The sequence below is a fragment of the Megascapheus bottae genome, chromosome X (genome assembly GCF_031878675.1).
Source record: "Megascapheus bottae isolate mThoBot1 chromosome X, mThoBot2.hap1, whole genome shotgun sequence".
NCBI classification, from domain to species: domain Eukaryota; kingdom Metazoa; phylum Chordata; class Mammalia; order Rodentia; family Geomyidae; genus Megascapheus; species Megascapheus bottae.
The window spans coordinates 27,279,698-27,351,786 of NC_143547.1; the positions used below are offsets into that span (position 1 = coordinate 27,279,698).

General features: G+C 38.8%; 1 long non-coding RNA gene and 1 other non-coding gene across 3 annotated transcripts; one reads left to right on the forward strand and one right to left on the reverse strand.

The window, feature by feature from the left end:
- Nucleotides 1-4,209: 4,209 nt before the first annotated feature.
- LOC150040640 (uncharacterized) lies at nt 4,210-56,159 on the reverse strand. 2 transcript variants are annotated; one of them, XR_016533750.1, is made up of 5 exons: nt 56,047-56,159; nt 28,054-28,226; nt 27,533-27,639; nt 20,754-20,822; nt 4,210-5,178 (listed from the first exon to the last, which is right to left on the reverse strand). It is a non-coding gene; the product is annotated as an uncharacterized LOC150040640 (long non-coding RNA). The 2 variants fall into 2 exon arrangements; XR_016533749.1 differs by lacking the exon at nt 4,210-5,178 and adding an exon at nt 5,766-6,047.
- An 8,911-nt stretch (nt 56,160-65,070) lies between these two features.
- On the forward strand, nt 65,071-65,175 carry LOC150040641 (U6 spliceosomal RNA). The gene has a single exon (XR_016533908.1). It is a non-coding gene; the product is annotated as a U6 spliceosomal RNA (small nuclear RNA).
- The last annotated feature ends 6,914 nt before the right edge of the window (nt 65,176-72,089 follow it).

Below are 72,089 nucleotides of genomic sequence, written 5' to 3' on the forward strand. Positions count from 1 at the left end.
AAAAGTGAGTAACTAGCTGGGAGTTTGACCTAGTGGTGGAGTGCTTGCCTAGCATGCACGAAGACCCAGGTTCGATTCCTTGGTACCACATACATAGAAAAAAGCCAGAAGTGGTGCTGTGGCTCAAGTGGTAGAGCTCTAGCCTTGAGAAAGTCCAAGAACAGTGCTCAAGCCCTGAGCTCAAGCTCAGGACTGGCAAAAAAATTTTTTTTAAAGTGAGTAACTAAAAGAAAATTAAAATAAAAAACAACAACAAAACAGAATGAGGGGCCGGGAGTTTGGCCTAGAGGTGAGAGTGCTTGCCTGGCATGCACGGAGACCCAGGTTAAATGTCTTGGTACCACATACATAGAAAAAAAAGGTGGAAGTGGTGCTGTGGCTCAGGTGGTAGAGAACCAGCCCTGAGAAAGTCCAAGGACAGTGCTCAGGCCCTGAGCTTAAACCCCAGCACTAGCAAAAAAGAGAAGGAAACAGAATAAGATATGACACAATGCCACATGCTACAAGATTTTCAAGAAAAATCTAAACTACTTGATATGTGTCAAACATAGCTGACTATGTATGGTATGTGAGGTAAAATAACAAAACAGTGATGTAAAGATTTGCAAAACTGGTATGTTCTTCAATGACAGAGTGCTTGTCTCCTATGTGGAAGGCCCTGGATTCCATTCTTACTACTGCAAAGAAAGAAAGAAAGAAAGAAAGAAAGAAAGAAAGAAAGAAAGAAAGAAAGAAAGAAAGGAAGGAAGGAAGGAAGGAAGGAAGGAAGGAAGGAAGGAAGGAAGGAAGGAAGGAAGGAAGGAAGGAAGGAAGGAAGGATAGCCAAGATCCAAATTTTAAGCAAATGATCAAAGTTAAGCATCACCACTACTAATGGCACAGATGGACATGATATACCTCCTGGTATGATGCACTAAGGACCTAATTTCTGTGGTATTCTTTGTAAATATATGTAACTGGAACTTGAGGTCGAAGGAACCACCTGAGAAATCCAAATTGAGGGGTATTTTACAAACTAACTCTACTCAGTGTCAAAATCATGAAATCCAGGCTTGGTGCCTGAGAAATGGTTTCAGGTTAAAGACTAGAGACCTGATAAACAGAGGTTTATCTTAAGATAAGACTCTAAACCAGAAACAGGGCAATAGTGCTGCAATCTGAAACTGGATCTGTAAGATCACAGTGTACCAGTGTTAAATTCTTTACATAATATTACATTTTATTACTTTACATAATTCAGTGCATGTGGGCACCTAACAATATTATTTTTAGACATCTAATTCACACACTATATAAATCATTAAAAGGATGTAATTCAGTGATTATTTAGTATATTCACAGTTGTGCAACCACTGCCAGAACATTAATTCCATACCCTTTTATCATCACAGAGACTGTCTCCATTAGCAGTTACTCCCTTCCTACACTCCCTTCCCCCCTCAACTCTATTGTCTCTATACTGATCTATTTTAGACATTTCATCTGAATGGAATTATACAAAATTCAGTCCCTTGTGTCTGCCTTCCTTCACTAAGCATACTGATTTTCAGGTTCATCCTTATTGTAGTTAAATCTGAAATTAATTTCTTTTATAGTTTCGTATTTCATTCTATGAATGTAACACATTTTGTTCATCATTTATCACCTTCAGGCCATTTCCATCTTTTGGCTATTGTGAATAGGGATAGTGATGGAATGAACATGGGCATGTATGTATTTGTTCATTGTATTCAGCTCTTTTGGGTATATACTTAGGAGTGGATATTCTTGGTCTAAGTTTTGAGTAATTGAAAGTTTTCAAATTTGTTGAACCGTTTTAAGTTCCCATCAGTACTTTGCAAGTTATTTCAAAATGAAGTTTAAAAAAAGGCAAGTGTTGGAGCCGGGAATTTGGCCTAGTGGTAGAATGCTTGCCTAGCATGCACGAAGGCCTGGGTCAATTCTTCAGTTCTACATACATAGAAAAAAAGCTGGAACTGGTGCTGAGGCTCAAGTGGTAGAGCTCTAGCCTTGAGAAAGTCCAAGGACAGTGCTCAGGCCCTGAGCTCAAACCCAGGACTGGCAAAAAAAAGGCAGGTGTAGTGGCTCAGAATCCAGTTTCAGAGGAATGTGCTTTGAGGCCATCCAGAGTCGTTAGCATACTCATCTCAACCAAATAAGGCAGTTGAATTGACATGTGTCTATTATCCTAGCCACACAACAAAGCGTAAATAGTAGGATCTCAGTCCAGGGTAGCTGGTTGGGTGTATGCGTGAAAGTGAACCTACAAGTAAAACAGCTAATGCCAACAGGGCTGGGATGTGGTTTAGGTGGTAGAACACCTACTTAGCGAGCTCAAATCACTGAATTCAAATGCCAATCCTAACAAAACCAAATGATCTAGCCTGGTTGCTCCACTTTGTTCTATACAGATCAAAAAATGAATATCCATCTTTCCTGGGATCCCAGTGACACATAGAAAAAGCTAGAACAACTCTCTAGTCATTCGTACCATTTTCAACCACTTCTTCTGACATCAGGGTATGAGTTTTAGGACATCTGCTAGGGCTGCTGTAATTCAATGGTTCCAACATGATCTGCTTGCTATCATGTTGTATGTTCTACATGAGTGGCTCTAGTTCTGGTGTCCATTGCTAGTTCTGGGTCATCTGTATTTCTGACCCAATACAAATAAAGAACTCCAGACAATACTTCCTTGTTCTTGGTAGTTTGCTCAACAGCTTTAAGAACTCAGGCAAGTTTTACTAGCTTATTATAAAAGATACATGTCAGGAACAGCCAGATGTAAGCAACAGAACAAGGAATGTGGGAAAGGGCACTGGGCTTTCATTCCTTCTCCATGTCATTCTACACCATGTTTACTATCTCTGAGCCTCAGTTTGGAGGGATTTAAGGGAATTTCATGATTTACAGTTGACCAAACCATTAGTCATGATTTGATTCCTCTCTCCCATTTACATTGAATCATAATTCCAAATGTAATATTAAAATAGGGCATTTAATTGCTGGAACTTTTAGGGAGACATATAATGAACATAGGTTGCATGTGAAAGGACGTGTATTGGGGAGGATAACAACCTTAATCTTAATGCACCCTTTAAATATCTATAATGAAACATTCCCCCATGTAGAATGCTGACATGGGAGTCTCTATGGACAATTAATGATGGACCTAGCTTCTTGGATGCGATCAGAAATTTTCTCTGCTCCTCCAAGTATGAAAAAAGTTTTCTGCTTCTGTCTGCATTTTCACATTGCCAGTGATGGGAATCTGCATTGTTCTAACCCAGTGCTGCCTTCATGGTCCACTTGACGGGCCCCACCCAAGCATTATTCCAAGTCCACACCTAGAATAAATTTTCAGGAAAACTTCACTTGTATGAAAAAAAATGCATAGACCCCCCGCCCACCAAGTAGGGAGAAGCGCTTAACTGCCTGGATTGACTTGTTTGACTGGTACTTAAGCCCCGAACTCCCCAGTTTCCATGCCCCTTGTATTCCTGTTTGGTATTACTTGGGAGCCTGTCTGCAGCACTGAGTAGTCTATTCTGATCTGTTGAGGTCTCTGTCCCCTTTCTTCCCTTTCATTGGCTTGACCTTTCCTAAGTGAGTTCACCCCTCTCCAGACAATGCCACATGGCCTATCCCATCGCTCAAAATTGAGGAAATAAATTAATGTTCCTTAAAAACTAGTAAGTCGCTGGCACTTTGTTACAGTAGCACAGCTGGACCCAAAGCATGATTGACAAGATGCAGTGGTAGACTGATTTGAGGCTATGGGATCCATCCCTGGTAACTTTGGTCTTTCTATTCCCAGGTTTGAGGCTCAACAGGAGTCTCTCACCACACATAATAGTATACAAAGGACTAACTCATTGCACCAGAGATTCTAAGGTTTTAAATATTCCCATGTGGAAAACAAGGATTTTAGGGACAGTCAGGAACTAGGGATAAAGTCTAAATGTACATTTCTTATTACTTATTCCAATATCAGTACATCAGACTTGAGGGGAAACTAGAATACTTTTACACCTGACAATATCAACTGTTCCTTGTTTAATGATAGGCAAGAGGATATAAAGAATATCACCCACATGGTAGTGAATGGAAACACTGTGCCTTAAATAATTGAATAACACACAAAACAGACCACAGTCGTTTCAAAACTCTAAAAGTCATTAGCTTTATTTTTACTAAAGGGGTGAAAAAAAACACATTATACCACTACAAACTATTAGACATAAACATGGACCTTTGTATTGTTTATTCATTTTTCTACCTTCAATGTTTCAATTCATATTAACTGAAAAGGAAAACTCCACTTCATATAATCAATCATTAACAAATTGTGTAAAATATTTATTTCCTGTTTTACTGACTGCTGGGTTCTACAAAAATGTCTGTTTAAGTTGGTTAAAAAAAAAGCTATGTTGTACATAAACTGTAAATTGTAGGCAGGGATGGAAAACTTGGGAAAACCAAAGGAAGGAGTAGGAACATTGTCCAGAAAAATAAATGCAATCATTATATGATCTATGAAATGGTAACTCCCCCATGTACAACAGCATAATAAAAACAAAATTACATTTAAAACTCATTAAAAATTAGATTGGAAGACTTGTGCTTTCCAACATGAAACTTGTGTTTCTCCAAAAGCTATTTCTACTCTCTTCTTCCTTTTATACTGCAAAACAGTGTCTTAGCTGCTCTTCTTCCAGTGTCAGAGATTTACAGTGGTAGGTGATCCAATGTGCCTGAAGTCCAGAGTTGTCTTCCATGTAAAAATGGTGGAGTGATGTTGGGGCAGAGTCAGAGTCAGATTCTGCTGAGACAGAGATTCATTTATAAAAGCTATAGGGGTGATGCTAAGGAAGAAAGCAACAGTGAACAGGGTTTTTTTTTGTGTGTGGGGGGGTTCAGAAACTAAAATGTAGAAGAATTAGAGAAGTGATTATAAGCCCATGAGTGCCACACTTCCTGATGATTACAAACAGAAATCAAGTATCAGTTAGTAATAATGTAGGTAAAAATGTCTTTGAGAGCTGAAGCTGGAAGGATGAAGGATGACATTTCACATTTGGAGTGAAATCATAATGAACCTATTCTTTGCTAAGATGGTCAGCTTTCATAGACTCCTTCTCCTGTACTGCATCCAATGAGAAATTCCATTGATGGTTCCTGGAAAATAGTTATTCAGAAATATTACAGAAGCAACACTGATGAGACAGCCAATGGAGAAATGATTCCAGGTAGCCTGAAACCCAGCAGACAATGTAGCTGTTGCTTAATTAACACAGAAATCTACATTGTATGCCAGGTTCATGCCTCCAAACCTGGATGTTTTGGCCTGAAAATTGTTTCCACCATTATCTGATTTTGGTGTTGACCACTGCACAAGATATCAGAATTTCTAGGATTCAACTGTTTCGAGTACCATTTCTTCACATGACTGAATCAAGTTGTCTTCATTTAATCAGAATGTAACTTTCAAAATACCAGATGAAAAGTCCAGAGGAACAATGGGAAGGGTGGCACTGATGAAGATACATTGTACTCATGGGTTGGTATGCTGAATTGAAATCATTTTATACAACTACTTACAGATAATAGAAAAGTAATAATTAATTTTAAAAATCCAACTCCAGAGTTGTATGTACATATGCATGGATTATGGACAGTTGATTTGGTGAGTAGAGGGGTATCAAATTACATAAAAATTAGACGGGTAAATAAAATAGCAAATGATACCTTTCCTGGACATAGAATAACCAGACCATATGTTTTCCAACATGCTCCCAGTTCCCAAATCCCACATAGTAATGGATGTTAACACATCAAAACTGTGTGTGTATGTTCACTATTTCAAAATGTCCAATCCAACAACCTTGCGGAAGATGCCATAACAGAAACTAGAAGATGCCACCAGAGACCCAGTAGCCAGATGTAGCTGCTGATTACCAAAAACAGGATCTACACTGGCTACTGAGCCATTGAGGACACCTACACCTTTGACAGCTGAATGATTTGTATCCTTCCTGAGAGGGACCCTGTAGAGGGAAAGAAAAGATTTCAATTCTGGAAACAATTTCACAAGATTCCTGCTGCATATTATCTTTGGAATACGAATAGATGTTTTGACAATAACACCATGACTATACTTTCATACAACTTCTAAATTATTTACATACTCAAAAAACTCACTGGTGCCTCATGCTTATAAAAAACAAGTATCTTTTGAGTGATACCGGTTGAAATGCCAGATAGTCTCTCAGGTGTTAAAAAAAGATGACCTCAAGAATATACACAATTCCTCGTGAGAACATTTACAACTCATTTGAGATATTTTGCAATAAAATATGAATACCCATGGAACAAAAACAGCAAGCAAAACCTATCCACCATTTTACTATGGCTGGGAAACATTTTTCTTCCTTTATGACGCTTTAACTTGGGTAAAACTTTAAATTCACACAGGTCAATTATTGTGCCTTGGTACAAACTGAAGATGATATAGCTATTTCTGCTAAATGTCTAAAACATCCAAGTAAACACCAGAAAAGGTATCTTACAAAATATTCAAAGCACTGGCTCACCAGCCAGTATGTCCGCTCCAAGCTTTTCTACCATAATTCAAGACCTATATAATAAAATAAGTAACTGGAATGGTTGCCTCCCCACTGATCCACTCAAGTCATTTATCTACTCAAAAGAAGTATTTACAGAATTTCTTTTCTTTGTTTTATTCTAGGCACTGGAGATGCTACACTGAACTTGGGAAAACATCTAAGAATTAATATGAAAGTGGGAGAGAAAAAATACTGCTAGCAGATATGCATATTCATTTATTTCATAGAGCAACATCATCATTTCATAATTACAAACTAAAGTCATGTTATCATTTCTCAGGCCTGACAGCCTGAAGGAGTAAGAGGAGAATCACATACACACTTGGAAAAGGAAAAGATACCATTAGAATAAAAGGCACCAAGGCATGAAAGCAAGAAAATGTCTCGACTCCAGTCATAGACAAGTCAATAATGCATATGATCATCCTGGCCATACTAATGAAAGTGTCTACTTAACAGCATTATTCTCAAATGTACATGATTATGCAACTTTCTTCTTAGAAAGCATCTAAAAATGCTTTAGTGAGGACTTAAAACATGCAGGTAAAGCATAGAACAAAATACCTATTAACAAGAGAAATAGCTTTTTAGAAATGTGTTTGAGCTGGGTGAATTATGCCTGCAGTCCTAGCTACTCAGGAAGCTGTGAATTGAAGATCATGGTTCAAAGCCACCCAACAAGTCCATGTGACTCCCATTTCCAATTAAGCACCAAAAAGCTACAAGTAGGATTATGACTCAAGTGGTAGAGCTTCAGCGTAGAATGAAAAAGGAATAGCACCCAGGCCCTGAGGGCCAAGACCCAGTACCAGCACAAAGCAAGCAAACAAAAACAAATTTGTTTTCCAAAAGCAAAGATAAGTAGCTTTCTGGGACTTCTCAACATACACATTACTCAAGAAATGATTTAACTATTCAATCACAGAAGCTTAATTTCAAGAAGTACAAACCCATTTGTGTATTTACAGTAACTCACTAGAATGGTTCTTCCAACAAAGTAGGGTTTTCTTGTTTGACTGCTTGTTTTTCTTTCCTTTTAACAGTTTATATCAATTTTTCCAGGAAGTATATATTTTAGCATCATGTACAAACTAGAGCATACATAATTAAGTGGGAGAAAGGCTAGTCCAGGTTTGACTTAATCTTTGACTCAATGTAAAATAAAGCAATCATCGAAGACATACATATACATTACATAAACTACTGCATAATTTGACTGTTATATCAAGGCCTCAAATCCAAAGGATTGTATTTTATAAATCTTAGATCATCTTTAGATTAGAAAGTGGCATTTTTATTCTCCAAATTGCCCCCTTCTCCAAATCTTAATGAATTTAAAGAACTGAAATCACTACGGTCTCGATAATACAACCATAAAAACTGCAAGCGTTGGAGGTAGAATGACTTCAGTACTAGTCTTATTCATTTCAATTAAAGAAAAAGTATATGATTATTCAAAAAAACTGCAAGTCAAATTTCACTGAATGATACTATTAGTGTTCACCACTAACCAATCAGTAAAAATTCTTTAAGTTTAGTAAAACAGACAATGAAATATATACTAACATGGAATATTAACCATTAACAGTTTCCATATAAGTCAATAAAATCAAAATGAAACAAGAAAGTTGAGCTATATAATTCTACTATCTACTAATAAGGCTCTAGTGTGGGAGAAAGAACTGTATCCCACTGCCTGATTCCTATCCATAGGACAAAGAAATAAGTACAAACAACCAAAACCCTACATCCATTCTGGTCAAAGATCATTTATTGCAGGTGGCAGGAAAAGAGAGCTAAAAGGGATTGATTAAAAGTTAAGTCTGCCACCTGCTGTCAGAAAGCTTGCTTAGAACTGGGATGAAGCCCATTCCTTGAAGTTACCCCAAACCTGAAGAGCTCATGTTCCCCACTTAGAAAAGGATGAGCCATACACCGAACCGAGAATAAAGAAGCCCACTGATTTCTTTTTTAAAGCCAAGTTCCCAAAGTTCCTCTAGAAATGAAAGAAAGGCCATCCGGTGGCTCATTTAACCGAAGGGAGGGTAGAATTAACCACTGTTTTTGAAGGGATTACCTAACGATCCTATTTTGCTTCCAAAAAAGCCTATCTGACTTCAGAAACCAGTCCTTCTGCAAAGTAATTTTGACCCCAAGGACTGACAATATGTGCACATAATTAAGTGGAAGACTTCCCCTACACAGCTAGACGGCTAACTTTGTTAAGTCAAAACTGTCCAAAGGATTTTTTTTTTACAGCTCAAAATAAAAGAACTTCTTTCTTTTTTTTTTTGCCAGTCCTGGGCTTGAGCTCAGGGCCTGAGCACTGTCCTTGGACTTCCTCAAGGCTAGAGCTCTACCACTTGAGCCTCAGCACCACTTCCAGCTTTTTTCTATATGTGGTACCGAGGAATCAAACCCGGGTCTTCATTCATGCTAGGTAAGCACTTTAATCACTAGGCCAAACTCCCGGCCCCAAGAACTTATTTCTTTCCAAACTACCAAATGATTTCCAACTCCATAATTTCCAATAATCCTATAAAGTTTGGTTCCACATCTCCTTAACCTGCACGCATGACATTTCACATATGTATCACCTGCCATTTATTAACTAAAGAAGAACATAGTGAATGCAGAAACATACTAATGGACTTGGAAAAGGCAAAAGGCCATCCACTATTCTAATGAAGTAATTCTTAAAAAGGGAACAAAATCTTTTAATAATTTTAAGCAGTTATCCATAGGGGGTTTTATTCAACGTATTAAATTATGAGTACAATGCACCTTGATCAGTGTCACCCCTTCCATCGATGTTGTGGTGTTTTTTTTTTTTTGCCAGTCCTGGGCTAGAATTCAGGGACTGGGCACTGTCCTTGGTCTTTCTCAAGGCCAGCACTCTACCACTTGAGCCACAGCACCACTTCTTTTTTTTTCTGTGTATGTGGTACCGAGGAATCGAACTCAGGGCTTTGTGCGTGGTAGGCAAGCACTCTACCACTAGGCCATGCTCCTGGCCCCTGATGTTGTGTTTTTAACAAAATAAAACAACCCACAAAGGACACAGGACGACCTGGTCAAGCAATGGGCACATGCATGGTGTTAGCATCACAAGTGTTTGGGTATATCCAAACTCAACAAACAGTCCACATTAAAAATATACTCTTTGTACTTTAATCCAAAGCTGTTTTGGAGAAAACTGTGTCCCACACAGTTAAGAACAAAACAAAAAATCTAATTAAATCTTCAGTACAGACCAGGAAAAGACATGCACTCATGTATACACGTTGTGCCATGGGGCTGAAATTATGTTAGAGGAGAAAGCAGCTTTTAAATACAGGTATCTAAAGTACATTCCTGTTAACCTCAATTCCTTCTGCCTTACGTTAGAGCACTTGAGCCAGGATATCACCATGGCCAGGCACGTGGCTGCAGCCTGTCCAACTCGCGCATACCTGAGATCCTGTGACCATATTGACCACAAACATTTATACCACCTGATTGGGTCACTTGATCTTCACATCACTCTATTTAGTAAATTCCACTGTAAGTCAACTTCAAGATTGAGGTGAACATTATCAGGGATGTTCCTGTTTTCAAGACGCTTTTAAAGATGTTCCCTCCCAACTAAATCTAGTCAGAACAGGCCTGGGAAGAAACTGGGTTGGCACAAGATCCAAAAACAAGCTTCTAAGGGTGAAACCACTCACCGCCTATAAAGACAGACTCAGACTAGTTTTTTGGAAACAATAAATTAGCATTTAGTTAACATGTCTTGAGTCTTTCTCAACCAAAATAATTTTTTTAAATGATCACTAGATGAAAACATGACTTGTTTTCCTCACTGAAAACATGCTAGAGAAAAATGATATCACCCTAAACCCACTATCCCTATGTGGAAAAAAATCCCTAAGGCATTCTCTATAATATTTTCTATAATGCTGTAGTGTGTAATATAGTGAAGAATTCTTGTCACTAAAAAATTAATTAATTTTCATTCCATTAATGATAAGAAAACAAGAATATCAAGTGATTGTTTCTGTAAACAATGGAAAAGTCATTTCCTCTAAAAATTCATAACTTGAGACTCTGGAGACTTCCAGGAATCACAATTAACCTACTGCCTTTCCCTGCTATCACTGGAGTTATTCTCATTGCTAAGCCTTGCTGTTGGTTTCTGAAGACATCAACACATTATAAACTTCATTTACAATTCAATATTCACTAACACTCCGCTTTTGCAAGATAGGCTTCTCTTGGTATAGAATTCAGAAAGGGGGCCTCTGCATGCTGCCTGCTCTGCTCCTCCTCCAGGCCCTGCGTTGGCCCAGTCAATGTCTCAGTTCTGAGATGCTAATGGGGCTTTTCCCCAAGTTAAAAATGAGCTGCATGCTACTCAGGGCTGGTTCCCAAGCCACTCAGTTTTCGTCTTGGCCACAGGAACAAGGCACACTGCTCTTCCATTATTTGTTTAGAACTGTGTTTGCCCATGAAAATGTGGACTCTTTGAGGTTAAGAATCTCGTCTTACTCTTTTGAGATTCCCCATATACCAGCAGAGTGCCTTATAGCAAAGCAATCTTTCAGTAAATATTTGTCAACTACTAGTAATCTGAGTCAACAGACTATCAAATGCAGGGCATGTCTACTAATACACGCTCTGAGAAAATAAGCAAACAGCAAAAAAAAATTGGGAGAATACGCCTTATTTCAGAAAAACTCGAAGTGTTTCTTGGTTTTGGGGATTTTTTTGAGTCTTACTATGTAACTCAGGCTGTCCTTGAACTGTCTAACCTACTTAGCCTTCTGAGTGATAGGATTACAGGCATACACTCTCACGTCCACCATCTTGGCTTTATACCTTGCAATACAATTAGTGAGTGATTATGGGATGCGATTGTTTGTAAATTATGAGGGCTGGTAAGAGTAATGTCTTAGAGAGTGAATGTTTGTACATAACCACGAAGTTGGGCTCAGGAAGGTTCTAATCACCTCCTACTCTGGTGAGATAACTAAACAGGGAAGTACAGGAGAAAAGGAACTTGTATACATGAATCCTTTTGAGGGGAGGCAGTATTGGGCTTGAGCTCAGAGCCTGAGCACTATTCTTGGGCTTTCTCAAAGCTAACACACTACCACTTGAGCCCAGGACCACTTCTGGCTTTTTCTATGTATGTGGTACCTAGGAATCAAATCTTGATCTTCGTGCATGCTAGATAAGCACTCTACCACAAGGCCAAACTCCCGGCCAGAAACATGTATCTCCTTTTACTGAGTGGACCTGTATTATAATCACAGTGTCTCTTCCAAAAACTACAGAAGTCTATCAGAAGCTGAAACATACCGTGTACCAGTAAATAGGAGTTGATAGCTGTGTGTCATTAACCTAAATTAGGTGGCCGCTATACAACACTCCCCATCACAGGACAGATGGGAAGACAAAATAACAGGTAACTTGAAAGGACTAATACCAATGACTTAAATATGGTGAAAATTTAAACATACATGTCATGTACAGATTCTATCTGATATCCGAGGTGACATTCAGAAAAAGGGAAATGTAGGTCCTACCCAGTAATAAGAAATAAACGGGCAAAAATTAATTTAGACTCTATATGTTAAATGAAGGGAAAAGTAGATTTAAAAAAAAGGAAAAGGAGCCATACTCAGGTGGATCATGCCTATAATCCTAGCTACTTGCAAGCTAAAAATCTGAGTACAATGAAAAAAACTCAGAAGTAGAGGAGTGGCACAAAAGATAACACCAGCCACCAGCTCTGAGGGAAAAAGACAAGTGAGAATTCAAGTCTTTGAATTCAAGTCACAGCGCCCTCAACAACAATAACAACAACTAAAAGAATGAAAAAAAAAAGTTAAGGAGGAAAATTCATTAAAAAGTTCTAGTACAAAGTATATCCTACACAATTAAGAGGGAAGAGGATTAACAAGGGAAGATGGGTAAAAACATTGAAAGGAGCAACATTGATCAAGATATATTGTATTCAGAGGGTGTGGGGGGGGAGGGAAATGGGTACCAAGACATGTGAAAGGGTATCAATGTATGTGAATTAATGCACTTTCTATCTGGCAAATATCATGTAACCCTTTTACTAATTACAATAAAAAATGCAAAAAAAAATAAAAAATAAAAAAATAAAAAGATATATTGTATTCACACACTGCTTTGTCAAATGGCAACTCCTTTGTGCAACTACTTAAAGATAGTAATAAAAATAATTTATGGCTGCAAACATTTTTTAAAAAAATTAGAAAAGGCAAAAAAACCCAGCAAAAGTCTCTAATCTATAATCAAGATAATCTGCCTAGAGTACTTGAGAGAGTGCACCTGTTTGCAGCTCTCAGTGAGGAAATAAAAAGTTACTTTGATGGAAAATAGTTGAAGACAAAACAATGGCTATGCCAAATCTTGACAACAGAGTGCTTGCCCTTTGTCTCTCCTTCATTTAGTGGAGGATCCCGATTTGTGCCTGCACTGACAGTGGAGGGCTCGACTGTGTGTGGTCAGTTCTCCAGAGTCAAACAAGCATGTAGAGAGACACCATCAATCCAATTAAAACATGACTCACTATTAAGAATCCAACAAAGCACAGAGTGGAAAATATCAAAGCATTAAGACCTCATCTTACAGCTGGAGATGTTTAGTGGTCAGTTTTTTACATAAAAAGATAGAGAGATAATAAAGATGAAGGGCCATCACATATAGTAAGGACACACAGCAAGGACAAGAGATGTCAGTCACAGAAAAGTGTAAACAGAAGGGAGCCAAATACCCAGCCAGAATATCTGGGCACTCTGGTAAGAGAGAGAGGGAGAGAGAGGGAGAAGGAGAGAGAGAGAGAGAGAGAGAGAGAGAGAGAGAGAGAGAGAGAGAGAGAGAGAGAGAGAGAGAGACAGAGAGAGAGACAGAGAGACAGAGAGAGACAGAGAGAGAGACAGAGAGAGAGAGACAGAGAGAGAGACAGAGAGAGAGAGAGAGACAGAGAGAGAGAGACAGAGACAGAGACAGAGTCAGACAGAGAGAGAGAGAGAGACAGACAGAGAGCTGTTCCACAAGGCTTAAACTCAGGGCTTAGGCACTATCCCTGAGCTTTTATTTTCATATATTTTTTTATTGTAATTCATAGAAGGGTTACATTACATTCATCAGATAGAAGGTGCATTACTAAGCAAATATTGATACCCTTTCTCATGTCTTGGTCCCCATTTCCCTTCCCCCACCCCCACTCCTCATCTTGTTTTCCCCCTTTCCCTATTCTATTTCAAATAACCAAATAAGCATATATACAATATATCAGATGACAAGGTGAAATACTGTAACAATATGAGATAGCCAAGGGACAGCAAAAGAGGTGAGAGATAACATAGTACATTAAGGACAACAATCACTCATTAGATGGCTTTTGTTTCTATATCCTGGAGGTCCTTTCATTTAGCATCATACTATATGGCCTTATGTATCTAGGTTTATAGACATGAACTACCAGCAGTCCACTGGGTAACACAAAACATTCTTGGGTGTCTCTCTATTGTCATCTACATAGAAGACAAGGTTGTTTATCAGAAGGAAAACCAAAACAGAAGGTTGAATGAAAAAGAGGAGTGCTGTCGCCAAGAAAGGTAATATTATGCACAGACCTGGGCAAAGGCAAGAGATGAGGAAGCTTTTCTTCTTCCTGTTCAGGGAGTAGGGGAGCTGTAGTGGCCAACCCTATTGCTAGGCTAAAAGAGGAAATAACAAACAAAATTGCTCTGTGTGTGTGTGTGTGTGTGTGTGTGTGTGTGTGTGTGTAGTCCATGGTAGGAAGGACAATCTTGTTCCTCTTTCTACAGGAAGAGAAAGAGGTCAAGAGAGGTCTACCCTGAAATTTTAAATTATCAGTCACAAAAAGAAATACAGACCAGGCACAGGTGGCTCAAGCCTGTACTCCTAGCTGTTCAGGAAGCTGAGATCTGAGAGTTGTGATTTGAAGCCAGATGGGTTAGGAAAATCCAGGGGATTTTTTTAATCTCCAATAATCCACCAAGAAAGCTAGAAGTGGAATTGTGGCTTAAGTGGGTGCAAAAAAGTCAAGAACAGTGCTTAGTCCCCACCCCCAAGTTCAAGCTCCAGGACCAGTGTGTACACGCATGTGAATGCACATGCACGCTTGCGCACTCGCGCGCACGCACACACACACACACACACACACACACACACACACGCGCGCGCGCAACAGAATACAGGGCTGGGGAAACAGTTTAGTGTAAAGTGCAAAGCCATGGACTCTATTCCAGGCATCTCCCCCCATAAGAAAAAAAGAAGAGCAAGCGGGAGAGAGAGGACAGTAAAAACCCTCATGAAGTGTCAGGGTACAGGGAGCTAAAAAATGAAGGACACCATTCAAGTTGTAATGAGTTGTACCTGAGCCTACCTTGAACAAGTAGTCTAAAGGATGTTTACTTATTCAACAGGTATGAGCCAGGACAAGCCATGATGTATTCAAGATCATCTAGGCCAACAATGTGATCTGGTGGCTCAATGTTCCTAACCCCATTTTCCTGCTCCCCATTCCCAGCTGGTATGGAATAAAACTGATATAGCTTAGCTCATTAATAGGAAATATAATCCCTATAAACAGGAAATAGCTGTTATGTACATAACCATTCTCTTCCTTGGATGCCCCCATGAAAGCAAGTGTAGACCACAGATTTAGTGGTATAAAAATTAGATACTTAAAAAGGGCAAGATTATGAGGTTTGCTCAAAAGAAAACAAAAACAGGGTTTTCCTGGACTGACCTCTACCTTCAGACAGTCTTGACATGTGCTCAATAGCCTCAATTTTTCTAAGGATCAAGTATACCCGAATAACATTTGAAACTATGAATAACAAACAAGCACTCTCGAGATCCAGGCAAGAAAACAAGTCATGTTTTGTTTTAGCCACACCAGTGGGAGAAGACAGAAAGCTTTTAGGAAAATTGTCATTTTACCAACACATCAAACAAGTTACAAAACGGCAATTCCCAAAGTATGTTTCTGTAGAGCATTCAACCAGAAGATGATGCATAAAAAGAGTTCTTTGAATCTATTAAAGCTGAGAGATGCCTAACCATATGCTCCTCTTTAAAAGATCCACTGCAAATATCAAAAGGCTGTGAGAAATCCCGCAGGAAAGAAACTTATTTGATGGTGTTCAACTCAAACTTCTTAAGACTTCCTGACCACCAAAGTCTTTTCCTACACTCTGAAAACACATTAAGTGTTGTCCTACAGACCACCGAAGTCCTATATAGTCTCCTGGCAGGTTACACATACACACTGGAGTGAAGCTGAAGTGGCAAAAGAGAGAAAAGAATTCCGTGGAGGCAGGTGCCTCCAAATCATGAAGGCAAAAAAGGAAGACAGATGGTGAAGAGAGGGTCACTGGAGTGACAAATCCATGGAGAACAGATGTGTTCTTAATCACAAGGAAAGACTGGAGGGGGTGGCAGGCATGGGCCAATCTTCTAGGCTAAGACACCCCAGTGAGATTGTGGCTTTAACTCTGTTTTGTAGTCACTTGGAACCAACTATCGATTATATAATACCACCTTAAAAAAGGATTTAAAATAATCTAGTGAACTGGATTTCACGTATGGTGCAACTTCAAAGAATGTCACAGGGCAGCTAATGGAATGGAGAGCTGCACAAACCTCTCTTGGATCTCCACAGCCATGCACTCGATACCATGCCCATCACAAATCCAGGTTCAATGTAAGTAACCACACATACAACAACCAGCAAAATCGGATGGGGGTGTCCAGTTTCCATGGACTTCTGACTCTGAGAACCTGTGGAAGTTAGTAGCTGTGCTCCTATCCATTTACAGATGGGAAAACTTACAGAGATAAAGCATTGCCTCAAATACTTTATATGCAAAAAGATGGTATTCACACGAATAGTTCAATCTAGGAATCTTTGCCAAATAATAGCATAAATTTGGGGAAGCAGCATAGACTATTAGGGAACAGGGTGACCTTTTTCCCTACACCCAAAGCTTCGCGTTTCAGGTCTCAGCTTGTTTGTCAGAGAAATGAGAATGATACGGACTGAATGATAAAAGAATCATGGAGAGGTTCACAATTAGGTTTATGCAATAAGCTATTCGACATTACACACTTGGAACTTGTCTAGTAGACCATCAGCTGAAAACTGTGTTAGGTGATGTGTGCTTTGAGCTTCACTGTAGTAATCACTTCACAATGCACATAACCATGATATCAAAGTACCCCATAAATATGCACCATTTTTATTTGCCAAACAAACCTCAATGGACATGGAAAAATTAAATACACACACCAAATTTTATGCACGCTGCAAACGAAGAGATTTATTTCTCTAATAATGGTACAGTCCAAAGGTGGATGGATATTCTGAGATTTGTGGTTTACTATTTGAGACCACCTTACAATGTCACAGCCTCATCACAATGGGATTGTTAAAATGGTACTATATGAATGGTGTGCAAATGCTTATAAATCCAGGTAGGCAACTGGCCCCATCAAGCTAGAATACACTTCTTTTAAAAGTATTGTTTACAGTATATTCTATTTCAACTTTGCTTTCTCATCTTTCATCCACCCCATTTCCTAGGTAAATGGAATCCTAAACTTACATTCTGAGTCATAAGTAAAATCTATATTGAGCACCGTAAGAAACTACCAATTTGTCTTCCAAAATATTTGGAACACTGAGCATTCTCTACATGCTCAATCAATACTTTTGAATTTTACCAATTCCAGCAGTTGGAGTTTTATATTGTACCCTAATGACTAAGCATGGGCCCCTCCATTCTCTTTGGTAAAGCAATTATCAATTCAGGTTCTGCAGCCATTTAAAATTTTTCATTTTTTGCCAGTCCTGGGTCTTTAACAACTCAGGGCCTGGGCACTGTCCTTGGGCTTTCTCAAGGCTAACACTCTACCATTTGAGCCACAGTACCACTTCCGCCCTTTTCCTCGCATGTGGTACCATGTAGTGCATGTGAGGAGTCCAACCCAGGGCTTCATGCGTGCTAGGCGAGCACTCTACCACTAGGCTATGCTCCTGGCTCCAAATTTTGTTGCTTTTAACTACCAACTCAATCAAAACATTTACATAACATTTCACATGGCGCTCAATAGGCTAAAATTCCCAAGCTTATTTCTAAAACCTACTGGATTAAGATATTCTTGCTACCACAAACTTGACGTGCATTGAAAGCTTGACAAGAGATCTAATTATTTCAATTAGTATTACTGCTAAAACTAACTACACAGGTTCAGAATCTTTTACCCACTTGCTTTTGTGGCATCAAATCACCTTAGTTATTTCTCATTGGATTAAATCGCTGTCCCTCCACCACATTACACACACATCCCACTAATTATACTTCAGTCTCTAGTCCCACGTATTCCATTTTACACAAATACTTTCTTTTGTCAAATGTGGGCCCATGTTGAAAAGTGATGAAGGTCAAACCTTCTATCCTGTTGTTGTGTGTGCAAATAGTAGCAGTACAACCCAATTCCCCTCTGCAATCTGTAAAGGAGGCTGGATTGGAGATCAGCTTCCTGGCTCTGATTTTTTCTTAATTTTACTGTCGGGTTAATGTATATAGAAGTGTTACAATTACACCTATCAGGTATTAGGCATTACTTCTCGCATAGTGATACCCCTTCTCATGTTTTTGCCCCTCAACCCCCAATCATCTTGTTTTTCCCCTTCCCTACCCTATTTCACATAAACAAATAAGCGTATATGCAATATGAGATTAACTATAAGGGCAACAAAAGAGAACAGAAATAACATGGTACATTAAGAACAACAATCATACAAGATAAAGCTCTTGTTTCCATATAGTGGAGTTCCTTTCATTTACAGTCATCCTGTATGACCTTTATGTACCTAGGTTTTGAGCTATTGTAATCCTCTGCTAGGAGAGTCCTAGATGTGTACTAATTATTACAAATGAGGGAAACCATGGAGCCTATGCTTTGAGGAAAAGCAGGCCTGGTTCTGTTGTATAGCACCATGGGTTCCCAATTCAATTGTTTCAGTTGATGTGGGTTTCCTTTTAGATGCCTGGAAAATGACTCTGCTGACCACATCCACATTCTGAAATAGTTTTTGAGAACTTGTAACTGAACTGCAGGAACTGACTCATGTTGCAGGGTCTGGCTAGCCACCACAATCATTTCAGAAGAGACTCGAGTCAAAGGCAGAAATAGCAAGGTTTCCGAACATAAGCAGCAAGTTATCTCCATTTCTATGGAGGGTGACAAGGAGGGAAATCCCCAGGGGTGTGTGTGTGTGTGTGTGTGTGTGTGTGTGTGTGTGTGTGCAGGGAACAAAATGGTTCAAGCTCTAAGAGACCAAGTGTGAAATTCACCTTGGAAGGAAGAACTAACGAGAATACACTAATGAGAAAACAAACATGTAAGCCCTCAAGGCAAGAAGAAAGCTATTGCATATAGAAGTAGACATATATAGACTTACTTAAGATGGTGCCTTCAGGGGGTGGGGGGCAGGGAAATGGGGACCAAAACATGAGAAAGGGTATCAATGCTTGTGAAGTAATGCACCTTCCATCTGGTGGATACAATACAACCCTTCTATTAATTACAATAAAAATATATGACAAAAAGATGGTGCCTTCAAACGTGTTTACTGAATTTCTTGTCCTGACATCGAGGGCAGGGGGACACTCAGTAAGTAAGTCATAGCCTGCCCTTGTATCCCAGAACTTAAGCAGGAACAGAATATATCCAGGATCCCAGGAAGAGCCAAGGACTGACATCCAGCTTAAAACAGACACATATTGGCTCAAAATACTATAGTTTTCAATTCCAAATGCAGTTCATCTAAGAGGTCAGGGATCAGTTCCCTCTGAAACTTATTTTACAAGAGTTCCTGGGTCAGGGCAAACTCTACCCTTCTCCACACTATACTACTCCATTTCTCTTCCCCACAAGTGAAACTGATTCAGTCAGTCAGTTTCAGCCATAGTCAGGGAGGAAATCTGGTCCAGTTGAACTAAACTATAAATGACACAGCCTCTTTTCTGCAGGTGGGTCCCCAACTTAGGAGGATATGAGGGCTAACCCCAAAACATCACTCACTAGTAGAAAGGCAGGCTTGGTGGGGAAAAAATAGATAAACCCAGACAAGACCTAGAAAGAGATACCAAGATTCTGCTAAGCTATATGTCGTCAGGTCTGGCCACATGCTCCAGATGTTGAGATAATGAAATGTGTATGTGCTAGATGTCTCTTAACCTGCAAACTCCCAGATAACAGCAATTATATACCCCTCATACAAAACATACTTTTACTATCAGGAGCTAGAGCCTCTTACTAGCAATGAACTCATAAGATGAATATCTTATTGCATAAACCTAATTGAGAAAAGAAACAGCTTCTCTATAACCTACTTGCCATCAGAAAATAAGGTTTTTGTTTTTTGTTTTTTGCCAGTCCTGGGCTTGAGCTCAGGGCCTGAGCACTGTCCTTGGCCTTTCTCAAGGATAGAGCTCTACCACTTGAGCCTCAGCACCACTTCCAGCTTTTTTGTATATATGTGGTACCAAGGAATCGAACCCGGGTCTTCGCTCATGCTAGGCAAGCACTTTAACCACTAGGCCAAACTCCCAGCCCTAAGGTTTTTTTTTTTTATTAAGACAAAGAATGTCAAACACAATGGGAAGAAAGACAAAACTGACCATTCATGACCATTTATCAACCTAACCTAGCCCAACTGGCCCTTATTTGATCTCACACACAGAAAAGGCACCGAGGTGAAGGACTTTTAGTGTAGAGACTATCTGGCTTGTTTAATTTTAAATTCAGGCTAGCATTTTCTATCACAGGCCCCTTATCTGCCTACTAGCAACACACATTTCACATTTCCAAGTAAAAGATGGCCTTTAAACTGCCTTTTCTGTTGAAGCCATAAGATGATAGAAGGAGCCTGGTTTCCAGAGGAAGATGCTTAAAGACTTTAGTCAATCTGTGAAGTGAGTATTGCCTTAACAATGGCAAACGATCAAGTAAATGGCACAGTTACTAAGGTAAAATGAACAGAAAATGAGTGAATTAATGGCTACGTCTTACCTCCCAGCAGAATCTCAACTTGACCCTTCTTTTTTCTTTTTGAACGTCTTGAATGATCATATGGAAAATCTGAATGGGAAAAAAAACTAAATAAATGAAGGAACAAAGGGTAAGATTAATTACTATGACCACCTAGTGGTGGACTCAATCTAAAATCAAGGAAACTTTTAAAGAGATTTCCAAGCACTTTAGGTCTATGGGCCAGTTTAGCCTGCCTATGACTTCTAATTGTTAACCTATATTTGAAATAAGAGGCAGCGCTGATAGAGACCCCTTTCCCATAGTTTGAAAATAAAGTCCTCTAAACAGAAAGTTTTATGTGCCTAAGATGCCTTCTTCTAATTCTTTACTTATTATTAGCCTTGCCCCTATAGAAAGTACCTACAACCTAGATAAAACTATTCATTTGGAAGAAAATATTAGTAAATACAGATTTTTCATTTAACCTTTCTATACATTATTTCTATCCCACAGACAAAAAACTCCACAAATGCTGATCAAGTGCATCACCAACGTCTAAATGTTCATGTACTTTTCCCCCACTTTCAAGTGAAATCATTAGAGGAAAAGAAATAGGGGAAATCACATGAGTAGATTTTTCAGAGCATATGTGATTAACTGAACACAAGGAATTTCCCGCTTGGCCTTCAGTGGCCTAAATTAGAACTCATAAAACACAAATGACTAAGACAACTTCCATTGATATGTGAAATAAGGAGAGAAAGTCAGTTCTGTATTTCAATAATGAGAGTGTCAGATCTGCAAGATAAGACACTTTGGGACAGAAATGAGCAACCACCAAAACTTTCTGGTTCAATCCATTCTCACTCTGCTTTTCTGCCCTAAGTAGTTACCACCTGAACTGGCCACAACCTAGCTGGATTAGATGGTTTCCACAAAGGAACAGTGTCCCTAAGTCTATTTGCCTGTGTGCCTTGATGTCCTCATCTGTAAAAGGAGCTCGGTAACTGTGCCATCAGGCTGCCATGAAGATTGAACAGGTTGGTGGAGTTTAGTGCCATTACAACAGCATCAATCTGAGGGCAGGAAATGGCTGCCACCCTAATGGTTGCTTTGTTTAATAAGATATCCAAAGTTCATATAACATAGCACGTACACACAGGCCTGGTTACCAAACTGAAAGGATTTGGGAAGGGAACACAGTATTTTTAAAATGCCACTCATGTAGGTTCTTCAATATGAGCATTACATGCGCAATCTTGCACAATTCCTCTAGGACCTACTTCTGATGCTTCTCACTAAGGGGCTCAGAGAAACAAAAGAATTTGCTCACTCAACTAACAATGGGTAAAGTGCACTGCAAGCACAAGTTCAATGGATGAGATGTGGCTGTGGGAACTACTGCTGTGGACTTCATACTCACCGGTAAAGGTGTAGAGGTTGAGAGACCAGGTAATTTGAACAGCATAGCTAATAAAATGTATGAGACTTGTACATCTTCATTTTGTTTCTCAAATACTTTTCCAAGGTGGGTGAAGCATTACCAGAATTGGAATCTCAGTCTACTGAGCTATCACTTGAGCCCATGCTTCCAGTTCAGCTTTTTGTTGTTAGTTTGGAGATGGAGTCTCTGAAGCCTTTTCTGCCAGATATACAACTCAGCCCTCTAGATCTCAGATTACAGATTTGAGCTACTGGCATCTGGCTACAAATAAAGGTATTGCTACAAAGGAAAAAAAAAGGCTCTATACATCTTACACCTTAGTTTGCACTGCTTCTGGCCTTATACCTACAGAGTCTCTCCTCTTTTTGGTATCTTATTACTTGCTAGTTGAGCAAAGTAATCTATTGCTTAAGTCATGCCTCAGCCCTCATCTCTTTTAAAGAAAGGCAGTTTGGGAACTAGTGACTCATGCTTGAAATCCTAGCTACCAAGGAAGCTGAAAAGAGATTATGGTTCAAAGTCAGGAGAAGCAGCGAAGTTCTCAAGGAAGAAATAGCAAAACACTGGCCTGGAAGTGTGGATAAAGTGATACAGCAATAGGCTAACATGCATGATGCCCTGATTTAAAACCCCAGTGTCACCGAAAAGAGATAGCAGGTTAACTCAAGTGACAGTGTGCTTTCAAGCAGAACAAGCGAATTCAAGGCAACTAAAAGCTTCCATGCAGAAAAGGAGAATTCATTTAAGTAAAATTTTTGCTTGCTTTTCAGAATCAATGATTCCATCTGTATCTCAGAAAACTACTTAAACTTTTTTTTTAAAGCAAGTCATCATTTTTTCACTGCTTAAAAGAGAATTGAAGCAAAAATACTTATCTAGTTTACTACAGTTAAAGAAACCAATGACTTGGCCGGGAGTTTGGCCTAGTGGTAGAGTGCTTGCCTAGCACGCAGGAAGACCCAGGTTTGATTCCTCAGTACCACATACATAGAAAAAAAGCCAGAAGTGGTGCTGAGGCTCAAGTAGTAGAGGTCCAGCCTTGAGAAAGTCCAAGAACAGTGCTCAGACCCTGAGCTCAAGCCCAGGACTGGCAAAAAAAAAGAAACCTATGACTCAATCATTACACTGACTTACTAAAGCATCTTACATACAACTTTTATGTCAATCTAATTGGTTCCATTAAAAAATAAAAAAGGAAATCAACTATAATGATATATTTATATAACCATAGTTTGCAGTCAATATCGTATGTGTGTTATGCTTTGTTTCAGATTAGTCTAAGTACTTGGGAATGAATTACAGTAATTATAACAGTGACAGATAACAGGTTACAGTTGAGGATTTAAACTAAAGCTAGTAAATGTGCAAGACTACAATCATATATTTCAAGGTAAGTATTATCTGTGGGCTTCAGATGTTTTAGTTTAAATACATGTTCTAAAACAGTTTCCAGTTCCATCTAAATGGAAGGTGGTTCATAAAAACGGACCTTTTTTCCTTTCTCCTTAAGTGATTTAGAATTTCGCTGATGTCAATTAAAACACGAAATTATCTTTAATTTCAAAATTTCCAAATATAACCAGTAATTGAATTCAAATCTGACCCAGTTTCCTCGCTATCATATATTCTCTATATTTTCTAAGTTCTGACTGTATGATCAGAAAAGGTTAAGTAAGTTTTCATGATTAAGAATATAAAAACAATTAATTGAAAGAAAACTCCCATAGGCAACACTTCATAATTTATAGCAGTCTGAAGTTGGTAGGAGGGAATGAGTTTGGAGACATGTCAAAGAAATACATTTAGAATCTTTGAATTTGTTTGAAGATATTGATATTAGTACTGTTTAACCATAAAAAGTAGCATATACAATGTTAGAAGGAGAGAAGTTCTAAAAAGAAAACAAGCATGAGGATAGGGAAGAAAATCAGAGTATAGGAGGTTGCCAACAGTTTAGAACAGTTATTTTAAGCCCTAGAAGTACACAGAGGCTGTAGAGACCCCTTCTATACTTTACTAAGAACTATGATGAAAAATATCCTTCTATACATTCAAACATGTAGGCTATTTCCATAGGTGCCTGATTCCTCAAAAGCATTTTCAGTACTCAGCACAACTTCAATGGGAACAGTCATTCACTCCTACTTCTCCTTGACACCCTTAAACTTCCTGCTGGGGAAGGGCTTACACAATGCCTTCACACTACACGAGAAAATTTCCCTGGGGTTAAGAAAATAGTTACTTCCTCTGTCATAATTTTTCAAGTTTCAAAAAGTCAGCCTGATTTATGGACGGAGGTCAAATCCCTGGAAGGCCCAATTCCCTCTCAGGTATCTATCTGGTAATGACCACAGTGGTGAGATAATCAGCTTCTGATGACACCAGGCAAAAGGTGCCCAGAAATAAAGGAAGCAGCTGAAACACCCTTCGTACTCAGTCAGGGGTTCCAGTGCCTCCCTTTCTTATCTGAATCAGACTCATTAAGAGCTGACTGCAGCCAAAACTGAAGGCTTTCAAAATATGGCTCCACTCTTTCCTTCCTTCCTTTGTGATTTTGGGCAATTTACTTTAGCTCCCTGTACATGGATTATCCAAGTCAAAAGGGAGATATTTTTTTAGCAGCTGAAAATGTTAATGCATGTAGAAAATTTCATTTTGACGTTTACAGTTACATTTATAGTTACTGCGTACCTACTATGTGTCAAACAAATTTGAAACCATGCCTGGCATATATGTACTAAATGAATGAAGGTCCTCAAACCCCATCAATCACAGAATTAGATCCCATCAGTTCTGTGGTCAAATATACAGACTTTCAGTCTTAACTTCAGTTCAGGTCAGACTATGCTACCAGTTTGTTAAATAAACTTATTTTTGGTATTTGTTTTCAGACTGTCCCCCTTTTATGTTCAGAAGAGGCAAAATGCACTAATATTTTTTTCATTGCTAACTTCGAAAGGTGATGGTGACAAAACAAATAAGTCAAAACTATTTAGGGGAAAAAAATAGGAAGCCCTTCAGACATGGAAAGTCCTCAACTGCAAAATTAATCAATGCCACCTAGTAGTCTAAACAATCCTTCCACTATAATACAACATTTTACAGATCCCAGTCCACCAATCCATTTCTAATAACAAGTCTCAAACAATCTTTTAAAGATTTTTTGAAGTAATTTCTTAATGTAAGATGTTTCATCACTGTTTTAATAGCACCACCTTTTTTTCACATGCCAAAAAAGGGCAATTGAATGACAAGAGAATGACTTAAAAACATGTGCCTTGCAAGAACACAGAACCCTCTGTATCCAGCCTAAGGGAGAGGAATAAATGTTATGCCGAAGTGGGAAAACCATCCTGTTGCTACCAAAGGAATTTTCTCTACGTTGCAAATGAAGGAAACATTTGCAAACTCTTGAAGAGCTAGCTATACAATAACTGGTTCAAGATGTTCTCACTGCTGGTCAGTCAAAGGATTTGCACAAACCCAGGGAAGCTAACTTTTCCTACCTTTATTACCCCCATATGGGATTATTTATTTTCCATCTTTTCTGACTGCTTTCCATTGATTTTTATATTATATTAAAGTATTGCTCTGTTCAAGATCTATGTTTGCCACTCTTCCCATGGTGAGCCAGTACACAAATGCAAAGTCAGGAGAACATGAAAGGAAGGGAGATACTTATATTGTTTCATGAGTTTTTTTCCCCTTCTCATTATCCTCCTACTCGGTGAGACTGTAGTGGGAGGTCTGAATGACATTTCCAAATGGGAGAAGTTAAAGCTACATTTCAACACCCAACCACTCAGTTGTCATAGGAACAACACCGTGAGCCTTATCTGGGCCTGAACAGTCACTTGCTTTCCTTTAAATCCAGTATGTACACACACACACACACACACACACACACACACACACACACCCATGAAGAACAATTTAATTGGACAAAGCTGTATACCACACCAAAAAAAAGGAAGAAAATAAGCCCAAAGGAAAAGTGTTCCTGAACATGCAATTATCAAATACTCTTAGAGAAATTGTTTGCAAAGACAAAGAAAACATATGCATGCCATTACTAGCTTTTTATAGAGTATACAAAAATGCTAATACATGCAGTGATCCCCCCAGGGGGGATTCAGGGCAATGGTATGTCATTTATTTTAGATATATATAAAAAATAATAAATTAAAAACAGAAGAGTGGCAAATAGAATTGAAAGCACGGGGTTCTCAAATAATTCTTCTGGGATATATTTTCTAACATTTACTGTTCCAACCTACTTCTAATACATTTCTATCACTTGATACAATGGCTTCTAAAGGCAGGAGAGAAATGTAAAATTTGAGAACAAGGCTCTTTTTCCATCAAGCATGGAAGTATTTTAGCCCTACTGTTAAATCACCATGTTTCACCGAATTATTTACAGGCAATACAAAGCTGAAAATAATGGAGTAAGTGCATACACACATGCTAGCAGGAGGGTGCAAATGATCCAGAAAGACCTCCAGACTTCATCATCAGTTTTCTGTCCTTAAGACTAAAGCCTCTCAATTCACATGCTTTATTTTGGAGGGGGAGGTACCACTTTGAACTTCCATCCCTTTATCACCAACAGGGAGAAACTCCAATTATCACCATCCTCTTTTAGATTGTCTTTTTTAAGGTAACCACTGGAGATTTTCTAAGCAGTGGAACAGGAATCAAAACTCAGAAATATAAATTTAACCTGGAGTTTAGTCTAAGGTACTTCAAAAAGAAAACAATACTAATACATCCTGTGTAATCCAAAACATAATTCTGTTAATAAATTTTCATCATATACTCACAGTCATAAATGGAACTAGCCCACATTGCATACACAATTGCTACCAGTTAAAGACAAGGTATTCTTTTCCCATTTAATTCTTTAAGTAGATATCACATGCTTACTGCTATTGACTAATAAGAAACTTTAAAAGAAAAAATATGTAGGCATCCACTATTCTTTTTTATTCTGTTTAACCTCTTGCATACAATCTTTCTTAAACTTAACTCAATAAATCAGGCATTTATGCTTAATTTAAAAAATTGCATTTTTATAGTTCATGAGCAAGATTATTATGTAAGTGCAAGTATTCTAGGCTTTACTGAATTTTTTCTGGAAACCATAAACATGAGAGATTCAAGATTAGAAAACTAAAATTCAGGTTTTAGACAGGCAAGGCTGGCAGACACATGCACACGAAACCATTAAGTATTGCTCATCACAATCTCATACTATATAATGGACCATATATAATAACCAACCTTTTGCTTCATCATGTAATCACTAGAACAATCTTAAATGCTATGACACCAATATTAAAAAGAAAAGAAAAAGGGAAGAAACAGCTATTACCATCCTCTTCTGTTCTTATACCCTCGGGAGAAGTTGTCGATTTGACTTCTGATGCAGTACTTCAACTTTCGTTTTGTAAAGTTCCAATTAAATAAATACTTGACAGCCTAAAATAGAGGGAGGCAAAGAAAACAAGTGGGCTTAATTCTGAAAGCCTTTTTTCAAGTTCATATATGCTGTTCAGACTAAATGCAAATCCATAACCATGAAAAGTTAATACCACACACTCCAACTTGATCAAACAGTTTGGATTTCATGCTCCGCTTTCCCCCACCAAAAAAAGGGGGAAACAAAGTTTAAAAAGCAAGCGCTACTTGAATTAGCCAGATTCTGCTAAACTGCTATCACCACTCTCAATTTTCTTAATTACCTGCCTTCATCACAGCCTTTATGTGCAGACTGGGGCTCAAAGTTTATGCCTTCCCTCTTCCACACAGTTGTTAGGGGGTCTGTGAACAATTTTGCAATTCCCACACAAACCATATGATATCTATTAGGGAGCAATGCCACTTTTCACTTACCAGTTCTGGATAAAGCAGTGTTTCCTGGTGACAGAATGTAGCTGCTTCCGTTCATTTGCTAAAACTCCCTCTTTGCAGCTTGATAAATCTGATTAGATCTGTCTTTGTTCCACAATCACACGAGGCACTTTTACCAACCAAGTTTTCCAAAACAATTATCTGCGTTTTCATTCCTGTGACAAAACAAATTAGAGCAAGAAAAGGGGGAAATGGGGAGTGAGTCCACACCAAATTCCTGGCAATGATTTTCAACTGCATTTTTCTGCGTTTAATCAGTAAGCTGCATTAAAGTGACAGTTACCGGTTCAGGAAGCCAGTTTGATCAAGTCAGCCACTAACAGTATGCATGTCTTACAATGGTGTGCAGAGCCCAAGAAAACCATTGTTGGTCATCAACCACATGCAGCTGGAACCACTGGTCAGACACCCCCCCCAACACACACCTTGTTGAGCAGCAAGCTGGAGAGCAGTCAGACTGGACAGTCAACTGACACAGGACTTCTTATAGGGACCTAACAATTAGCAGCTGACCAATCACAGCCAGTACCTTGTACCTAAGTCACATGACAGGGCAGTGCCTATGACTGTAAGATTTCTGAATTACTGGGGTTACACAAAGGACACTCATTCAGGAAAAGAAAAAAAAGCCCCAAGATGAAACAGAAAACACCCCAGCTGTGACAAGACAACTCCGGCTTTAAAACAAGAAACACCCCGAGCTTCACACAGCCCAGAGAAAGACCCACCACCAAGCCAGATAGAAATCAGAGGAATGTGTGGCATGTAACAAAAAAGAATCCCAAAGTAGAGGCTGCATTTACAAACCCACTTCAGTTACTAATCTATTCTTCACTCCCCTTCCTCTGTAGTTTCCCAGACAATTTTACATTCCAAACTTCATGTTCAAGGGGGGCAAATAAAAGCTCTAGTGAGTCTCGGCAGAGTCATCTCTCTAAGGAAAATTCAAATTTGTCACTTTTTCTAGTTCCCACATGAAATGTAAATTTTAAAAAAATAGTTGGACAAAGTAGACAAAAAATTAAGCATCATCAGGAAAAAATTTTTGATCTCTGTCTCTGGAGCCTATTTCATCAACTAGCTGCCAATTTATTTGTAGCACCTTCAATTTATCCCCTAAATACCTCTCATGTTCTAGGAAAACAACTCAATCATGAATAACACAACCATGTCACCAATCTCCAAAAAAAATAATGCAAAAGAAATCCAGGTACTTACAAGCAGTCTTCGCCCCCTCTTCTAACATGTGAAGTAAAAATATGCACTCAGCTTTACCATTCCAACCTAGCAGCCCTATTATAACTGAGAGAGGCTGCAAAAGCTCCTTCTCTGAGACAAGCTTGGAACACAGTGCTGCTTGCCATCCCCAATTTATGGAAGGAAGCATATGTCAAACAAACCAGGTGATGACTCAGACTGCCTCCCCCAGACACATTTCCCCTAGAATGGGAGGGTAGAATAAGGGCAACCTGTTTGGATGTGACTCAGTTTTATTAGATGGGTGGTAGCAGTTGACTTGACAAGCTCACATTTTTTTTCTTATCACTTGTACATTTAAGGGTCAGAATGCACATTCGTATAGGCTTAAAAACACGGGGCCTCAGAAACAAAAACCTGTGTGCCAATTTACATTTCAGAATTGTGCATTGTTAGTTTTATAATTAAGCTAATTAAACATCTGAATTTACATTACAGATAGAAATGCGTTTGAGACAATCAGGGTTTTTCCCCGTTTTCTTTTCCTTTTTTTGTCCCTACACAGTAGGAAATATCTCTCCCAGGAATTTTAGTTTTAATTCTCAAGCATAAGCCTTACATGGCAGACTCTGCAGGAAATGGTCAAAGAGATCCAAAAGCCATGTTGCAGTTTTCACTTTTGCATATACGGCAGTGTGCACACTAACGAGTTTCTCTCATACAAACACACAATTATATACCATAATCATACCAGACAAAATAGTCTCTGGGGATTTTTCATACAAACCTGCATACAAGCTGCAAGACAAAAATCTGAAAAATAAAGCATGACCCCAGTCTTTCTCTTCAATAAAAAGTTGTCTAGCCAGACAGGACAGGAGTGGCCTTTCACCGGGTAAATTGTTCTCAGGTATCATGGGGACAGGAACAACTTGATAAAAAGAAGAGTAATTCCTCGTATGAAAATTCTGGAAAGCTGGGCCCGTGCAGTTTAACTCCAGTTATCTCTTGCCAGCATACTTCCTTTAACCTTGAGCAAAGTCAGCAACTGGCATTTAATGTTGACTGTACTTTGATGGATAACTAGCTTTGTTATGATGTAGATAGAACACACATTCTATTTTTATGATCTAGAAATACCTTCACATATCAAATTCTCTCATAGAGATGAAGGTAGAAAAAAGGTATATATGCTAAAAAAATGTAAGGAAGTTAATTCACGAGTTGCTACTCCCTTTCCAAAAAGAATGTGTGCAAAATTTTATTGGAATAAAGATCACATTAAAATTTACATTGGTTTGTAGATATCCAATTTGTGCACAACTATCTGGAAGTACATTTCCAAATTACATTTTTGAAGTCTATTTTAATGACTTGCACATATTTCTCACCTAGTTATTAAAATTTACTCATACTTCAACAGGGATGTATTAATCTACTCAGTGACTTCTGAGTAACGTTTTATTGGCTTAAAGACAGTTTCCTATGATACACAGAGAACATAAAATCTATAATTACATGTCTTTCAATGGAAATAAACACAGGCTATGAAAAGAGAATGTTAATAAAATCAAACAAGTAAGACTGTTACATCTGAAAGGACCTATCATAGTTTTTTTTTAAAGACTAGCTTCTGGAGACAGATTTGAAGAGGTTTGAATCCTAAGCTGATATTTCCAGCTGTAGCACTTATTTGTGCCAAAATTATTACATGTAAGGGGTGAGACCAGTGCATGACAGATAATTCTGGAGTTCTACACAACTTAGTTGGTCCCAAAGTAACATTTTTGAATGAAGAAAACACAATTACATCAGGATTTTTGAATACCAGTACTGGACCTTGAACTCAGGACCTGAGTACTGTTCCTGAGCTTTTGTGTTCAAGGTTAGCACTCTACCACTTGAGCTGCAATTCTACCTCTGGCTTTTTTGGATGGTTAACTGGAGATAAGAGTCTTATAGTCTTTCCTGCATGGACCGATTTTGAACTGTGATCCTCAGATCTCATTGCCTGAGTAGGAGTCACTGACAATTTTATCACTTACAAAAATCATTTATAACTATTTTATTAATTGCCATAAGCACTAACCAATTGATCCATAAGGTATTTTTTCATAATGTGTCAGTGGCATAAACTGTCGTACCTATTCATTCCCAAAATTTGTTTGGGTCTTTCCCTCTAAACTTTTCAGAGGCTCCTTGGGCCAATGTAGATTACACCTGGAGATAATGGTGCAGGGTGATTGCTGAATCTAATGTCATGGCCTAGTTGGACCAGGAACTACTAACTATAGCCAGGAAAGAAGGTGAATTAATCACTCAGTTCTGTTGAGCACACAGCATATAGATTGAACACACAGTATATAGATCCTATACCAATAGGACCAATAATCAGAAGCTTGAGGTACACATCCACATCAGAGTATCTGAAGTGCACTGTTTCATTTCTCTACAGGGTCCTGACAGAAAACCCCAGCAATCCATTATCTACAAACAAGTTTCCATCGGAAAATTCTATGAAGCAGTTAAAGTATCCCACAAACGACAGCTAATGGTTTAGCTAATAGTTGGTAATAAACACTAATAGTAAGCAGGGTGTGGTGGCTCACTCCTGTAATCCTAGCTATTCAAGACACTGAGATCTGAGGATCGCAGTTCAAAGCCAGGCCAGGCACTAATGTCCTTGAGACTCTTATCTCAAGTTAACCACTAGAAAACAGGAAGTGGTACTGTGGATCAAGGGTAGGGTGGTAGCCTTGAGCTGAAGAGCTCGGGGACAGAGCCCGGGCCCAGAGTTAAGCCCCACGAGCAACAAAAAAGGGCAAAAGAAAATTAAAAAAAAAAAACAAAAACACTAATAGTATCCAATAATTCCCACAACATATTTGAAAAATGATGAAAAAACAAAAAAGAAGGCCAGCCACCAGACATCAATGAGACATAGGCAAGCTTTATAAATATGAACTCAGCACTACTTAGTCTGAAGGATCTGATCCAAGTTGATGCTTCCTACAAAACACAGTAACTCTTGTCTTTATCTGGCTCATGTTTCAGAGACAGACAGGAACAAAATGGGGGAATGATAGCAAAATGGGAAGGTGGCTGGGATTATATAGTAGTGCTAGGGGACGGAGACTCTTTGCAGCTGTATGGGAGCCTGGTTGAAGGATACATACAGACTTGATTCAACCACTAAGCAAAGGCTGCTTTGGGGATCCAACAGGAGATCCACAGGCCATGTTTGAAATACCAATAAAGCTATGGCTTAAGTGGTAAAGCATTAGCCTTGAATGACAAAGCTCAGTAACAGATCCCAGGCCCTAAGTTCAAGCCCCAGCATCAACACACACACACACACACACACACACGCACGCACGCACGCACGCACGCACGCACGCACGCACGCACGCACGCACGGACGCGTGCCCTAATGTAATACAACAGTAGCAGGTTTCTGAAATCAAAACCGGAGGTCAAGGTGAAGACAGGCAGCTGAGATTTAGTACTAGTACTGGGATAGACGTTGTTACCTATGGAGGCCTGAAAGACTCATTTCCTTTCTTTCTTACTTCATTTGGAGAATGGAGTTAGATGAAAGAGATGAGGGAGAAATTACTTACATTTTCACTCACACATCACTGCTTTTAATAATGATCACCATCACCATGAGCATACTAAGTGATTAATTCGCCCAGTCAGCAAGAGAATTTCCAAGGGGGGAGAAGGGGGAAGAGGCGTACTATCCCAGACTGCTAAGTCATTTGAAGGCAAATAGTCAACTTATTTTTATTTGTGTATATTTTTCATCAGTTACATTTTATAAGTGATCAGTATCATTTTCTAAGAAACCTGGTGTGGTGGTATGCATTTGTAATCCCAGCACTTGGGAAGCTACAGGAGGAGGACCACAAGTTCAAGGACAATCTGGGATACATTAAAAAGACCCTGTCTCCAAAAAGTAATAATCACCATCCATCTTTGGAGAGTTAGCTGCTCATCACTTTGGGATCCTAGCAAAGTACTCTGCTTCAACAATACCTTAACATTGCATATACTTTAAGGATTCCCAGTATTACAATATTCTTGTAGAAACCTCTATGCAGGCATGCTCACAGACTATATTTAGATGTATAGAGGACACACTGCGAGTACCTCTTTATGACACTGGCCTCTTTTCCAAGCTTTTCATCTTATATAACAAGGAGCTGCTTTGCCTGTCTTCCTAAAATGCCCTTAGAAAAGTTTTTTTATAAGTTGTCTTCTTTCCCCACCCATTTTAACTGACTCAATTTTTTTTTGATGGCAGCACCACTGGGTGGGAGGGAATAAGGGAGTGGGCAGGGTGGGAGAAAGGAAGGAGGAAGAAGGGGGAGCTGAATCACAGCCCTGTGAGTAATCTTAGGGTTTTTTTCCTTCCTAAGGGTATGAATCAAATTAAGCTTGTTTTGCTGTGGGTGAAGGAAGGGGAATATAATACCAGCGTGAATCAGAGCAATTATCAAATATGCGGCACTCACTAAAACTTAATTACAATCACTGCTTTCTCTCAAGTCTGCCAGTAAACGCCTCACCAGAGCATTTGTTAATCAATATAATCCTGGGCAAAAAAAGAAAAAGAAAAAAATTCCTAGAGTTTGAACTCAATTATCACCCTCTTCCCTTTAAAAATTTCCTTTTACATGTGAATATCAGAAACAGGAATTATTTCAGAGCTTCTGTGAGATAATCTTTGGCCCCAAGAGCTAAGTGTGAAAACAACTCAGATAATACGAGGGAGCAGACCAAGTTACATACTATAGGGCTACATCAAATACTGGTTTCACGAAAACAGCCACTAAGTAAAATGACTTTTAACCACAGCAAATGCCATTACAAAAGGAACACTACATGGAACAATGAACCCTTGGGGGGGGGGAAATGTGGGCATTCTGTCTTAACCCTGTGCTGTGAGGAAAAAAAATTGTCAAAATGAAACTTTTATCCTGCCTTAGACTGAAATAATTAAGTTCTCATAAATTTTAAGATTTTGCTAGAAATGACATTAAGAAAAGGATTGGTGCCAATAAATGTACGTATACTTACTATTTTGGGGAAAAATGGCTACCTAAAAGGGGAAAGGTTGGAACAAATATTATTTACTCCACCTAGGTAATTTCGAAAGCTCAAAACAAAAAGAAAAATATAGCTGCAGTGCTAGGAGTGGAACCTTATATGTGTAAGGCAAGTGTATTATCACTCAGCTATATCTCTGGATGCCACAAAGACTCCCCATTTTTAGCTACACAAACAAGCTTAAATGTACCTACCTACTCATGATTGCTGTTTTTTTTTATACTGGTACAGATATTCCATAGTAGGAAAATGTTCTCTGCAGATTTAGTGTCCTTACAGAATGGGCTACATACAAAAGGTTCAGAGAGGTATCATTACCATGTAAGGTTTTCCCAAGTTCATGTCCATTAGGACATTCATTGTGTTAGTGCATTACTGGATGACTCCAAAGACATGATTGCAAGACCACACTGAACAAGGTAAAGCTAACTTTTCTCTTTTTTTCTCTTCTTCCCCACCCTCCATCCTGTCTCTAGTCAGTTGTAGGGCTCTGTCCTGAGTTCTTTTGTTCAAGGCGAGTGTTGTACGACCACTTCCAGTTTCTGAGTGATTGGGTTAATAGGAAATTAAGAGTCTCAGGGGACTTTTCTGCCTAGGCGGGCTTCAAACTGCAATCCTCAGATCTCAGCATCCTGAGAAGCTATGATAATAGGCATGAGCCAACAGCATCAGGCTTCGGTTTCTATACATATCCCGAAATTGGGGCATTTTAATCTGCACTGGGTGCCTTTTGGAGACGCCCAAATCTCTAAATCTGCCTGTAATTTATAATATTAGGAAATCTTTGCCAACATTAAATTATACATAGCTTTGTCAATATGGGACTCTTACAAAATGCGCAAGATCAATTTTCTGGCTATCTCTAAGAAATTTGCTTTGCTAAGTTAATAAATTAAGGCCCAGGGGTGAGGGGCTGTTATTTCAAAACTTTACAGAGGACAATCTGAAGGTTCAGGAGTATCATAGAAGCTATGTGAAAACGAACCTAAAACTCAAGCATGCTGACAGTAACCTAGATTAATCTACCAAGATTAAAGTGGAAGAGCACTGTAGCCAAGCCAACATGTACAACATGGATCTGATAAACAACAGGGGATGTGAAAGTAGCAACAAAGGCGGTTACCTAACTGGGAAGTGACAAAGTAATGGAGTCAAGAGATTAGCCATGAGGAGATAAGTCTATCAAGGTCCCAAGAAAATATAAATGACATCATCAAAGTCCAGTTACAAGGGATGAAAGATGATTTAGAGTGATCCAAAAAGGGCAAATCAACAAATGGGAACAAAAGATTAAAGACAGAGAAGTAAGAAAAGTAAAGGACTACTTCACTGGCAGAGTTCTATTTTAATAACCAGTTTGTTTCCAACTTTGTGCCTACCAAATCCCTACTGCCATAGTTCTCCTGTAGTGTGCCTCTGTGCTCAACCCCTAATTTACCTGAGCCATCATTATCCTCCCTCCAGGATGCAGCCACCACACAAAAACCTACAACCTCCAGAAAGGCAGCAAGCTGGTTAGTAACACAGCCCAAACAAAGCTATAGCAAAATTAATCCAGAAGTGGGAAGAAAAAAAAGTACCTATCAGAAAAGTGCTAGCATGAAAACTGGACTGAAGCCTAAACAGTAGAAGAGTTGGAAGAGGGACCAGGCAGGGATTGTAACAGAGGAGGTATGATACTCCCCCCACACTCCAATGATTGACTTTCCAACTGTGACATCAACCTATTTCAAGCTTTCAACAAACATTTTGAAAATTCTTTTTTTTAACTGTGCATTCCACTGCAACCAGGTCAAGATATTTTTTGCCAGTCCTAGGCCTTGAACTCAGGGCCTGAGCACTGTCCTTGTGCTTTCTCAAGGCTAGAGCTCCACCAGTTGAGCCACAGCACCACTTCTAGCTTTTTCCCCCCTACATATGCGGTACTGAGGAATCCAACCTGAGTCTTCATGCATGCTAGGCAAGCACTCTACCACTAGGCCAAACTCCCAGCCCTGGGTCAAGATGTTTTAAGCTAAAGTTATGAAGTACTCCATGTTATAATATACAGGTTTGATTGCTATAACACCCCAATCTTGTCTCACATCTTACAACCTATGATTCTCTTGAAATAAAGGGAGGTTGTTGGTTGTACAATATGACAAAACTATCCTTACTATTTCTATGTTCTAAAAGGTCTTTAGGAAAAAAACAGGTGATTTATTAAAAACCACAGCTGTCCTAGGCTCTAAGTGGTTCACTTGTGTAATCTAAGCTACTCAAGAGGCTGAGATCTGAAGATAATGGTTCAAAGCCAGCAGAAGCAGGAAAGCATGTGAGACTCCTCTCCAACTAACCACTAAATACACCATAAAGTAGGTATGGCTTAAGTGGAAAGAGCACCAGTCTTGAGCATAAAAGTTCAGGGACAGGGCACAGGTCCTCAGTTCAAGCCTTAGTGCCAGTGTGCACACATACACACTCACACACACAGCTGTACTATTACTTGTACAAGATGCCCCCATGGACAGAAACTTGATACTTGAAACCTCTTTTCCCTTGCATCTAAGGAGTTTAGAATTATTTAAGGAGCTTAGAATTACTTTAAGAATAAAAAAATTGAAAAGCAACACTTGCAGCTATCTGAAATTAACCTCAAATGAATCATAATAAACAAAAGTCAAACCTGAGTACTAGATTATTAGTACCAAAGCTGCCAGTTGTCTACTTAATGCTGGGAACAGATAAGCAGTATGAAAAGCAATAAAGCCTAACACAAATACCTAGCCAAGCTTTTCCTTTTCTTGTTTAATTCATGTAAATGTGCAAGGTTTATTATCCTAGAAATAAAAATCTAAAGTAAACGTAGTCCTATAAAAACTAAAATTAATCACAGAATTCTAAGACCTAGAGAAGATAACTAGAATATTGATTTTTTAGACATTCCATAACTATGACATGGTGATTTTAAAGACAGTGTTGGCTGGCAAACTAGTTTATCATTGCTTTGTTCTGAGGAGTTTGGCAATCTCGTCCTCCTGAATTCGTGTAAGCTTGCCTGCTATCATGTGGTCAGTAGTCTTTTTGGAAGTAATGTGGTAAAACACAATACAGCTTCAATACCTGTATCTTCTAGTCATTGCTCTGAAACGTCATTTCCAACAGTGAACATTGGTTGTTCTAATATTAAACTCACTCCCTGCTGCTAAGATGCCAAGTTCATTTCCATAAGACTACTTTTCAAATGGGCACAAGTGGCTTATGTCTAAAATCCTACTCAATAGGCTGACATCTAAGGTCTGTGGTTCCTAGCAAGTCCAGGGAGGAAAGTCTGAGTCTATTATCTCCAATAAATCACCAAAATAAAAAAGTCAGAAGCAAAGTGGTGGCTCAAGTGCAAGAGTGCTAACCTTGGCCATAAAAGTTCTGTGACAGTGCTCAGGCACTGAAATCGAGCACCAGGATGGGCAATATGAGCAACAGAGTACTTCTCAATAGGAATACTTTAAACTTGTATATATCTAATGTCACAAGCAACTCAGTGGTTAGCCTTGTAAATGGCCATGGCCAATTTTGCGTATGCCAACTATCTATATCGTGAGAGCTAAGAGGCTCATATAGGCCAAGATGCAAAATGAAAGATCAGGCAAAAGTTTCTTAGAATACAATGAAACATCATAGATGCTACAGATGCTCCTCTAGCTTGAACATTCCCTACAATCTATTTAGAACCATTTTTGCCAAGGAATTTCACACACTCAAAAATTATTCAAGAAGTCTTTACTGATTTCTCGATATTGTGCCAGACTCAGAGAATGCAACAATGAACAAGACATAATGGCCCTGTCCTAATGGAGCATCCATTCTACTGGGGAAGGAAAATCACAATGAAATCATTACAGAAAATGCTAGTTGGATGCTAGAATAATAAAGAAGGAAGGCACCAAGGTACTGATGAGTGTAGAGGTGGGATAGTTGCTATTTTGTGAGGGTGGTCAGTGAAAGATGACTTCTCTGATAAAAGACAGCAAAAGTAGATTCCATAAATATCTCGGTAACAAATGAGAGGTTAAGGAAAATTGAATGGTTTTGTACCTGGTCAGCTATAGGACAGTAGAAAAAGTGGTAGAAAGAAGAGTGGAGAAACTGGCTGAGCTGGATATGGAGTAGGGTACAGATTACACAGGGCTTCCTTATCTACTTGTGATGGGTCCTTACTTTAGAAAACTCACAGGCTTCTTTCTGATCAGCAGAGTAGATTGATACAATGATCTTGGAGTTTCTAAGACAACTTTCATTCCTCTAATAAAATGTGACATAATCAACTCATAAAAAGAAATTAGAGGTGCCAGTGGCTTTGTATAATAATCTTAGCTAAAGCAAAAGATGAGGTCCAGAGGGTTGATTCATAGCTAATCTACACAAAAGCATCTGTAACACTATCTCCAATTTAGACAGCATAAAAGCAGGAATACTGGCTCAAATGGCAAAGTACAAGCCAAGGAAGCAAACAATCCAAGTTTGAGGCCCTGAGTTTAAATCATAGTAGAGACAGAGAAGGAGACAGAAAACCCAAGAACAGTGGTACTTTTAGAGGCTTCAGTTGACCATGTTGATTCCATTGCATTGGCCTAGACTGGTGCATCATTGTGGCAGAAGCATGTAATGGAAAGAAACTACATACTTCACAGCCAGAAATTGAAAGAAAAAAGGACTGGTTTTCAGACATGCTACATTTGGATAACATTAAATACCTAAGCAGAGTTGTTGAAAAGGCTATTGAAATCGAACATTGAGTTCTCTAAGGAAATCATCTGCACCACTGTTTGAACAAGATCGTTGAAATCTGGAAGTGAGGACAGTGGTAGGAGGACTGAGGCACTTGAGTATGAAGAGTGTGAGGCAATGCTAGGGAAATGCATTCAAGAACAGGCTTTGGGGAGGCTGTTTCCAAGTGTGGCATCAGGAAAACAAGCAAAACTAGAGACTTAGCAGTGGATGTGAAACAGAGAAGTCCTCAGATCTTTTGCTAGGGATCACTCTGGAGGGAGCAGAAGTAGACACAACTGGATTGAGGACCACCACAATATGAGAGGAGCATGAAAGTAGTACAGAGACAACTGTCAAGGGAAACAGATAAATGATGGAATCCAGTATACTATAGAGGCTAGTCTTCATAAAAGGATCCAAGAATAACAAATGAACAGCCCTGGGGGTGGCTAGGATATCTACAAGCAGAGCATGTGGAAATCAGCTTCCCTATCTAATTTCTATGTCTATCTTTATGTCTGCTTAAGACTTTTTCATTAGACAATGGCTCCTTGTATCCAATTGTAACTTTTTTTATTGTTGCCACTGTCATATTGAATACAGGAAGGCCTCAGCACCAATCTACATTTTCTCTTCCTTTTTGGGTGATAAGAGACTGAATCGGGGGCTCATTCTTGCCAGGCAAGAGTTCTATTACAATGTTCCACACAGCACTCATTTTTTGAAAGTAACTGAACAGAGAGATGCTCTTGTGAAATACTCTGGATCTATGGCTATGTATTGGAATATCTGGCAAATATTAACCCACAAATATCCCAAACATCTAGGAGTGAAAGATGGTACTTAGTTTCTTTGTACAGAGCTAAGAAACACAATAAACACTTAAGTCAAAAGCACCAATAGGGAGAAACTCTACAAAGCCACCACAACTACATAATACCACAACCATAACACCTGTTCCTTTTTATCTTGGTTCCACTTTTGGGGAACACCAAACCGCATGACTTATTTGGGTCCATCAGCTGGGATCAGGAGAGACAAACTTCAGATTGGGTATGTCTTCATAAGGGACCCTAACTATTTGAATCAGTGAAAGCCCTCACGTAGCAACTTTCTGGAAGCCGGCAAGTATGCAGGTACCAATTGGAGTCCATCTGTAGACACAACAGATGATGGCCTGCTTTCTTGGGAATCAGAAACATAAAACTGAGCTTTGGGAGCTTTATACAGGAAAAGTGCCCGAAATTCGAGCAATTAATATTCAGACTAATTACAAATATAATTATAAACACCATTGGTGTTATATTAATTATAAATCTTAATTATAAGATATTACTTGCACGTAAGTCAATTATAAATATTAATTTTTATAATAAATTCACATCTGAAATGTTATGAGCCATGTACTGGCTGTAAAAGGAAGTCCTAAATTCTTAGATCATTATCAATTAAAATCAATTGATGTACTTGAATTAGATATCTCAGAGGCTGGAGAGTGAAATGGCAGAGCTCAGATTTGCCCTGGGCAGTTCGTTCTTTGTCCCCATTTCACACTGCACAAAACCAGTAACCAATAAGACATTTTGAAAGCATATAAAAAATTAAAGAGAAAAATAAATACCGTGAAGATCTTAAATTCATTTCAATAACCTTTCCCTCATTAGGCTAATGATGTTTCACTACCCATTGGATCTTGTTCATTATGTTAAATAAAACTGGTATTAGTGAGTGCTTCACTCGGATGAAGTCAGGGCGAGTTCAAAATGGGGTGCAGCATGGTTTACCTATTATATAATAAACACTATTGTTCTATATACTCAAAAGTGTTCAGACAATAAATTTCATATCTTAATGATTCCACATTGCATATACATATGAAAACATTACAAGAGGCCCTTTAAATACAGATTATTCAATATGAGAACACTCCTTTGAATAATTTACTAGGGGTGAACTCGAAAGTGATGCCATAAAGATCTCTAAACTGAACTGCTCCAAGGGCAGCCCACTGAGATATCACATCCCTGCATCTGTTAGCAATTTTTCTTAGGTAAGTAAAGCAACTGAAGAGTGGATACACTAACCCAGTAAAATGAGGTGTGCCAAAGTAGCTACTACTTACTGTATACCCTTGCTACCTGGTGAGGTTAACAAGACTTATGAGCTGTTGTAGGTAACTATCTCTCCAGGATTTTACTGGGGTTTTCTAATCAAATATCCATTCTGCTTTCATAGGAATCATTAAGTTTCAGAGAAATATGGAACCTGGATGAGTAACATGTCTCATGGTGATACCTCAAAGCAAAGCATTCAATTTGTAAGACATCATTTCAATAGATATTTAAGATGTATTGTATAGGAAAAAGCAAACAGTTAAAATAGCTTTTGGAGGAAAAAACTCAGATAATTAAACACCAATTTTAGTATCTATAGAGATTCAATCCTATACTTTTTTTGCTAGAAATGGTGGTATTGGTGACATCTTTTAAAAATATAATTTGAAGAGGTCTTAGATAATTTCTTCTCAAGTCTAATTATAACTGAGAAATAGACATCTGGTCTTCTCCTTGGACTAGGATAAAATGTCTTATTTTATAAAAATCAAAAGGTGGAATTGAAGTCTTTGCAGTACCCTTCACTTGTCCTTTGTGTTCTGGATACATCCCATCACTTCCAAGCATCACCAGCCTTAATGTTCTTAACACCTGTTAACTCTCCCAAGTCAATTTTCATTTACATACTGCAATCAGGTACAGCCTTCTCTCTTTTCATCACTGAATAATTTAAAATACCCACCAAAATATGAACACATTGGAAACTGACATACTGAAGCAATTAGGGGAAAAATGGAAAACGATGTTCAGCATAGATGTGTACTCCAGTGCTAGGACTTGAACTCAGGGCCTGGGAGCTGCTCTTTTGACCAGGGCTGGCTGGTGTTCTACCAGTTGAGTAACACATCCACTACCAGCTTTTTGGTGGGTCAGGGGAGCCTTATACACTTTCCTGTCCCAGGAGGTTGTGAACCATGATCTTCAGAGTTCAGCCTCTGAGAAACTAGGATTACAGACATGTGCCACCAGTGCCCATCCTGAACAGAACTTTCTTCCCAAATATTTTTGATGGCTACTCATAGATGTGGAACACCCAGGTTTCGAAGATGGAACTGGCCTGTAGTGAGATTTCAACCATCTTGAATGCAAGGGCCCCTCTTGCTCTCTTCTGCAACCCAGTGCCTAAAACACCCTCATTTATTTGAGGCTCCAAACATGGCATGCATAAACTACTCGTTGTTTCTGTAGTCTTCACAAATATTACCTTTCTTTGCTTTCCAGGTTTTTTCTCTCTTATCAGCTCCATCCCACCTATTCACTAACTTCAGCATCTGACATTTGATGACAAGTACTCTGAAATGTCTGAGTAACTGTCTAAAAATGATGGATTGCACCATATGCCATGTTGAAGTTACCTTTTACAAATTTATGACCACTTGGAATACAGGAGGGAAACTGTTGGGATGGCAGACGGGAACACAGGGCATTCTAAACTAGTAAGGCCTTGAAGTTCAAACTGTATTGAGGAACCAACTAAGGCTATGGTTTTTTGCCAGTCCTGGGGCTTTCTCCAGGATAGAGCTCTACCATTTGAGCAACAGCACTACTCACGGTTTTTTCCTATTTATGTGGTACTGAAGAATCTAACCTGGGTTCTCATTCATTCTAGGCAAGCACTCAACCACTGTTACAAACTCCTGGACCCCTAAGCATATTTTAACAATGACCTTATAGTAATACTACTGAAGGCTATAAAATTACTAACCTCTAACATATTAAACTAATAGTGGTCTTTGTCAGATCATTATGTTATATATTCAGTAACAGTCTGAATATTTCTAATATAATGCAACAGTCCTAATTGGTTGATAGGATTTAGCGCTCAAAGACAATTTCCTAGTATTGGTGTACCTTACAAAATAAACCTCATGCAGAATAGCCACCAACGCATTGTAACTTCTGTGATAGACAAAGAGCTGAAGCAGAAGTCCAAATGAGGCTATAAGATATGCAGACCTAATATTCAAAAAATGAAAACATTAAAAAACAAAATTAAAAAAACCACAGTCACTTGGAAAAGCAAAATGCATTAAACTATGAATTGACTTGCTTTCATCCTGGAGCAAATCACATCAAAATAATGTAAGGTAATAACATTGTGCAAGATAGATTATATTCATAAACTACTTTGTTAATCTAATTTGTGTAACTACTAAAAAGATAATGTGCAGTGTGCCACTGTCTCATGCCTGTAATTCTAGCTACTTCAGAAGGCTGAGATCTGAGGATCCCAGTTCAAAGCCAGCTAGGGGCATGAAACTCTGGGAGGTTCTTACCTCTAATTAACCTCCAGAAAACTGAAGTGTCACTGTGGCTCAAGGAATAGGGCAGTAGACTTGACCTGAAGAACTCAGATACATCGCCCAGGTCCAGAGTTCAGATCCCACGACCAAAAGAAAACTGGAGGGCCCAGAGCGTGACCTAGTGGTAGAGTGCTTGCCTATCAATCACAAAGCCCTGGGTTTGATTCCTTGGTACCACATACACATAAAAAGCTGGAAATAGTGCTGTGGCTCAAGTGGTAGAGTGCTAGTCTTGAGCACAGAGAGGTTCAGTAACAGCAAGCACCCATGCGCTGAGTTCAAGCCATAAAACTGACAAAAAACAAAAACTAAGCTAAAAAACAGAAAAAGAACAGGCAATGTAGAATAGCAAAAAAGCAAAAATTCCCAATGATCCAATGAAAATAGGAATCCAACTTAAATAGGCATTTTTCCTAACAAATATTCAAACACATTTTTTTTGTGGGTCATGGGGCTTGCACTCTGGGCCTGAGCACTGTCCCTGAGCTCTTCAGCTCAAGGATAACACCCTAACCCTGGAGCCCCACTTCCTGTTTTCTAGTGATTAATTGGAGATAAGAGTGTCAGGTCCTTTTGTGCCCGGGCTGGCTTTGAACCTTGATCCTCAGATCTCAGCCTCCTGAGTAGCTAGGATTACAGACGTGAGCCACTGTGCCTAGCTGGGTTTATTCATTTTTGGTTTTACCTTAAAAAAACAAACGTAAAAAAAGATTATAATTCCTCCCATCATCTCTTTCCATAGGAAGAAAGTAATTCTTATATTTTAGGAAGAAATCTGTACTAAATACTTGAAATGCTTTTTTACACTTCAGTAAACGCTTAGCTGGCATAGCATCGCGGACAATGATGTCTAATAATAAGTGGTTCCATAGCCCACAGTACTTAAAACTTTCCCAATCCTTCAACTATATTTTATCATTGGTAGGGGGGAAGAGAAAACTTCAAGCCTTGAGTTGATTAGGAAACTAGCATAAATTTCCTAACAGATTTTTTTTTTCTAACTGAACAAATGAAAAATTTTGTCTGGAGACCTTCTGAAATCTCTAACCAACTAAGGAGTCAAATTGGACACTGATTTTTCTAGGATTCTTCTACTAGTTCTTTGCAATCAGGAAACCCTAGAAATAGTTCAAGTTGAGACAGAGTTTAAGCATACCATGCAGTTGAAAGATCATCAGCAAAATATTAATCATACTCCAAACCTGACATACACTCGTTCTCCCATGTTCCTGAGGTACAATACATTCCAGTGATTCAAACGACATTCCATTTCCTCTAAGTGCAAATTCAATCTGTCAAATTGCATGACAACATCATAAAGCTGCTGACATTCTGAAACCCAACCTGCTAAACATCCTGAACAGCCTTCTCCAAAGAGAAGTTGAAAAAACACAGAATGTTATCCTGTTCTCAGATGTGGGGAGGTCTTAAAAATTCCCCCTCAGGATTTCAAGAGAAGGCCCCTCCCATAAATGTCCCAAATACGAACAGAATTACAAATTCTCTATCTAATTTTACTTATGTTTTTTAAATGCTGCCCAAATAACAATTTTCTTCAGGCCCCGAAGAATGTTAAGGGGGTTGGAGATCTATGCAGACATTGGCATAAACCCTTGAAAATGTGGGTTGTATCTTTAAAAGGTGTCAAAGAAGATGAAATGCTATAATCTCCACCCACTGTCACTTAAGACTCACTACCCACGCACTGCACAACCAGCATCCTGCATCCACCCTTTCTTTTCAATCCCACTCCATTAGACCATGGAAACTCAGGATGTGTGGCCGCAACAGCCCCCTGCTTCAGATCCAGCTGGCCCCACCACGTGGCAAGGCCCTGACCTTAGTCACACTTCCCCCCTGACATCCTGTGAGTGGGCTCAAGCAGGAGCCAGACCTTCCCACTGTGCAATACGCCCTGCCCCTGGAAATGACAGCCCCCCACTCCCCAAAACATTCCATTCTTGTTTCCCCTGACCGAGCTTCCTGGTCGCCACCGCTCCTGCTCCAGAACAACAGGTCTTTGAATCTGTGTCCCCACTCTGGGAGCACCTCTAAACATTTCTGTCTTCTCCATATTACAAGGCAGCCATTTGCACCTTCACTTTGGAAATCTCTTCTAAGAAGCTCGTTCTTTCGGCTTTTGTCTAAGCCTTCCATGGTAACTAGGAACACAACATTCACTTCCAGGGAAATTACGAGTACATCAAATGTCAAGTATGCCACTACACAATTTATGTAAGTAATACAGCTCTCTTTATGAGATGAGTAGGTCTTCATTTAGAAGAGACGATCCACTGCTTTGGAATTATAAGTAAGGCATGATCTCCCCAGTAGTTTTACAAACTGGACACGAAAAGGATTTCAAAAAGCACTTGGTTTTATGTAATTTTCCATTCTTTTGTAGTACTGGGTACCAACCCAGAGCCTCCCACATACTAGGCAAGTGCTGTACCACTCAACTACACTTTAGGCACCCTTGTATTAATAAACCGGTTCAGGAGTTGAAAAACAGTTTAAAGCCAACTTAGTTTTAGTTGCAGCATCAAGAAGGAAGCAATTATTGGTTTCATGGGCTGTTACAGTATTAATCCTACCTTCTTAGGATCTGAATGTGAGTCCTAAAGATTTTTTTTTCTATATACAGAAGTAAACCTGGAGAAAGGAACACTATGGGGTCAGCTAATGTGCCTGCCCTCCATTCAGTGTCCTTACATTATTCTCAGAATTCACAATCAAACCTGCAGTCAGTACCCTCCCCACTCCACTCCAGTGCCCAGACCTACAAAACTTGGAGCAGCTATACGAGAAGTTTCTATTACACTGAATAGAGACTAGGCAGATTAGGAAAGAAGAAGAAGACTTGAAATGCCAGCAAACTGGCAGTTAAAATTCCCATTCCTTTTCCTCCAGTGTGCCTGAATCTGGGCTCAAAAACACCCTGTTTCCAGACATTGAGTGCTGGCAGACAGGAGATGCCTGGAGCTCTGGCTCAAGCAGCAGGGAAAAATTAACTTTTAGTGCTCACAAAAGGCAGGAGAAGCCTACACTTGCCTCTCCTCTCCATTCTCTCGGGGCCAAAGTCTCCAATGAACCCTTCATTAGAGATGTCAGCCAGCAGCAGGGGCAGACTGAGTGACCGTAGGTAGCTCTGAAGGGGCATCCTTCTCTTCTGGAGTCCATAGAACTGATTCCCAAGAGGAGGGAACGAAATGCACTATGTCTTTCTTTCTGTCACTCAGTCACCTGGAATAATGATCAGAGTTGTAAACATCTATGTCAGAGTTAAAAGTAACTACAGTTTCCTAGCTAAATGACCCAAAAGGAGAAGTCCCATGGAACTTGAAAGCACTAGAAATGATGACAGTAACTTAGCATCAATATGAATCTCATCCTCTATTACTTCATTTCCAGTTTTTAAGAAAGTGTTTATGTACTCCCAACCCCTCATTACCAGTTTATACATATGGATCTCAAGTTAAATAGCCTACCAAAGAGTTTGAGAACTACAGTGTTAAGATTGTAAATTAGTCAATACATGACACACATACTGGCAAGGGAGAAACTGGGATTCCAACTGACAAAAGCTGGGTTGTGATTTGCTCAATGGATGTAACCTCTGGTTGGTTAGATCCATCTGTCTGTGAAAATTACAATGTTAACATTCTTCATTTTATCCAAGACCCAGACTCTTATAAAGCCCAAAAATGCTGGACAGAATTCAAAATTACTCAACTTGGACAATGGCAAGTGACAGATGTTAATGCCAAAATGACATGGAGATCCCAAATTCCTGACAAGGACTTTAAGGCAGTGATTATAGTGCTGGAGTGAAGACTCAAGTGGTAGAGGGATAGTCACGAGCATGTGCATGAGGCCACCAGCTCAAGCACAGGCACAAGGCAAAAAATATTTTTAATTTTAATTAAAAATAAAGATTACAAAAATACAGACACTAATTACAACTGGTCTTAAATTCTGTGGAAGCAATTTGAAATGTGAAGCAATTTGAAGAGGGAAATTAAAAGAAAGTATTCTTGGAAATTGTGTAACTATACAGAATTACCAAAACAAATACTCAAAGATAGGGCCAGTCTGAACAACCAAGATGTAAGAGCAAAACAGAGCCTCAGATGCTTAGGGGAACAGAAGGTCTGTCATTTGTGACATGGAAGAAAGGAGAGGAAAATAGTTCTGTATAATTCAAAAAAGTATTTGACAGAGTAATGGCTGAAATACTTAGGTATTTCACAGGTCACCTAAATCTCCCAATCAAAAGGCAGAGTAAACTTCATCTAGAACAAACCTCAGTCCCAACACCAACAATAAAAAAAAGTCCATACTGAAAATTAGATGAAGCAAGCAATCATTTTTTGTTGTTGTTGCCAGTCCCAGGGCTTTGAACTCAGGGCCTGAGTACTGTCCTTGGGCTTTGTCACGGTTAGCACTCTACCATTTCAGCCACGGCACCACTTCAAGCTTTCTCTATGTATGTGGTACCATGGAATCAAATCCAGGTCTTCATGCATGCCAGGCAAGCACTCTACCACTAAGCCAAACTCCTGTCTCCGAGGCAAGCAGTCTTGAAAGTAGTGAGAGTGAAACGACACATTACACACAGGGATACAAACTTTGCAAATTGCTCAAAGTGTCACAGTAGAAGCCATAGAGTTGAGAAAAATGTACAGGATGATTGAAATGAAAGGAAAAGAGATCTTTCAGCACAGAAATGAAGGCCAAACAAAAACATCCCCAGATCAAGATCAAAAAGAGATATCAACAAATCAAGGGAAAGAAAACTAAGTCAATCAAATGATTTTCCAAAAGATAAGTCCAATCTGAACAATAAATATATAAGAACAAAACAGCAAATGATTTTCATCTAAAGCTAATAGCTGAAGAAGATCTGCAGATGAAAGGGAAAGATATCAGAAGAAATCTGGAACATCAGGAACCAACACAAATAGATTCTTGAATAAATAGAAAACACATGTAGGATGGAGGCTAGCAGAAAGGGACTCAACTGGCAGGTAAGATAAAAAGAAGTTGAATACTATAGAAATAGATTATTTGGAACTATGAAAAATGAAGCCTATGCCGAGCACAGTGGCACACACCAGTAATACTAGCTACTCAGGAGGCTGAGATCTGAGAATCAAGGTTCAAAGTCAGCCCAGGGACAAAAGACTGTGAGATTCTTTTCTCAACTAATCTGTGGAAAAGGGAAAGTGGGGCTGTGGCTCAACGGGTAGGCTGGTAGCCTTGAGCTGACGAGCTCAGTGTTAGCTCAAGGCCCAGAGATCAAGCCCCATGACTCTCCCTATGCCCCCAATTAAGTCTGGTGGTTAATTAAGTCTTCCCTCTATGGTATACCTAATGTAAGTTACTAAAACAAAACACCATACAGCTGTATGTTGCTCATGATTGGATAATTGGTGAGAAATGTGATTTGTGGTGATTTCTTCATGGTTTAAACATTACAGTGTACTTATGCAAACTATGTTAGCCATATGATGCGATCATCACAACTACATATCCCTCATCAACTACAGGTCATTCAAGAGTAACTACTTCTCGACATCTCTGCTAAAAGTAAAAGATATTACACTATTTGCGTTAGTGTAAGAAAATGTAAAACAAAATTGTCATTAAAAAGAAAAAGGAGAACTCTAAAACAACAGATGCTGGAGGGGATGTGGCCAGGAGGGATCACTACTACACTGTTGGTGGGAGTGCAAACTCGTTCAACCACTATGGAAAGCAGTGTGGCAGTGCCTCAAAAGGCTAAACATAGAACTCCCCTATGACCCAGCAATTCCACTACTTGGCATTTACCCAACCGTCCAGAAACAAGGACATACTAAATCCACTAGCACAAAGATGTTCATTGCAGCACTATTTACCATAGCAAAGATATGGAACCAACCCAGATGTCCCTCAGTGGATCAACAAGATGTGGTATTTATACACAATGGAATTCTATGCTGCAGTCAGAAAGAACGACATTGCCCCATTTGTAAGGAAATGGAAAGACTTAGAAAAAAAATCATATTAAGTGAAATAAGCCAGACTCAAAGGAACATAGGCTGCATGGTTTCCCTCATTTGTCATAATCAGTAGAAACCTTGGGCTCTACTAGCAGAGATTTACAATAGAACAAAATGAATATTCATAAGGCCATATAGAATGACACTAAATGAAAGGACCTCCAGGATATAGAAACAAAAGCCATATAATGAGTGATTGTTGTCCTTAATGTACTGTTATTTCTCATCTCTTTTGCTGTACCTTGGTTATCTAATATTGTTACAGTATTTCACCTTGTCATCTGATATATTGTATATATGCTTATTTGGTTATTTGAAATAGGATAGGGAAGGAGGAAAACAAGATGAGGGGCGCGAGTGGGAAATGGGGACCGAGACATGAGAAAGGGTAGAATTGAAACAAAAAAATAGAAGATATAAATCTCAACATAACAATAATCAATTCAAACTCAAATGACCAAAATACAAAAATGAAATAAAAAGCAGATTGGAAGATTCTCAAAGTACAGTCAGTGAAACAAAAACATCATGTAATTTAAACAGGACACAGAGTCAAACTACCAGGAAAGAAATAGCAATCTTGAATGCATTTGTATCCAACAGCAGACCTACAGAAGCAAACTGGTGGGAGCATTAAAATCTGACAACTCTAAAGAACAAAGTAATGCCTATTAATATCTGGAGCCTTCAACACTTCAGCCTTAGCAAAATACAGAAATTAAATACACCATTAACTCCATTGTATTTAATATTTATAAAACCTTCTAACCAACAAAAGCAGACTATGTATTCTTTTAAGGAATACATAAAGCAAGATGAAATATGCCCTGAAGCACAAGCATTAAATGACGTCTGGTCATGATAAAATTAAGCTAGAAATCAACAGAAAGAAAGAGGAATGTCCAAATAATCCAAAATTATTTATCACATTTCTAAATAATTTACAACCACAGAGAAATTCTCAGGCAACAAACATTTTGAGCTGGAACAAATGAAAATATGTATCAAAATATATTTTTCAGCTAATACAAATGCCTGTATTTAAAGAAAATGAACTTAAGCAATGATCCAAGTCTCCATCTAAAACTAAAAAACTCAATCAAAGGACAAAATAAAAAAGCAAGAAGGAAATGACACTAATCAGAGAATAACAGAAAACAATGTTGAAAGCAAAAACAAAAATCAATGAATCGAGCTAGGAACGGTGGCTCACACCTGTAATCGTAGCTACTCAGGAGACTGAGATCTGAGCATCAAGGTCCAAAGCTAGCCTGGGCACAAAAGGACCTGAGAACTCTTACCTCCAGTTAACCTCCAGAAAATGGGAAGTGGAGCTTAGCTCGAGGGTAGGGTGGTAGTCTTGAACTGAAGAGCTCAAAGACAGAGTTCAAGCCCCATGACCCACCAAAAAAAAAAAAAAAATCAATGAACCCAAAAGCCAATTCCCTGACAATATTAATAACTACTGTTAAGCTGTAAGTAAAATAATAAAGAAAAAAAAGAACTCACTAATTATTGGGAATGGAAGAGGCAAAATCACCACATAACCCAGAGAATGACTTTACACACACAAAATCAGGAATATAATTTGACTCATTTTTTAATGTACATAAAGTCTGCAGTGTCATCTTTAAAAAAATAAAAAAAACACCATTGGTACTAGAGTAATGCCAGTCTCATACGGTGTATTAAAATGGTTCCCTGGTTCTTTGGAAGAGACTCTTAAACTCATACTTCAACTTTCTGAAATGTCAGGATTTACCAGTGAAATCTTCCAAGTCTGGAAATCCCTTTATCAATAAAATTTCTACAACCCATTTAGTTTCTTTTAATGATTATAGGACTATTTGGGTTACCTATTTCATCATAAGTCATAACCTAAGTTATGACCTTGAGAGAGTACAAGCTATATGAAAGTCCTATTGCATACTCAAGATGAATTGTTCCTTGATATCCCAGATTAAAGAAATTCTGACCTTGGGTCTTCCGCATCACCATAAAGAGCTTTCCAACCTATGGATACAGGGAAAGACAGTGTACAAGGGGCTCAAAAGAAGCTGTTTATAAAGTGTATTTCCTCTTTCTAGCCTCAAAGAGTGGGCTGTCATGAACCACCATGTTTTTGATGCTATCCAAATCCCTATTATCTAACCATAGGATTTGAAATGCTCTATGAAGTGAGCTGGAAACTGAGCTTGAGGTGGGGTAGAGGGTAAAAGTTTGATGTAGGCAAAGGCCGTGGATTTCTCTTAACTTTCGTTTCTTACCAAGTATCCCAGTGAGGTTTTTACATGGCTTCTATCCATGCTTAATAAATAAGGAGTTTGTTTTAATTCTTTACTCCTTTGAAGGAAATTAAACTGCTACACAGTCTGAAAAGTACTGCCCTCAAATGTCCCAAAGGAGGTGACTCGGAATTCTGGCACAAACTTCTCAGGAAAACAGTGGGCCAGCCATTTCCAACCCAGCTAAGGCAGGGCAGTTGTAAAGAGTCAGCCTGGGTTTGGAAACAAACTCGTGGCATCCTACTGGACTACAATTCTTCCCTGATTTAGTCAGACACAACTGAGACTTATAATGATGAAGTGAACTCATAAATCTCCCTGCCCCTGCCTTTAGATGAGGAAGTAGGCTGTGGTTGCATACAGGAAATGACTGGCCCAAGGTCACATACCTGAATGAGAAAAAAAAGGGACTGAGCTCATGTCAAAGGGTCCCAGCACAGTACTCTTCACACTACAAATACAAACATGCATTGATTAAGCTACTATCCATCAGGTACTGTGCCAAAGGTTCCTGTTTTCATGTAATTTGAACTCTGGGGAACACAGACATTAAATAATCATACAAATCACTAAGATGGAAATGAATGAGTTATTAAGGAGAAATGTAGATTATAAAGAAATATCTTTTCTTACAAAAAATCTCATAATTCAGATGATAACAACCATCAACTATAGTTGATGGCCTCATCAATTAAAAAAAAAACAACCAAGGGCACGTGTGATCTTCTGGTGGTAAAGTGAAATGACATGTTATTAAGGCTACTTTTGGAAGCTTATGGATTTGAGAGTGGAAAATGTAAGAAATTCCTGTGGTATCCTCAAGACTGATTATTCCTTGATATTTCTGGATTATAAAAGAAACTTTCTTGACCTTGAGTCTTTCAGATAGCCATAAAGAGCCATGAAGTCCTTTGGTCCAATATGTCATAGACCAAGGAACGAGCATAAAAAGTGGTCACATACACATTATGTGAACAAGATGAAAGAGCTACTCATACCATGGGACTAGTGATAATTCAAGCCAAGCATGACCCATATAGGGCTGGAGACATAACCTAAGCACAGAAGACCTTGCAACAGCCCTCAGCATACAAGCTGACATACTTTAACCTTTCAGTTTAGAAAGCCAGGAAGGTAGTCTTTGATTCATGCATTACCTTGCAAAACAGGCAATGCTTGAATCCAGGACTCAGTCCCTTAAGACCAAAGAAATACAATGAAAAATGCACAGATAAGGCAGACAAATAATCTCTAAGAAGTCTCTCTAAGATTGACATCTTATAGGAAATGTTAACTCCCCACTGACACTGTCAGATCACCCAATCATTTCCCAAAGTAAGCACATTATAGAACCTCAAACTTGAGGCTACTGTTTAAGCTTTGCACATAGCAAATGACTACACGGGAGGGCTTAATAAATAAGATTCAAGTTCACAGTCCAGGAACTGACAGTTGTAGTAAAACTGGAGATATGGTTATGTTTACCACAAGGATCAACAGACAAATAAACTTGGTACACAATTCCATATAAAGCACTGAACTTTCATGAAGAACAAATAAAATCAAGTCACTTACAACATGACTAAGACTAAAACTGACTACTTAAAAGATATTCTGAGAAGCTGCTAAATCACATTGCTAACTGAACTAAAATGACCTGAACTAAAATGACAGAAAAACTGTCAGGCACTGTTACAGAGTAGGTGTATTTAGGTGTATTTGAGTATGTAATGAGTAAAATAGGTATGTAATAAGAACTAGGTATGTAGTAACAGGTATGCAACCATCTTGTCACATTTGAATCATTTCTGAACCCCCGAAAGATGCTCATTTTGACTAAAAGTATGGAGTTCAAGATTTTACAAATGTTTTCCATGAATTGAGCTTTAAAGTCAACAAAGGGGAGCAGAAATAACTTATCAATACAATAAACCATGAGGTCCTAAAACAGCAGCTGCACAAGAAAATGGTTTGTGTTGGCCACTCCACACCCATACCCTTAGAAGCTGTCTCAATAACATAAGGAAGACTCCACTACCTCAGTAATTTGGTGGAGGGAAAATGTAAAAATAACTCCTTATCACTGTTTCAGTGCCTTAGTAAAGGATATGAAGGACTATGCACACATACTTTCCAGTTTTATATCAAAAACTTAAACATGAGTGTTTGTTTTGTGCTCTATGTTGTATCCCCTGTGTTTAGAATAGGGTCTGCTTTGTAAAGTATGGGGTTGACAAAGACTCAATAACTATGTGCATATGATCATATAGATATTTATCAAAATGAACTCCAAGAAATGGAAACAAGGTTTCTTTTTCTTGATTGTTCTTTGTGTTTTCTTTACATTTGTGTGGTTTTTAATTTATCTGTCTTTGGGGGTATCTTTAGGCAGGACACAGAAAGGGAGAGAGAAAAGGTGAACAAATGCAGCAGTAATATTCACTAGACACTGGAAAATGAACTCTACCACTTTTGGATGGGAATGGGAGGGAAAAATGGGAGACAGTGAAGGAGTGAGGGAGTAACATGGGTCAAAAAGAAATGTAGTCACCTGACTTATGTAACTGTAACACCTCTATATATCACCCTTACAATAATAAGAAATACTTCTTAAAAATATGTAGGGTTGGGCAGGGAATGTGACTCAGTGGTAGTGTGCTTACCTAATATACATGAGGCCCTAGGTTCAACTCCTTGCTACCACATTAAAATATTAATAAGATAAAATAATCATGAAAAAAATTTAAATGTGTGGGGCTGAGGCAGAGCTATATATTGATATCATGATTGGAGAAAAATATTTTAAAATTAAAAGTAAGCTGTGTGCAGTTGCTCACGCCTGTGATCCTAGCTACTCAGGAGGCCGAGATCTGAGGTTCGAGGTTCAAAGCCCGGCACTAAAATCTGTAAGACATTTATCCCCAGTTAGCCACCAGATAACTGCAAGTGATGCTATTTTTCAAGGGGTAGGGTAGTAGCCTTGAGCTGAAGAGCTCAGCGACAAAGCTCAGGCCTAGAGTTCAAGCTCCATGACCTACAAAAACAAAATGCAAAGTATTTTCTTTGCTAGGTATGGTGGTCCATCCCTATAGACAAGGCTATTCAAACAAGGCAGAGATGAGAAGATCCACTGAACACAGGAGATTACGGTCAGCTAGAGCAACAAAGAGAATCTGTCTCTTAAAACATAAAACATTCCTCATTAAAAAAAATCTGTGCAGGTCATGGTAATGTCACCTGAAACCCTAGATACTTAGGAGTATCACACTTCTAGGCTACCTAGGGCAAAAAAAAAAAAGGTAAATTGAGTTCTAAGCTAAAACGAACCACTGAAAACTATATATTAAATATAACAAATAAAAGAGACTCAAGCTCAATATGTAGAGATAAAAATCAGACAAGTGAGAATAAGATTGTATTACTAGCTGTATGACAGTAGACAAATGATTGGAATGCATATTCCATGTATCTACAGCCTCACTTCTACACCTTCCTCTCAATGGCAGAGAAAGAATGAAATGCTAAGATTTTTTCCCAAGTCTTGTTCACATCTGATGTCCAACCACCATCCGTAAAGAGAGAATGCTCAAATCTTTCCTATTCTCCTTTGAACTCAACGGTGGATTCCAAATGGTAATGTCTATTATTCCTGTTGCTTTGAGTTTCTTCCCAAAGAGATGAGTCCTTTCATCACATGGAAAGGATTTTCCATTTGCCTGTTACCATATCCCCAACAGGACATTACTAAGCAAGTGATGGGCTGACTGTGACTCTCAAGGGACAAACAAGAAGAGAATAGTTGCCTGGTGGTCACCTACCTGGCCCTAGGCACGATGAACACAGTTTTATGCCTCCAGGAACCTAGTGTATTGATCCTAAAACAGCAAAGGTCTGCTTTAAAGAGAAGACCAGAAGCCCCACCTCACTAAAACATCCTTCGTTTGACTAGCAAATAAAAGTCTGTTTAGAGGTCTCCAAACAGTGATTTGGCAGGGTTAATGCACATACAGAAAATTTTCAATAAACAGATCTGAAACTGATTCGTTAACTTGGCCCAGTTCAAAACATAGATTAAAAGGCTTTATTTTTAAAAGTAAACCTATGTATTCGTTTTTGAGGTTGAACAATCAGAAAAAAAAATTGAGAGATACAATCAAAAGTTTATACTTACAAAGCTGTGTATATCCTGGAAAGAGTATCAAGTAGAAGCCTCATCATGGCCTCAAGTCATGTGCCACTTTAGTTTCCGTGTGTAACATCAACGATAGCACAGCCTTGTAGGATTCAGTTTCTCTATTTAAAAGGAGGAGGCAGGGAATGAATTAGCTACCTCTAAAATATCTCTTCTAGGCAAAGAAAATTATTGCTAGCTCTTTTTAGACTAGGTATTTTGTTGCCAAATATGACTATGAATGACCACATCATTCCTGAGAGGAAAACAGAGAACAAGCTTACAAACTAATCTGGAGAATTAAAGGGACAACTAATCGGCCCAAAGCAGGCAAGCCCATCACAACACATACCCTTCTATTCCTTTTCATCAAATTTCTAGATCCCCACTTCCCAGGTGCAACTGACTGCTCTCACATGGGCCAAAGCTTCTCTAAAGATAATAAACCATCTTGCAGAGATGGGAGACTCTCTTGGTAAGTGTGTGATTGAGCACAGAATTGAGTGGCTACCTTCATAATGTATGTGACAAGAAAGGGCTATTCTATGTGCTAACCACATCAGGTAGTATGAGTGTTAGACAAAGAGAATCTGAAGCATGACAGAATGCTTTGATTTGGTATTAATCATGGGCAATTCATATATTTCTATTATCTCTGCAAATTATAGTTAAGAAAGCATTTCAAATAATGTAGGAGGAAAGGTGATAAAAGCCAAGTGGAGCCAAGTCTGGCTTATTTAAAAAAGTATAGCATACTCGGGGTTACCTAAGAAAATGAGTAAAAGAAATGAAACCTTAATAGTTAAAATTACTAAGTTCTTTGTATAGGCTTCGAATTTACTTTCACACACTTCATTACAATCTATAATGAGGAGAAGCCTGCCGCTCTCTTACAGATCACAAAGATTCAAATGCATATAAAAATGAAAAATCATGGGAATGGTTTTATAACCACTTAATCACAGTGACAAAAATTCCACTTATTTGTGCATCAGTAGTAGAGCTTCAACTCATGCCTTTCTGTCCCTACTAAGCAGAGTGCCAGTGGTACACACCAGTAATCCTAGCTACCCAGGAGGCTGAGATGTGAGTATTGTGGTTCTAGGCCAGCCTAGGCAGTAAAGTCTTTGAGAATGTTATATCCAATAAACTACTCAGAAAAGGCTGGAAGTGGTGCTGTGGCTCAAGAGGTAGACCACTAGCATTAAGCACAGAGGCTAAGGGACAGATCCGTGGCCCTGAGTTCAAGCCCCAGGACCAGAAAAAAAGGATACTATCACTTGAGCCACAGCTCCATTTTTAGCATTATGCTTGTTAATTGGTTAACAGTTTCACAGAATTTCCTGCACAGGCCAACTTTGGACCATGATACTCAAACCTCACCCTCCTAGTATCAAGAATTATAAACAAGACACACTAGTATCCACTGTAAATTTTAATTTTAGAATTATAAACAAGACCCACTACTATCCATTGTAAATTTTAATTTTAAAGGCTAGCAAATTATTATTATCATAAAAGTTAAAGTACCTATTGGACAATTGTTAAAAACATTAGCTAGAAATAAGATCCATACTGATATAAAAATTCTCAATGAAATCTCATCTTCTGAAATTTATAGGGGGAATATGAAACTGTGTTCTCACTTTAGCTCATCTATGTATGATATCTAATACCATTTTGAAAGGGTTATACTGAAAGAGCATGCGACAAATCTGAATTATACACCCAAAAACTAGTAACATTTTTTTCACCTACCAGGAGGAAATATTTATATTGAAATCATGCTATGGAAATGCTTCATGATCGACTCAAGTTGTCAAAATAAAATGGAGATTCAAGAAAAATAATCACATTCTAGCTAAACATTAATGTAGAAATCATCTCTTAAGAATCCAGTCTCCAATAAACATACAAAGTTCTAGAAGCTTAGCTGAATAGGCAAATTCCTTATTTCTCCATTTCCTTGGGAATGCATTCACGCTGCTCTTCCAGCTCAGTTCACAAGATGTAATATGATCTAGTACACTGTGGAAATGGACTCGTACTGAAAAATGCTTGCTTCTTGTATTCAGTGTATGTGGTGTGCTTCTCTTGTGACTAGCAGAAACAGCCCTGATGTAAAGAACAAAACGCTTTTGCAAGTTGTCTACAATGATCAGAATGTGGCCTTTAGTCATAACTTCCCAAGGCTTCAGTTTCAAGGCATTAGACACAAATACAGGTAGAATGAATTTATTGCTATCAACCAAGAGGACATTATGAGGTTATATGAAACTTCTACCCACCTCAGGGCCCAGCTGCGTTATCTAGGTGGCAAGGAAATTGAAGCGAAAGATTCCAATATTAGGTCAAAAGCTGGGAAGAGAAATTCTTCTATTTCCTTAGGCTATCTTAAAGGTAAAAATTCCATTCTGTGTTTTCACATTGAAAGAACTTTGACTATATATTTAGGTAAAGGCATAAATTAAAATGGATTCAGAAAGCAAGCACAGCCAGGCACCAATGGCTCATGCCTGTAATCCAAGATATTCAGGAAGCTGAGACCAGAGGGCCATATTTTGAAGCCATCCTAGGGAGGAAAAAGTCCATAAATAGCCCAAAGCTGGAAGTAAAGCTGTGGTTTAGGTGGTAAAGCAACAGCCTTGAGCAAAAGGCTGAGGAATAGAGCCCAAAATCTGAGTTGTTCAAGAACCAATATGGAGAAATAAGGAAGGCCCAATTACAAAATACGTTGAAAAAAGATATCAGAGCAAGCATGATACCTGCCAGAAGCACAGCTTGGTTACTTCATAGGTTATCTATCGCTGAAAGGCCTGTTGGCATCTTGGAGCCAGAGCATATCTATCATTCCCTCAGCCTAATTTCAAAACTGATAAGGTGATTTCTAAAGAATTATCTCTATTATTTGAAGCATTTTCTGAATCATCCCCTTTTAATCTGGGGATGGTTTCATTCCATATAGTCTCACTACTTTTGGGTTGATTTGGGGTATAGAGAAGTGATAAAAACTTTATATCTTCTGGAAATTCCAGGCCTTTCCACAACTTTCAGGAATGGCACAATTCACTCTGGTCATTGCATTCAGGACACTTACACAGTCCAAAAGGCAACACAGAGTGAAGCCCAAAAAAAAATCCTGTCTTGGTTTTGCATTAGTATTAGTCTCATCTTTCAAATACGGCATGCTGGGGTGGGGAAATAAAATCAGAAAGTTGGTGGGTCAAAAATCAATTCTATTTTTAATTAAAATTTGTAATAGAAATGTTTGCTTTTAAACATAATGCGACAGAAAGTAAATTAGAGAATCTGGTCCTAACACTAATAAGCTCTATTTTGATATAGACAGTGTTTAAATGGGCCAAGTATTATGAAACCATTTGAGATCAACTTTTAAGCTGTGCAGCAATCATAGCAACTCAGGAGGTTTGAAATCCGAGGATAGAAATTTAAAGTTAAGCTTGGCCCATTAGCTCACACCTATAATCCTAGCTACTCAGGAGGCTGAGATCTGAGGATCGCAGTTCAAAGCCAGCCTGGGCATTAAAGTCCCTGAGACACTTATCTCCAATTAACCACCAGAAAAAACCTGGAAGTGGCACTGTGGCAGTAGCCTTGAGCTGAAGAGCTCAGGGACAACACCCAGAGTTCAAGTCCCACAACCGACAAAAAAAAAAGTTCAAGGCTAAGTCCAAGCAGAAAAGTCCATGAGACTATTATCTCCAATAATCCATGAAATTACCAGAAGCACAGTTGGTTCAAGTGTTATAGAATGGACAAGGCCTAGGGCCTGAATTCAAGCTCTACACACAAAGTCTTTCCTGACAGATTGACTTTGATCTATTATCCACATATTTCAGTCTCCAAAATATCTAAAAATACAGATGTGAACCACCAGCACCTAATTCATAATTACCTTTCCATTTTCTACATAATGTATATTTTTAACTATATCATATGACAATCAAATTTCCAGAGAAGGGGTTTTAGTAACTTTCTTTGAACTGAGGAAGAATTATCTCATATTTGGGAGCCTAAGGAGACATGACTAAAAACAGTATAGGATCCTAGAACAGGAAAAATCTGGTGAAATCTGAATCGAGTCTAAAGGTTAGTAGTTTGGTAGCAATATTATTTTCATGGTCATGATAAGTGTGTATATCAACCCTGCGTCATAGAGTAAACTGGGCCAAGGAGAGATGGGAATACACTACGATTTTAACAACTTTTATGCAAATCAGATGAGACCAGGCACAACAACCAATTCAAGAAAAAATTGATAATAACACATTCTTTGTGAAGGAAAACCAGTTGGTACATATATTTAGACAGTTTTGAATGCAGTTCATGTTGGTTAACTGATTCCACTAGATGGCACTCTTTTCTGCAAGGACTACAGATACTTGTTCACCTGTCCTCTATCACCTCTATCAGCTGAGAGAAATTTCCTCTTGAGCTCCAATGGGCACATTCCTTTGTTGGTTGTATGCTTTCAGTGAGTGTAGAAAAGCATTTGTTTTGCCAGGCATGGTGGCTCACGCCTGTAATCCTAGCTACTCAGGAAGCTGAGGTCTGAGGATCGAGGTTTAAATACAGCCTGGGCACTACAAAGCCCATGAGTCTCTTATGTCCAATTAATCACCAGAAAACCAGGAGAGGTGCTGTGGGCTCAAGAGTTAGGGACAGCACCCAGGTCCAGAGTTCGAGTCCCACGGCCACCCAAAAAAAAAGCACTTGTTTTATTCTCTAGAAATGTCTTCCTTCAGAATTCAAGCTTCATTTTCATTCCAAAATATTACAATGATGTTTATCCAGCCATTCATCACATTTAATATGCCCTTCTTCTCCATTCCCTGCCTTCTCTGTACTGCTGCTGATCAACAAACTTGCCATCCTCCCACATACTTGAAAACTCCACATGATCCAAAAACAAACTACATTAAGGAGCAAATCAGTGTCCACCTTGGTTTCACCATTCTGATGATGCAGGTCCCCCTCTGATCTCTGCATCTCAAAATATAGGATTCACGTTCTCTGGTTTATGTCATGTCTGGTTCATATCAAAGCCAAAAACCTAGGCTCCTTGTCAAGTCAAGACCATGTAGTGAAGAGTCCTCCAATTCCTTTGCTTCTGGACACCAATCATGCTTACCCATTCACTATCTTCCTTATGAAAGTTTCAAAGATCTGCACACAGTGGATTAAGCCTATCATCTTAAGGACTTGGGAGATAGAAATCAGGAGCGCAATTTGAGAAGGTGACAACCCAGGAAATAAAAATTCAAGACACTCCATCCAGAGTAATGGCTAAGTACAGTGGTGCAAATCTGTCATCCCAGTGACGGGGGAAGTATAAGTAGGATTGTATCTGCCTTTATCTCAGAATAACTTCACATAATCACAGAAAAAGACAAACACAAAAAGGGCTGGAAGAATGTCAACTGGTAGTGTCTGGTTACCAAGTATGAGGCCCTAAGTTCAATCTCCAGTAGGAAAAGAAAATAATATGAATAATAATCCAAATCATGTATTCTCCCATAGTCGGAAAAAGACTTCTAGGTCCATTTTAGCAAAGGCATTTCAAATACTGCTAGTGTGAATTTTTAAAAGAAAAATACAAAATAAGGAATCCATTTAGGGTATTTATGTGCCAAAATAAAAATAGAGTCATGATATTTACAAATCTATTTCTAAAGATCTTCAAAACTATTTCCAAATGTTTAAATTTAGATGAGCATGGACAATGTCCGTCTCTTCATTTTATATAGTAAGTACTTGCGGTACATAAGAATGGACCACAGAGACAGGCACAATGGTGCATACCTCCAATTTTAGCACTTGAGGCTCAGGCAACCTTAATCCCGAGTGTAAGGCCAGCTAAAGTACAATACACCCTGTCTCTATCCCATCAAAAAAGTAATAAAGATTGTGATCCTGGCCCTGAAACACAAGAGACACCCTCAAAAAAGGAAAAAGGTGTGAAGCAAAGGCTTAAAGCAATTCTTAAACCCATATAAATCTTAAATCCATGAGATTTTTTTTTAATCTCATACCAATGGGCTCTTCAGAGTAGACTATGAAAAGAAAATGAGATTTTCTCAAAACTCTTTCCTTTTCAAAACAACTTGCTATAATGGTAAAAGCAAATTTTGTAGATGAAACTTTCCCTTTATATAACACTAAGCTCTACATTCTATGGAACTACAAATGTCATCTAAATTTATTATCAAAATTGAAGAAAATATATTGAACTGGTCTGTTCTCAGTACCTCTTCTGTTCGTTAATCCTATTACAAAATTGCTGAAAATATGTATTTACATAACATTATTTCTCTCTTTCTCTATCTCTAGCTCTACCCATCTACTTTTCTAATGTTACAAATGAAATTAAATTGAGGTAAATTCAAAATATATGGTTTCATTTCTAAATCCTTAGATTTCTCTAAAACAAACCAAACCATTTAAACTGCCTGTGGATTCACATTTATTTAAATATTCAATATTCAAAAATATATAAATATTGTATGTAAATATTCAAAGATTTTCAGAGAGCATCTTCACCAGCAAAATCTAAGCCTTTTCTTCTTTATTGATGTCATTCAAATTCACACGTGGAGATAATTTCCTTATTTATTACACAAAAATGAGAAAATGACTTCTTCAAATCCTTACTCATACAAATAAGAATATGGGATTCTTTTCTAATTTTACACACAAGCATATATAGTCACAAAATTAAGAGTGACAAGTCTCTACAAATCCTAAATAATTTAAGCAAAGCAAAATAAACAATATTTAAAAAATGAAAGATAAAGTCAATTAAAGGGTTTAGCTAAAATTTAAGCAATCAATCACATCCAAGGTTTAACTGAGTTTGTTATTTTGGCAAAAGGAAAAAAAAATCACAAATGACATCATGTTAACCTCCAACACATGGTTTGGTAAATCAATCTTTTATGTATGATTCATGATCTTATTGCTTCACATGCATTTTAAGTTCCTGCTCCACACTTGAGTCTCAGTTAGAGAGGTGTCAGCATTACAACAATAACAACCCATGTGGAGTTATTGAAGAAGACAAGATACCAGCCAATAATCAGGATCAATACAAGGAGAACAAATCCTGTATTAGGAAACATCAGAAAAGCCCCTAGGGTCAAGTAGAGTTGGAAAAATGGAAGTTTCAATCAGGCACTAATGGCTCACCCCTATAATCCTAACTACTCAGGACACTGAGATCTCAGGACCATGGTTTGATGCCAGCCCAGGCAAGAGAGCCTATGAGATTCTTATCTCCTAATAAACTGCCATCCACCCCAAGCTCCAGTGGCTGAATGCTAGCCTTGAGTACGAAAGCTCAGGGAGAGCACCTAGGCCCCGATTTCAAATCCCAGAATCAACAACCAAAAAAAAGAGTAAAGAAGTTTCAGAGGGAAGATGTTCTCACTTTTAACAAGGATGAAACTGAGAAGCACTAAAAATCTCACAACACATTAATCTGTACATTTTGGTCAATTATGTATTTACTATTTATTCTAATCCTTCATTTTGAAAAGATAACCATCTATGTTTCTATGCAAATGATTGTGAGTACTACTTTTATATATACCATGGTAAGAAAATAATAACCCAAGAAGATAAATTCAAGCAGACCTTTTGTGCATTCAGTTGAAAACATCACTGCCTACCTTGTTTTACTCAACCACAGGCAAGATCATCTGCCAAGAATTCATCCCAGGAAACAAGTGCAAAAGGAGCCACACTTGTACTTTGTAAGGGCTAAATGAATCACTTCCGAATCTCCCAAAGGGAGACAATTCAATTATCTTTTGTACTAAAGCAACTTTTAAATAGATCTTCTACTTATAGTCCTGCTAAATTCACTATTGTTACTCACAATGAGTTCACCGATATTAGTCAGCACAAATTAGTCACTATATTATTTGAACCACTAACCACCTCCCCCGCTTTCTGGTTTTCCTTTCCCTTAGGTATTTTGCAACATTTGAGATGACTAACTGTACCCAAGAAATGCTACGGGGCTTTTTATGCATGTTTTGTTGTCTAAATACCCACCAACTCCCCATTAACAAAAGGAGTGACGTGTGTGTGTTATGTGTGTTACGAAAAGAGAAAATGAAGGCAAATAGCATATTCACTATACATATGTGACAAAGGAAGTAGGAAATGTGAAGTGCTTCTGGGAGTGGAACAGATAGATAAAATAGAAAAAAATGGAAAGGATAATGGTGGAGAAGTTCCAGACAACCATGGACATGTTAAATTGCAACTGCCCTGTACAAATTATCTGAAGCTTCAAAAAATAATTAATGGAATTTCCCACGGTCACATTGCTTCACTACAAGTTCTGTTTTACCATTACTTCTCTTAAACTTATGTAGGTATAGCTTGCACAGTCAAATGCATTATCTCTTTGTTTAAAAACAAAACCAATACAATGAACACATACATGTGTATGGGCTTTTCTGTTCTTTCCCAAAATCTCTAGTCTAACATAGGAGTTTTGTCAATCACAGATAAGGAATTAAAACATGTTCAAGGGGCCTGGCACAGTGGCTCACGCCTATAATGCTAGCTACTCAGGAGGCTGAGATCTGAGGATCAAGGTTCAAAGGCAGCCTGGGCACCAAAGTACCTGAGACTCTTATCTCCAATTAACCTCCAGAAAATGGGAAGTGAGGCTTGGCACATGGGTAGGGAAGCAGGCTTGAGCTGAAGATCTCAGGGACAGTGCCAAGGCCCAGAGTTCAAGCCCCATGACCCACAAAAAAGTTCAAGGTAGATGGGGCCTTTCAGTCTTTCAAAATCAGACAGAACTATTATTTCTTGCCAAGACTTCTTCAGGGCTGATGGCATTAGCTCAAGTAGTAGAACACTTGCCTAGCAAGTGTAAGCCCTTAAATGTGTGTAAGGACCAGAATGTGGGTTTCTGTAATGTCTTTAAGGTTCCTTTTCAAGCATTCAAAGCAGACTAGCATGGCACACTTGTAAGAAATAATGCAAGTGGGCTCGCTTCAGCATCACATGTACTAACACTGGAAGGATACAGACATTAGCATGGCCTCATGCAAGGATGACACACAGATTCATGAAGCATTCCATGTTCTTTTCTCATGTTGTTTCTGTATCTGACTCTGTTACATATATTGTATTTGTTCATTTGAAATAGAAAAGGGAATGAGGAAAAAAAGATGATTGGGAGGGGTGGGGGGAGGAGAGGTGGGAGAAAAACATGAGAAGGGGTATCAATGTTCAAGAAGTAATATACCCAATCACTACCTGATCAATGTAACTGTAACCCCTCTATACATTACCCAACAATAAAATACAATTTTTTTTGCCAGTCCTGGGCTTGAGCTCAGGGCCGGAGCACTGTCCTTGGACTTTCTCAAGGTTAGAGCTCTACCACTTGAGCCTCAGCACCACTTCCAGCTTTTTCCTATGTATGTGGTACTGAGGAATCGAACCTGGGTCTTTGTGCATGCTAGGCAAGCACTCTACCATTAGGCCAAACTCCCAGCCCAATACATTTTTTTAAAAAGAATGAAAGTAATAAAAAATCTAAATTCCTCCATTTTCTTGATCATAAAAAATGTTCCCTTCATGAAATACTGAAGTAATTTACCACAAACCATGCACTGCAATGCAACTGGGTTCTTGAGAAAAATGCTATATTGGAATCAAGGGAAGGAGTTGGTGTGTTATGAAACAATGTGATGAGACAGTTTCTCAAGAAAAGCCAAAGTGAAGAAAGTGTCAACCAATATAGAAATAGTCAGAAACCAGAAGTCCCTTTTTATATAACCCTGCACACTCAGGTCCTGGAAATACCCTCATCAATTAATTGTTAGGCTATTTCTGGGGGGAAATTTTGGGAGAGGAAAGAGATCAAGACTTTTACAATAAGTAGTACACATCCAGGATTCTCCTAGCATATATGGAAAAAAACTCTTTTTGAACTTGGTGTAGAGGCATGATAACAGGAGGCACACAGATAATCTTAGCACTCAGGAGGCTGGTAGAGGAGAATCTAGAGTTTCAAGTCATTCTGAATTATGGTAGGCAGACTGAAATCTTTTGATACTATTTCTTTTTGCTATCCTATTGGCATTATGAAACAAAGGCATCTTGACTTCTTAAAGGGATTCCTCAATTTGTGGGATTATCAATGTCACCTTGCTCCTGACTTACACCTGAGAATCATCTTACTAACCTGTCACTTGGTAGGGAGGGTTCACTTTCTCCTCAGCATTCTGTCCCATGAGGCAGTTATAAACTAGCTGCCACTACCCCACAATGTCCTACTGATTTGATTGGCTGCATCTCCTCCTCATAGCCATTACTGAAATACCCAATGGGCTGCAGTTGCCAGAGAGCCACATTCTGCAGCATTCAAGTCTTTCCCCCAGACACCTTAGGGCCCTCTGCCATTTCTTGTCCTCCTCTCACAGGCTCAGGGTTACCTGGCTTGTTTTCCTAAGACATCAAAGAGGCAGCAGCTATGATAAGTACAGGAAAAGTGGCAGGGAGTCAATGCTAAAGGCCACAGTAATACAATTTCAGCTCAAAGCGGTCCAAGCAAGTGGGATGGCACAGAAAAGGGGATCCTCAAACTTATCCCCAATCATAACAGTGATAGAATGGGAAAGAAGGGCTCTTTCTCATAGCCTGTGCTTGCCAGGCAATCACTGATACTGAAGCATCTGAGACTAGAAAACCCAATTTTAGCCTCCAGCCCGCCCATGAGCATCTTTGTTTTGCTCTATAGAAGCAATACACTCAAAAAATTGTGGACGTAACATAATGTGATTCTTCCTCCCTATATGTTCTTTCAAGTCAAACGATTATTAGCCTTTGGGCTGGCTGACAATACTTCTCAGACCGCAAAGCATATGGTGGCATCTCTTTGCTTGATCTGGGCTACTTCAACTCAAGAACTGGAATCTACACAGAAGATGAAGTGTGAGAAACATTCACTTCATCCAATGGGAAAACCCATTACAAACACTGATGACCTCATAGGCCATCTATCCTTTCCTGGCTGAAGCAAGGAACCCCATTCTAGTCCTGCCTCCTTTCTCTGTATCCTGTTCCTCTAGACACTTTAGGTAAGTTTCCAAAAGTTGAGAAAATGCCACTATTCTATGTAACTTGTGGGCAGAGATGGGTGGAGGAAATTAAAGAAAAGAGAAGGAAGGGGTAAACATTGGCCAACATATACTCATTACCTGACTAGTAAGCTCTACAAGCCCTAATAACAATAAAATATTAAAGATGAAAAAGAAAATGCGACTACCTATTATGCTCTTCACCAAACACTAGAGCACATGTCCCCATCTGTCTCCCAATGGACAATCTGAGGGACTGTAGAGCTAAGAAGGGCATAGAGGGAATGGGTTGGAGGAATGTAAACCAAAATCCACCTATACTAAAATTTCACCAAGGGTGCTCCATGTTTTTGAAGTGTGAAAACCCAATATTAAATAAAACACACACACACACACACACACACACACCACTTCTTAGTATATGTGACTCACAACTGATTTTTTTTTTCTGGTTTTAGTTCTGAAGAAAAGCTGTCATGAAAAATGCTACTAAATGGCCCAATACTTTCGCAGATGAATAAGGAAAATGCTGTGTGTGTGTGTGTGTGTGTGTGCGCGCACGCACGCGAACATGTGTGTACATTCACACACAAAGGAGAAATATTCAGCCTTCAAAAAAGGAAATTTTCGGCTGGGACATTGGCGTAGTGGTAGAGTGTTTGCCTAGCATGCACCAAGTCTTGGGTTCAATGCCGGCTTTTTTCTATGTATATGGTACTGAGGAATCGAACCTGGGTCTTTGTGCATGCTAGGCAAGCACTCTAACAACTAGGCCAAATTCCTGACCCCCCAAAAAAAGTTTAAGGAATTTTCCGCGGGGTGCAGTAGCTCATACCTGTAATCCTAGCTTCTCAGGAGGCCGAGATCTGAGGATTGTGGTTCAAAGCCAGCCCCAGGCATTAAAGACCTTGAGACTCTTATTTCCAATTAACCACTAGAAAACCAGAAGTAGGCCTATGGCTCAAGGGTTAGGGTGGTAGCCCTACCTAACCCCCCCACCAACCGGCATGGAGCTGAAGAGCTCAGGGACAGCACCAGATCCAGAAATCAGAGATCAAGCCCCAGGAGACACACACACACACACACACACACACACACACACACACACACACACACACACAGAAATTTTCTCACTTGAAACAATATGGATGACCTTGGAGACAGTATGTTAAATAAGTCAGATATAAAAGGGAAAATATTGCATGACTATACAGTTACATCTAGAGTAGTCAAATTTCAAATTAGAATGGAGAAGGGAGACTGTCATAGGTACTGTAGGGAAAGAAAAGGGAGAAGTGTCTCTTTAAGTACATATTTTCAGTTTGCAAGAGGAAAAAGTTCTACATCAATAAAATTAACTACTTAACATTTTTGTACTATACACTCAAAATGGTTAACATGAAAAATTGTATGATACATGATTTTCTGCCACAATAAAAATATGAAGCACTTTTCTTCCTTTATTATAGATACTTTACTTTTCCATTTCAATGCACTGTTTTGAGATTGTAACATAAAACAAACATTTGGGTAATTTTTCTTTGTGAAAAGTGCTCTAAGACTCAAAAAAAAACCCCAGAAATTACAAAGCAGTCAAAATCAAAGCTGGGGACAAACTTTGTCATTTTAAGCACGCATGACATTTTCATAGCAGGAAAGATCCAGACATTCTTTGCAAATGGTATGTATGGTATGCCGAACTGGCTTCTAAATTAAATGAGGCTGCTGATACACAGCCTTTTAGCACAAGGATATATCACAAGATATTCCTGGAGCCTGAACACTGTGACCATTATAACAAACAGAGCAAAATGAATCATTCATGTGTTGAGGGAGGGAATGCTCAAGCATTACTGGCGCAGCAGTCAGACTTTCTCATGGCTCCTGCACTGTCTGCCTCTGTAAAATGTTCCTTTATCATTACTCTAAACACTAATCCATCATCTATTCCTGTGAAATGTCCAAGTTACTCTAAAGAGAGAACATTAGTAAGAACAATAAACTTAAGATTAAAGAGCAAAAGATAGAGCAAACTTATTCATCAAACCTTTCAGAAAACATTAAACTCAAAGAAAATACTTAAATTCTAGGAATTCAATTTTGTACTATAAAATCATAAAAGAGAATGAAATTGAATATTTCTCTATCTTGACTTTAGAGAGTTATAAACAGGTAGTATAGGGCTGGGAGTTTGGCCTAATGGTAGAGTGCTTGCCTAGCATGCAGGAAGACCCGGGTTTGATTCCTCAGTACCACATACATAGAAAAAAGCTGGAAGTGATGCTGTGGCTCAAGTGGTAGAGCTCTAGCCTTGAGAAAACCCAAGGACAGTGCTCCGGCCCTGAGCTCAAGCCCAGGACTGGCCCCCCCCCAAAAAAAACAGATAGTATATAACTCAATTTAAAATAGCTCAGGACTGCTTGGCATTGGGGAATTTATGATGCAGAACAATCCCAATTTGCATTTCAATGGTAGGTTTGTGAAATCATAATCAAGAAGGGAAACACATTTGTTTACATTCTATGTGTTTTGCACACTCTTCTATAAACTATTACAGCTTATGGTGAAAAGAAACTAAAGTGAGCCCAGGCACCAATGGTTCGCACCTTTAATCCTAGCTACTCAGGAGGCTGAGATCTGAGGATCATGGTTCAAAAACCCAACACAGATAAGAAAGTCTGTGACACTCCTGTCTCAAATTACCAAATGAAGCCAGAAGTGGAGGTATTTCTTACGTCATAGAGCACCAAACTTGAATGAAAAAGCTAAGGGGCAGTAACTGGGCCCTAAGCGCAAGTCTCAGTAACAGCACAAAAAACAAAGTGAACATTTATGAAATGCATGATGCATGAAGATATGCCATAATTTTCCTGCTCTGCTTTATCTCCATGAATTTGTAACAGACACCATTCTCAAATACACATAGCATTGTCCCAGAGGTACAGAAGATAAAAGCCCAAGAGAATCAAGGCTTTACCCTGGGCAAGGCCTCAAGTGTGGATACTGGCTTAGGAAAGGCTGCAAGAGATATACACCTAGGGACATGCAGGAGGAGGTCTTAAGAGAACAAGCAGGAAACAGACACAAATTCTATGACAGTTAGCTAAGCAAGAACTTCACCTAAGAAAAAGGCAAGGCCCGAATCTGCAAGTACGAAATATGCAAGCCTTAGTTGTGCTCTTCTCATCCTCAGTGTTCCTCATCTAAGGGCCTTCTGCTCATGCTATGATTCATAGCCCATCAGCTCCCTCAAATAGCTATTGAAGTTAACATATAAGTGATTCTTTTCTGAGTACTTGTTCAGGAGTCAGATACCCTCTTCCTGACCCTGAGCACTCCCAGAAACCAGACACAACTGAAATAATAACCAGACCTTGCCCAGTGGGAGATTTGTGTATGCAATGCACAGAATCCCTCAACCTCAGATGGGGTTTATCCCCCACGAATCAAGCAGGGTAGGGCAGAGGACCAAAGCAGGGCATTTGTGATCCTCAACTCTGGTGGTCCAAACTCAGCACCCAAGTGGACAGTACAATTTCCTGAAACTAGCTCTCTTTCCTCTTCATCCTAGTCTAAATAAAGAAACCAAAAAAGTGCATTTTAAAAACTGATCTGGCCCCTCTGGCTTTCTGTTGACCCGACACCAGTGCAGAGCCTCATTATAAACATTTCCAGAATTAGAATCAGTGCCTGTACCTAGGAGTTACAGAGATAAAAGGACACTTTGATTGTGTGTCCTTCAGGACAGTATTAGATCTAAGTGGTTGGGAAGAAGAACACTGTGTGTGTGTGTAGGTGTGTGTGTGTGTGTGTGTGTGTGTGTGTGTGTGTGTGTGTATGACTGGAGGAATTGGAGGAATTAGGGACAGGGCTGGGAATGAAGTTTACTGTTAGAATGCTCACCTAGCATCCATGAAGCCCTGGGTTTGATTTCTTAGTACCACAAACTCAGAAAAAGCTGGAAATGGTGCTGTGGCTCACGTGGTAGAGTTCTAGCCTTGAGAAAGCCCAAGAACAGTGCTCAGGCCCTGAACTCAAGCCCTAGGACAGGAAAAAAATAAAAAATAAAAACATGGCCTTCACTCTCTGCTCTCCTTTCCACCTCCACCCATCTTCTCTTGCCTCCTCACACTGCACTAATGGAATCCATGAGTAAAGGAAAAAGGAGCAATGATTTAAAAAAGCAAAACAAAGAACATCATGGCCCAAATAAATCAGATGGTAAGGACAGATACTTTGCAGAGAAGCACATAGAATGAAAAAGACAGGGGGTGCACATTCAAGTAAGAAGGTAGCTAAGAAAAATAAGAGATCAACAGAGGGACTTCATGAAGGACTGAGGACAAACATGGACATACCAGAGACCTTAGCTAGGCATCAGTGGCTGCTCAGGAAGCTGAGATCTGAAGATCACAGTTTGAAACCATCCCAAGATTCCTCTAACTCTACCAAACTAAAAAAAATGCTGTAAGTGGGACTATGGCTCAAATGGTAGAGCACTACCCCCGAGCAAAAGAAGGGCAGAGACAATGCCCAAGCTCTACAGACCCTGAGTTTAAGCCCTAGGACCAACATATACACACACACATACACACACACACACACACACACACACACACACACATACACATACACACACACACACACACAAAGAAACACACACACTCAAAACATTAAACAAAATCTGGACTATTAACCCTACTTATAACTTGCCCATTTCCATATTCTTCCACATGCAAAAGTTCTTATAAAAATTTACTCACTGGGGGAGGGAGGAAGGGAAATGGAAAACAGGACATGAGAAAGGGTATCAATATTTGTGAAGTAATATACCTTCTATCTGATGACTAGAATGTAACCCTTCTATTAATTACAATAAAATATATGAAAAAAATTTATTCTGTGTGACATGGT